The sequence below is a fragment of the Gallinula chloropus genome (assembly GCF_964237585.1).
Source record: "Gallinula chloropus genome assembly, chromosome: 7".
NCBI classification, from domain to species: domain Eukaryota; kingdom Metazoa; phylum Chordata; class Aves; order Gruiformes; family Rallidae; genus Gallinula; species Gallinula chloropus.
Window position 1 is genome coordinate 29,568,365 of NC_140092.1, and position 70,760 is coordinate 29,639,124.

The 70,760-nt window shown below is 45.7% G+C and overlaps 1 protein-coding gene across 1 annotated transcript; it reads left to right on the plus strand.

Moving 5' to 3' along the window:
* The first annotated feature begins 8,949 nt into the window (after positions 1-8,949).
* Positions 8,950-36,201, plus strand: TRAPPC11 (trafficking protein particle complex subunit 11). Its single transcript, XM_084266698.1, has 29 exons — positions 8,950-9,168; positions 10,159-10,328; positions 10,788-10,858; positions 11,734-11,848; positions 14,215-14,314; positions 15,012-15,085; positions 15,318-15,414; positions 16,215-16,348; positions 16,689-16,836; positions 17,656-17,749; positions 19,031-19,110; positions 19,216-19,294; positions 19,392-19,446; positions 20,875-21,020; positions 22,162-22,223; positions 22,326-22,458; positions 23,045-23,175; positions 23,691-23,846; positions 24,643-24,830; positions 25,476-25,624; positions 27,463-27,584; positions 28,236-28,355; positions 28,736-28,801; positions 28,903-29,059; positions 30,482-30,590; positions 31,294-31,385; positions 32,589-32,722; positions 33,697-33,864; positions 35,257-36,201. Exons 1-29 carry the CDS (start codon positions 8,965-8,967, stop codon positions 35,299-35,301), a joined length of 3,399 nt encoding a protein of 1,132 aa, XP_084122824.1. The 5' UTR covers positions 8,950-8,964; the 3' UTR covers positions 35,302-36,201.
* The last annotated feature ends 34,559 nt before the right edge of the window (positions 36,202-70,760 follow it).

The following is a 70,760-nucleotide window of genomic DNA, read 5'->3' on the forward strand; positions in this document are numbered from 1 at the left end:
TCCAGTCCACAAGATTATCATACACAGAGAACTGAACAGCCCACTCTTCAGCGTTGGGAAAACATGCAATTTTGTGTCCCTGTCAGCATGTGATGAATCCACAGCTGAGACAGACAAGAATTCCCATTTCAAAATAGCCTTGTGTAGCCTTTCTGTTCACCCAGACCTTTATTCATCAGAGTTAGCACATATCACTATCATCTCTTCCTTATGTAAGTTTTGTAAAGCTCCCTGTTTCAAGTACTGTGCTTGAACCTAGGCAGCACATCCCTGCTATTATTTTAATAACAGCAGCAGCAAGAAAAAGGCCATTCTGCTACGGCTTCATCACAGATCATTGATCCTGCATTTTATTCCACTTCATGTGCTTTCATCTTGAACACTTTTGTCGTTGACCTTGTTGCAAGAACTAGATGAATGGGTCCGCAAAATTGCACGTTTTGGCAACGCTGGAAGAGGAGAGTGGTGGATTGTTCAGTTCTGCCTGTGATAATCTTGTGGACTGGAATAAAAGGAATGAGATTAAATTGTGCATTCAGCAGTTAGCAGAAGTTTTGTTCTTATTATATACAGTCCATCAGTGGTGCTGCCAATCTGATAAGACCATGAACAAGCATGTGTGTGTTGGAGACTTTTCAAGATCTTGCATTTTGGTGAGGCATGGAAAGCCACGTAGCTTGAGTTGCCACTTTCCCCCCCCCTTTTCCCTTAACTCCATATTTCAACAAGTTTGCTTTGCCCCTGTCAGAGACTAGAGTCCCTGAACATCAGCTGTGACAGGAAGACTAAATGCTATTGCAGTGCATATTGCACATACATCCCATCTTCCAGGTTCTGGAATAGAGATTACACAGGTCTCCCAGAACTGTGCGTTCTTCTACCACCCCTGATTTTATACGACTGTAACATCATCCAAAACAGGCAAAATATTTCCTTAGAAGCTGGACTAGATCTAGAGTCTCCTTAATCTACATTCTGTCACATTACACAGTGTTTTTATATTTCCCCTATGGTCTTTTAATGTATGGGAACAAACGTGTGGGTTTGGGTTTTTTTTATTTATTACACATAGCCCAATGAATTTGAGTCAGACTCACTCTTACTGCGCCTTCTGATCTCCAACATAGGGAGTTCTCTTGGCTCATGTATTCCTTTACCCAGTCATTAATTTACATAACATCCTAGTTGAGGTATTCAGGAAGAGACTTCAGTAACTTTCTACATACCTGCCTCTTTTTTTTCTTTTTTTTTTTCTTTTTTTTTTTGGGGGGGGGTGTTTATGGAAGTTTTTTGATTTCAAACTGAAGTTACCTTCCTTTTTGTGTTCTCTCTGCTTCTGTTCCCCAGGAGTATCAGAAGAATAAAAGAAGAAGAAAATGTGCATCCTGTAGTTACTCCACAGTCTGCAAACCCGTCCAAAATTTAGGAAAATGACCTGGCTTAACCGCCTTGCTCCAAATCTACCCCAGATGTTAAAGAAAATGGTACTGCTGGTTACTCATGAAACAGCAGTCTTCCTTCTGAGCCAATACCAAGTCCATCATCCTGTGAAGCGTTATACTGTGGCACAGAGTCAGGGTGCTGGGCGGCACAAGCCTTCAGGCAAAATGTCCAACTGACTCCAGATCATTACAAAGTAATAGAGAAAGAGCCTTCTGTAACTGTTTGCAGGAGAAGCAGTATTACCATGAGCATCTCTGCCAAATTCCACAATGCAAATTGACATTCTGTCTGACTGGCTTCCCCTTGCAGTTTTCCTTGGATTCGTTCACTCTTCCTTTCTCTGGCAGCACTCTGGCTTTCCTGCCCTGTTCATCTCTCCTTTAAGAAGACCCAAAGTAATATTTGTGCACATTATTATCACAAAAATATTTAATACATTCATAGACATTACCTGTAAGAAATAAGCTGCAAAGGCAAATGCAAAACTAACAGTCTTACTATCTAAATGAAATCAGAATTGGACAAATAATGAAATTAAATAGTGTCAGTTTGAAACTCCAGCTTCTCCTTGAACATATGAAGATGTGTTTCTGTTAAGAACTCTGTTGGTCTCTCCCTCTCTATGTTAAAAGGTCTGTCATGCCTGCAGTCACTCCTGGTTATGGTTACAGAATTATGAAATTCACATCACTTATAAGGAGAAGTTATGATTTCTTAGAGATGAGACATTATTTTATCAGTTCTTTCTCCCCCTCCCCTCCCCCCCCCGGCTCCATGAGGCTGGGCAGGGTGTTTAAGAAGGCTCTGCCATGCTCCCAAATCCCTTTCTCCACTATGCCTTATTGTAAAATTAACTTCTCACTCAGGAATACCACTTCAGTGGCAATTCCTGTGCCGTGTAGCACCTGGTTGTCTTCCCTCTCTCTTCCTCTGGCATTTCTCCATTCTGCATGCAATAGTCCATTCTGCTCACTTGCAAACACCTGTTCTAGGCTAGTATGATAGCAGCTAGACTACTGCTTTTATTGCTACTATAAGCAGCCCCAGGAAAACAAACAAACAAACAAACAAACAAGAAACCCAAGATATTCCTTAAACTGCATTAGAAATTTTGGCTGACATAACATAGATCGAAGTTCAGCATCCAACTTCTATCAGGGTCCATCCTGCCTGTATCCCAGCATTGCAGCTTCCCCCTCTGTGGCTAAGAACCAAACCCACTGCCCAGGAGAAATGAGGGGCCTCCTCCACTGCAACCTAGGACAGATGACTGGAGCAGCAAAGAGTCCACATGTGGCAAGGGTTAAATCCTTCCTGCCTACCAGGTTTAACCAAGGTACACAGTAACTACAATCTCAGCCACAGCACAGACTGAATGACCACTTCTCCTTCACTGTAGAGGACACACCTCAATTCATTTTGGTTATCACACAAGCAGAGATGACTGAACCAACCTCTGCTTTTGCAGCACAACACTAGGGAAGGTAACTGCAGATTGCAGCCTTTGAGTAAGAACAGTCCTAAGGGTTTAGGCAAAATATTCCTTCTCCCTCACCCTAAAAGACAATTAGACACCTGAAATAAAAACCACAGAACGCACATTCACAGCTCAAAGTCTGCTCATTTAAATGCCACGTGAGCCCAGGCCACAGGTTTTGCAATCCAGGGAAAGAACACAAAAGCAGCAAATCTCCCCATTACAGGAGAGTGTTCTGCTCCTTACTGACATTTTCTTTAATTGTCCATGATGAACTGCCTGGTGTAAAATGACATAACAAAGGGGAGAGATTAAAAATATTTTCTTATAAAAGCAATTACATTTTCTTTAAGTGCTCACATTTCTTAGAAAATGAAAATATAATTACTATATGATCAAAAAACTCCAGACATTACTTATGTAGGCTACTGGTTGCAAAACCAAGGTAAATAATGTTCTCCAAGACCAATTCATTGTTAAAATTATAAACCCGAGAGGCCAAGTCACTTGCCAATGAATATACTATTTTTTTTCTCCCTTTCAATCCAGAAAGCATTTAAAAGCTTGTCTTACAAAGTATGTTTCTCTCTATGGCCACCAATGACCCATGATAGCAAAGTATTTGTTGTGCAGTTCATTACTGTGCAGCTGAAAAGGAATCATTAATTGCCTCCTCCTGGTTATTGTCAGTACAGCAATGAAACCACAGCAAGTCTATTAGTAAACATGATACACTCTGACTCTTGACCTCATTCCTAGTGACTTTTTGCTTAAGGAAAGGCTTGACTGGCCATGATTTCTAAGTTCTCTGGGAGTTGACAAAGATGGAGGACTTTCAATCCTCCTTCCCCTCAGCCCAACGTGCTACGATTTATTAGGCTGGTATGAAATTAGCACCATCTCACACACCAGAAAGTGAGCAACTTAGTTCACAAGGTGAAGCATACATGGGGCAAGGAATGAATGATGACTCGGTTTACCATTGCAGACAACATAAGGCATAAACTTCCATGCATTCAAGCACTTTCCCCTGCATCTCCAGCAGCATCGGTGCTCAGAGGTCTTTGTCTCAACCATCCCTATGCTGAGTGCTTCACAACCAGGTGAAAATCACAGATGGTGGAAGTGAGATAGGTGGAATTGTCCACAGGAATGTAACATCACAGCAAAACACACCAAGCCACGTTTTTTGGTTCCAGGGTGGCACTTCAGGCCAAGATGAAGACCAAGCCCATGATAAATCTGATAATCAGGATTCAGGACTGAGATCTTGGCAAACCCAAGTGTTTCCAGTTCGGACCAAACCCATGGTACAAACAGCCAAGCCTGTTTCCCCCAGTCCACCTCAGTGTTTTCAACACAAGGCTGTCGTTTATCGCTCAGGAAGTTACTGTTTCTCTTGTACATGTGTGCATGCATGTTGTGTTTACATGCTTCCACTCCAAACACACACAAAACCAAGGCTTTGGTCTTCTTATAATGCAAAATTGTTTATTGATTTAAATGTCCCACTTTTCCAGGCAGCTGTAGCAGATTGGAGTGAAAATGTCAGATGAAAAACTCTGCTGAGATTCAGTGCTACATGATCAACCTGTTCAGAACCGTAGTAACACAACACTGTAACAGGCTGTCAAACTAACTTAGAAAGGGCTTGGTAAAGAGCATGCTGGATCATACTGTGTACTGTTGCTTTGTACCACAAGAGAAAACACCTTTAAGCCAGAGCACCCCACATTTACAAAGCTTATGCTAATACTACAAAATACTGTGCCACAGAATTAAAATGAAAGAAGGATCTTAAATAAAAAAAAAAAAAAGGTAACCAAACACCCCCCCTAAACTCCAAAACAAAGTTACAGTCGTAAGTGATGCAGCTGCATGGGGGAAATTAGCATAGAAAATATAAAAAGCAATAAAGTATTTGTTTCTAACACCAGCTAATAGGGGTCCAGAAGTAACACTGGGACTCAATCTGTTCAGAAGTTTGTATTTTTATCTAATTACTTTCCAAATGAGGCCTGTGTTTAGAAAAGAATTCAACGTTCCAACGGCAACCTCACCTCTGTTCATCATGACATTGTGTTGCAAGGATGTTCCACCAGCATTTCTGTGCCCCCCCAGGGCCAGTTACACATTAATTCGTTCTCTGAAAACTAGTGTTCAGCACACAGAAATAAAATTTGTGCGGCTGTCACCTTCAGGGCCACTTACTCCTTTTGTCCAGAAGGGGAAGCTAGTGCTATGTATTTCTGTCACGGCGCTGGGCTGTATTCTGAACACAGAGGGATTCGGTATTACATCATCATCACAACTGTAAATCTACCCTGTATGGCCATGGCAGGCTTTTAACAGCCTGAGGAACTTAAACACACTGAAACTTTATTCATTGTGCATTCAGTAAGATTCAGAATGTAAAATAGGAAAGCCACACCTCTACCAGCATGAATTACACCTCAGTTTTGTTTTGGAGAGTCACTTACAGGACACTAGCAGCAAGGGGCTGTCACCACATTTAGGAGTCCTTGACAGTGAGTTTCTGACTTTCCAGCAGAATTTTGCTGTTGCCTTCTCTGTGGTCACTGCAGTAAGTCAGGGCTCTCCATGTTAACGTAGGGCTTACATAGGAATGCCATCTTACTGCCCACCTAAACAAAAAATAAAATACAAAGCAGACATTTTAACCAGCAGTTCTGTTTCTGTGTTGACGCCTCTTCAGAGTATCAGTGAGAGGAACAAACTGAAAACTTCATATGAAACATCTGAAGAGTTGTCATATTGCATAAATCCAAGTTAAAGGACTTTATATTTTAATTGTGGAGAATGAAGAAGATAAAATCCACAGTATTTACTTCATGTGACCCATGGTCATCAGTATCCTTCATCCTTTTCAAACCAGATCCAGCTGCATTTATTAGATATTTTGCAATTTTAAGAGAGAAGATGACAGACTGAACACCTGAGGTTTTTCTTTCTGGTGGACTATTCCATTTCAGTTTCTCAGCATTAAGCACACAGCTCTTTCTTTGATTAAAGCTAATCTATCAGCCTTGTTAAATGGCCTTTCTCAGAATGCTGTGGAAAGAAACACTTGCAGTCAGATCTCAAACATGTATTTAACTTTCCAAATCTTCTAGTTTTCTTTATTTCTTTCTATCTATCTATGGATGAGTACAACACCTGTGAAGCAAAAGAACTCCAGGACCACATGAAAACCTGGACCCTGTGCAGCTGCTGTGCTAGTCAGTAGCTACTGGTACCATAAAAATGGGACAGAGCTCCATTTTCTGGGTATACTAAGTTTGGATACTCCTTTAATAGAGAAAATGCATACACAGCTCACAACAGATGCTTCTAGAGAACACTGACACGCACAGTCAGCTCCTACAACATCACAGACCCATTTGCTTGTCTGTTCTCCCCAGACCTGTGCTCCTTGCAAAGTGACTAAAGGGTGCAACAAACCTGTATTTTCCTTCTCTAAAGAAAGGGAATTTAAAATTTAATTGCAGTGGCAGAACTTGTACTGTAGTAGTGAACCAGAACTGCCAGGTTAACCATGTCAGACTTGCAGTCTGGAAGCTACACTCCCAACAGCCCACAAACAATAAACAGGAGACTTAAAAAAAAGAAAAATATCCCAACCATCACAATTGTTTGTTTTTCCAGATATACACTAAATACATTCTCATGGTACCACATTAACTTGTGCTATACTTACTTGCATTAACCAGCCCTTTACTACATTCTCAAAAGCCTCTGCTAGAGCTCAGAGGAAGGAGCGGGCTACAATGATTGAGAGACAGGAACTTCACAAGGAGTGTTCTGTCCTGCGTTTGAAAAACCAAAACCAGACACAGAATATTACCTATAGATTATACACGTGAAAATATGGAAACTGAAAGTGCCTAATTATTACAGATATGCCTAATTATTATGTATGCCTAAAGAGGGTATCATCAGTATGTTACATGGTATTCTTTCTGAGGAATTACTACTGACATACTAGCCAGCACTTAAAAGCACATTGTATTCCACCTCTGACAACTCTGTCTTTAATAATGCATGCTTCCTCTCTGGTTTTTACTACTTATTGTCATCAGAAACTTCAGATGATCAGAGAAACCTCAGCCTTGCTTCTAGTGCTGCAGGTGTGGCCCGGTTCCTGCCTTAACGCTACCCCTCAGACGTGCAGGCTATCACCTGCAGCTGCTGTGTGTAAAATAGTTGTGCCTTGGATCAATGTTACAAAAAGACTTCAGTGTGTAAGTAGTGTAGTTTTGCATGGCTGGGTTGTGGTGGGGAAGGGGGGCTGCGGGGGTGGCTTCTGCAAGAAGCAGCCAGAAGCTCTCTGCAGGCCCCAGAGAGCAAACACCAGCTGGCTCAAGGCCGGAGTCACTGCTGACCAAGGCCAAGCACATCAGTGATGGCGACAGTGCCTCTGGGAATCACATTCTGGAGAAAAAACCCCCAAGCAGCTGCATTTTGTCCCCAGTGAAAGGAGTGAGAAGGTGTAAGGAACTGTGATAGAGCGATTTTGGTGGGCGTCTGGCCACAGTCAAACCACTACAGTGAGGCAACATCTGGTACCTACACATTCATCCAGCATGTGGGCACCACTTACAACCACAATTTCCAAACTTGCATGGCACTGGAAGGTCACCAGTGATGGAGATGACTAGCAGTGTTACTTGGGTTAGGCTTTCAGCTACACTCAGTCCCTACAAGGGCCGTTCCCTGCTGACGTGACTGGCATGTCACATTTTTCAGGCACGTCATATGCAGCTGCAGAAATGATGAATTTTGACCAGGCCCCCTGTATACCCCACTTGTTTGAGGCCACAGTGATTTCCAATGCAATGAGACACAGTAATGTTTTACCAAACACCAGGGGTGACCAGAGCATGGAGAAAAACAAAGGCAAGGCTACCTACTCTGCACACGCTTTCACCCACCTTACTGCTGAGGGGAGAACCATGCAGGGGCACCCAGGCAGCTCTGGAACAGCACCGCACAGAACCACCACGCACGATGAATGGGAACGATGGCAATCCTTCCCTCTACTCCAGCCCAACGCGAAGCTCACATGCGAGACAGCCTCCGTGCCCGTTCAGCTGGGAAGCTCCAGGTCTGAGCAGCCTGTTTGGAATCTCACAGTGAGGGTGAGGGAGCTCTGGGACAGGCTGCCCAGGGGGTGTGGAGTCTCCTTCTCTGGAGAGATTCCAACCCCGTCTGGACGCCTATCTGAGTGACCTGTCCTAGGGACCCTGCTTTGGCGGGGGGTTGGACTCGATGATCTCTGGAGGTCCCTTCCAAACCCTGTGATCCTGTGAATCTGTGACTGCTCCATGGAACGGCAGAGCCATACCCCTGACAAACAGACAGACAGACAGACAGGCGCAGCTGCTGCAACAGGAAGGAGCGCTCCCTGTACTTTCTCAAGCGACGGTAAGAAAACCGGCCGTGGAAAGCACTCCGCTGGCACTCCCTCAGCCTGCCGCGCTCCCTGTGCCTGCTCTCCGCTGGCCCTGCCCCCAGCTACAGCACTCGCAGCGTCGCCGCCCCAGCTGCCGCACTGGCAGGAGCGCTGCCGCCTCAGCTGCTCTGGCTCCTCCCTGACAAAGCCCTGGCCAAGGGGCTGCTGGCTTGAGGCTGTTCCTAACTGGCTCCCTCGCCGGTGACGCAGCGGCGCGGGCTCTCCCTTACTGGCCTGGCGGTGAAGCGGAGGCACCGATTGGTCTTTCTTGCCGCCCTTCCGACAGCCGGCGCTCGCTTCCTGAGGCGGCGGCCCGCCCCCGCCCTGCCCTGCCGACGCTTCCTGTGGCCCGCGGCCGCTCCCCGGCTGGTGCTGAGCTTTGGCCCGTTGCGGTGAGCGGCGGCGTCCTGGGGGTACCGGGCCTGACGCCGTGTCAGCGCCTGGCGGGGGCGGCGGGGACGCTCCCGCGGCTGGGGAGGGGCGGCCGGCCCGAGCCGCGACAGCGCCGCGCTGAGAGCCGCCCTGAGAGCCGCCCCCCTGCCGCTGCGCAGGCCGTCTGCACGGGCGCAGGATGACCCCGACGCAGTGGGACTTCCCGGTGGAGCTGTGCTGCCGGCCCATGGCGTTTGTCACCCTCACCGGCTTGGACGTGGTGTACAACGCCGTGCACCGGGCCGTGTGGGACGCCTTCTGCGCCAACCGGAGAGCCGACCGCGTGCCCATCTCCTTCAAAGTGCTCCCCGGCGACCACGAGTACCCCAAGTGCAGGACCAAGGTAGCGAGCGGCCTGTGCACCGTCTGCTCCCCATCTTGGCCGGCCCGGCCTGGCCCCTCACGGGAGTCTGTGATTCGAGTCGCTGTCCGTGCAGAGGAAGCCAGCGGCGGGCCTGGGAGTAGGGGGGGTGCGGGTGTCGGTGGCTCCCTGAGGGCGAGGGGCTGCTCTGATCGGCCAGGGTTACCGGAGCTGAGCAGCATCGCCCAGCTGGACTTCCCCCGCTGTTGGAGGGGAAGCGAGAACTTGAAGTCTGAGGGAAAGCTGGCAGGGCTAAGGGGGAGCCAAGGCTGATGTGACAGAGAGCTGTGGATGTGTAGGAAGGAAGCCAGGATGCTTTCCCTCAGAAACTGGCAGCAGAGAAAGTCAGTGTGGCTTACTTTTTAAAGTACTTGCTGTTCATTCACTCAGTGTTAAAGTATGCTTGTAAAATTTGAGGTTTTTAATGAAACCCAAATTTTAAGCGGAGAAGCTAGGTATTTAATGCTGGCATATCCTAAAAAAAAAGTATAAAGCACTTAAGTAAGTGAAATGCAGCATAAAGAATCTCTCTGCTCTACTTTCTGCTTTGCAGTGGCAGATAAGCAATATCAATGGTCTTAACCCCAGAAAACTACATAATTATGTGATGCTGGCAAGGAAGAATATTGACTGATTTCTCCCAGCTCTATTTAAGAGCTCCTCAAGACACACACACACTTTAAACCTAATTTTTCATGAAGGTATATGAAACGTGCTTCTGAACTTGACCTTTCTCCAGTCTACCTGGAATCTGCTGTTCTTTGTTACTGATATTTCTGGCATCAGGCCCTAATTCCAGGGAATGGGGCGTATGTGTTACACAATCGGAAGCAAAAGGCTTGAGGGAAGGAATGTTAAAGATGACAAAGGTATCCACAAGTGACAAGAATATAGAGGCAGTTCCCCCTCTCCTATACTAAGAGGCTAGCAAACAGTTTTGGTAACTTGCTTTAATAACCTCAATGTTTTCAGAGGACATCCTACGAATGGTATATTCCAAAAGGAATCCTGAAGACTGGTTGGATGAACAAACACCTGAACTTGGTTCCAGCACTCGTTGTGGTGTTCTATGAGCTAGACTGGGATGAGCCCCAATGGAAGGAAAAGCAATCAGAATGTGCTACTCGAGTGGAAATTGTCAGGTAGAATTTTTCCCACTTGGTTCATAATGTGCCACAAGCTAATGGGAAACGTGAATCGCTGAATCCTTTTGGCATCCTAAGACACATAAATATATTATTGTTTTCTTAGACACTAAATTAAGGGGAACTTGAACATTGCTTTTGGAAGTACAGCTGCCAGTAAAGAAACTCTTTTTGTTAATGGTTTGTTTTCAGAAGTCACTTGAGTAGAAATAGTCCCTGAAATTTTGCTTGCCTAACTCAGCACAATTCTTCTGTCCCATCTGAACAAAGAAGAGAGCACAGCTTTATGTCATTCTGTGGATAACACAGCATGGTGTTGTGTTTGGTTTCATTTCTTGTGTAGTCTTCTTTCAATGCTTCCATCTGGGCTGAAGGGTTTTTTCTATTTTTATTTTCCTGATTATTCACAAATAAGAAGTGAAACATTGACGTTTTGCTGTGTTGTTTTTCTTTTAGGCAGAGTTTGCAGGGAAGAAACACAAAAGTTGCTGTGGTTTTGATTCAGAAAAAAACACCGTTGCCTCCAGGTACTGGGAATCTCTGTGTGCACCTGTGGTGATCTCATTTTTCAGAAGGCCTGATGGACTGACCTGACTATTGTCTGTTACATTGTCTGCAGTTGTTAATATTACGTCAGCTACATGCATTAAGTGCATTGTGGCTGCAGGAAGATGTACAAATGGAAGGAGTACTCAGAGAAGCTGACCCTAAACATTTGATCCTTTTATCCTTAACTTCTTCTTCCTAAATCTGAACCCATCTTTTGATGCACAGTATCAGAAACGGTTTGATCATGTAATACGTGAGGTGCCTCCTTGTAAGCAAGTTGCATTTTAAACTTTGAGATCAAGAAAAGCTCTAAAAACAATGAGAGCTTAGAGGAGGGGTGTTTTGTACCTACAGAACCCTTTTAACTTATCGCTGTTTTAATCAATAACATTATGGAGTCAAGCAGAGCTGTGAGATGTCATATGTTTTAACCTGTTTCTGCAGGGCTGCTGCCTCAGCTGTAGCTGTGTGCTTTCTTGTGTCTGGCAGACCTTTCTTTTTGTGTGTGTGTTTTCTCTCTACCTGCTGTATATGCTTGTCTTTCCTGGCTGATACAGAATTTCTCAAGATATGTGATATTTAATTCTGCAAGAGATGAGGCACTTAGTAACAACCTACAGGTATGATGTAGCTAGGCTACTCCTAGGAAGTTTCTGCAATGTGTATGTATGTACTATTCCAAAAATGCTACATAGGATGAATTCTGTGTTCTCAAGTACTCTCAAAGCAGCAAGAAATAATGTTGTCTTAGTTTTATCTGCATTAGATTTTTCCATACCTTGCCCTTGTCGGGCTTTTAGAGGTGGTTTGACGCTGCAGCGCTGCTTACCTGTGCTTCCCTTGATTTCACTAGGGGAAGATGTCATTGCATCAGAGAGGGCAGCAGCTTTATGTAATGCTTGTGACCTTTCTGGGAAATCCCTCTTTGTACTTCCACACACTGATCATCTTGTTGGTTACATCATAAGGTAAGTTTCACTCTCTCTTGCTAATGTCCCAACCGGTCGATGGGTTGAGATGACTGCTATGCAGCAGGGTTCTTTTAGACCAGCAGCAAACGTTGTATCTGCTGCCATTCCTCAGGTTATTCTGCAACCTGAGAAATGCCACACAGCTCCCCTTTGTGAGGCTGAGTAATGACTGTCAGAGATGTTGCTTTTGAAGAAACATTAGTATATATCCCAAGATTTTTCCCTTCCTCAAGTTGGGTATTTATGCTAAGTGATGCCTATCTGATTGCAAATACTATGTCATTTTTTTACTTTATGCTTTTTGTTTTAATACTTATAGGGAATGCAGCTTGAAAATAAATTATGAAGGCCTTTCAAACACACAACAGGGAAAGGAAGACAGTCTGGTGCAGACCCAAAAAGAAGGCTCAAACTAAGGCAAATCATAGTTTATTAAAATTAGTTTTAGTCTTTCCAGATATTCTCAAGGAAAGGAGGGCTCATGGTCTGAGAGACTAATTCTTCATTCTCTCACCCTCATGTTTTTATATAATCAGTAGTTTTGAATATAAGTAAATGCTGTTATTGTAGGATTGATTGGAATAAAGTAACCATTACTTTTAATCTTTCATATGTTGATCACTGCTAAGGAGGGCATAATCACTGCATATTAACTAGCCTAAGCCTTTGAAGCTGCATATAGTTACATATTGATATGAGATCAGCAACTCTTTTCAGGTTTGTGAAGTTCACTGTATCACTAGGGGTTAATAGCTCTTAATGCCCATTTGAAAAAAGAAAAGTGTTTGGTTGTACAATCATGTCAGCGTTCCTGGTATTAATCTTTTTGTTTTGACATTTTTAATTGAAATTTCATACTAGTAAATGAGAATAATAATTTTTTTTTTACCCCTCAAACTGGCTTGTCTGTCTCTATACAGCTGCAATGTACTGCTAAAATAAGTATGATAGGTTGACTTAATTTCTCTTTGTTTTCCTTCATAATTAACAATTGCTATCCTGTTGTTTTCACTGTCACCTCCTCTGTGACGAGCAGAACCAGTAATGATTTGCCTTCATCAAAGCCTGCAGTGATCTCTTTTGGCTAAATCACAGAGCTGGTACTTCATCCCTTATTGCTTGTGTGCATCAGTGCTACTGGATGCATTCCTCTCCTGAATTCTGGTCTTGAACTAGTTGATTTTACTCCTTATCACAGAATCATACAGCATATAGTTCTTAGGTCCTCTGCAGCCTCATGCTATGTTCAGTGTCTCAACCTCTTTGCCTTCCTATCCCCCTCTATAACTTGCCATTGGGTTATTTATCTTGCAAGCACAAGTTCAGCTGTTACCTCTGCAACGCAGGTAGCTGTTCGTGTTTGAACTGAATGGTAAAACCTAGTCTGTGCCTCATAAGGTTATTTGTTGCTATTTTTGACTCCCCACTCCTCCCTGTGCTGTCCAGCATTTGACCTGTTGTCCTGGTTTTGGCTGGGATAGAGTAAATTTTCGTTCTAGTAGCTGGACTAGTGTTGTGTTTTGGATTTAGGATGAGAATAACATTGATAACACGCTGGTGTTTTTAGTTGTTGCTAAGTGGTTGTAAGGTTTATGTGAAGGACTTTGCAGTCTCTCATACCCTGCCAGGTGCAGAAGCTGGGAGAGCACAGCCAGGGCAGCTGACCCAGGCTGGCCAAAGGGACATGCCCTGCAATATAGTGTCATGCTCTGCATGTAACTTGAGGGAAGCTAGTTGGGAGGCAGATTTACTGCTTGGAAACAAACTGGGCATCAGGATTTTGGTTTCCCTTTTCTTTTGCATATGGCATTTGTGTATCATTTGTTTTATATAATTATTACTGTTATTGTTATCCCATTAAACTCTCTTTGTCTTAACATATAAGTGTTTTTGTATTCTCCTCCCCATTCCCTTGGAGTGGGGACAGATGAGCTAGCAGTTCCATGGTGCTCAGCTACCAGCTGAAGTTCAACTCTGACACCCATTCAGGCTTATCCCAGACACCTCTGCAAAATTTGCTTGCTTTGACTGATGCATCTCTACTTTCTGTTGCATTACAAAGTCCTGCCAGCTTATCCTCAGGCTTTCTCATGTTAAATACTAGTTTGTTGTACGATAAATCAATCAGTAAAGCTCTTGAACCTACTTGTTCTGCTTTGTGCTACTCCTGTGTAAGGCTTTGTGTGAATAATTTTGGTCTGCAAATTCTTACTCTGGTAACCAACTTGGAGTTTGGTAATATCTCAAGCAGCTTTTGGCACCTTTAAAATAAGCCTGGTTGAGAGTAACTTGTTCTGAAGATCTTCAGGGAGAGATTTTTCTTTTGTGGGGAAAACATAGTGACACAAGCAACTTTGTTGCAGGTTGGAAAATGCTTTCTATGAGCATGCACAAACTTACTATTATACAGAAATACGAAGAGTTAAGTCTCATAAGGAGTTCTTGAACAAAACCACTCATCAGGTAATGTTACCCTATTTTTTTTTTTTTAATAATGTGGAGGTTCTAGGGCATGTTAAAACAAGAAAATAAGGGAATAAGGGTCAGTTGTTTCTGAAATGTTTTTATTCCCCACCTTCCAATTTGAGAAGCCTTCTTTTCAGCAAATCTGCAACTTAAATCTTGTTTGGCTTCCTTGCATCTTCCCTTTAGGCACAGCCTAAAAATGAAATTCCCTGAGTAAAATAAAACATTTAAGTTTTTTGTGTGGATTAACCTACGTAAATGTAGCACTCTGACAAGTTGTGGGAAGTGCTTCCCTTAGAAGCTCAGAACTTAAACTTACCTTTGGTTTGGCCTTTAGCTTTTGCTTCTCACATTGTTAAATACTTGCTCAGACACACAAGGTTCTGTTGCAATTGAAAGCTGGGATCCATGTGGTGAGTTCCAAATGAACAGTCAATGCAGGTATAGAGATTTTGGGATGTTAGAAGGCCTCTCCCCTGTTCCAGGCTAAAAGGCTTGGATTAGGTTAAGTCTGTTGAAAGATGATGGCTGTGTCACAGTGGCAGAGCACACTGTTAGGAAACAGTTGCACAGTTAGTTTTTCAAGTTGACTTCTATGTTACGTAAACCTCTGAAGTTACCACCTGAATGTGCTTTGTAGGTAACAGGTGTGCTCAGGTGTTTGTGAATAATGAACACTGGTTGTGTTTTGCAGCTTCTCTTTGTTAGGCACCAGTTCAAAATAGCCTTCTTCAGTGAGCTGAAACAGGATACGCAGAACGCTCTCAAGTAAGACTCATGTAATCTTCTGCCACCCTCTCTTCCCCTAACTACTGCTAAGCTGTAGACTATGATAAATATATTTCCAAGTATAGAAATAAAATTATTTAAATATGTATGTAAGAGTTGAGTTCTCACTAGGAAGAATGCTCTGATTGGAAGCCTGTTTTCTGCTGTCAGCACTTCTGTTCCTTTATGTTGTCTTGTATGATTTAACTCTAATTAAAGTATTCCTGCTTAGAAATTACAGAACTGCCTATAATCTTGTGCATGAATTGAGGGCTCATGAAACAAACATGCTGGAAATCAAGACCATGGCAGGATTTATAAACTATAAGGTAATAAGTGTAGTTCTAACCTTTGACAACCTTTACTTTTAAAAAAACCAACAGCAAAACAAACCATGCATTATTGCTTTTGAGGAGATAGATTGCAAGCAGCTATCAGTGGAATACCAGTTACACTCAGACTTGTGAATTCCACAGAGGAGAAACTCCCAAGCTTCAGCTAAGGCTCTATCTTGAGGGATTGGAGTTCATTTGAGAGGCAGTCATCTGAAGGCTAGACTCTCACTGTGTGCAGGGTGAATGAAAACAAGGGTTTCTTGTTCTTGAATATCTTTGTCTTCTTGCAAAGTTTAAGCCAGTGTGGTTCAGATTGTGCTCGTTAGGTAGAGTAACTTAACTCTTTAAGAATCAGACAATACTTTTGTGGTGTTCTGGGTTTTTGGGGTAAAGCAAAACTATCCCACCATTTATAACACTCTGAGTTGGACTCTATCAAATTCCACTTGTAGACTGCAGGCTTCAAAGATAATGGTCTTCCTAGTGGCTCTGCAGTTCATCTTGAATTTGTCTGAGTTATACACTGTCCCACTGATGAGCTGGGGAGAAGGTGGGGCAAGAAAAATAGCATTAGTTGAAATAGAGCACCTCATGTCTTCAGATGTAGTCTAGTATGGTTTATATCTATTTTAATCCCTCTGTTTTCTGTGTTAATTTGAGTTGTTCAGAAATATGTAAAATACACTTGGGTTTTTTTGAGGGGCGTTTCTTGTGTTTGGTTTATGGTTGTTTTTTTAAAATCTAATCCATAACAGCCTAACAGTTATTTTTCCTCTTTCTTTATTTTCTTCTAGATCTGTCGCCTCTGTTTCCAGCATAATACTCCACTGGATGCAATTGCTCAGTTCAGGAAACATATTGACTTGTGCAAGAAAAAAATAGGAAGTGCAGAACTGGCTTTTGAGCATGCTGCCTGGATGTCTAAACAGTATGTTGCTGCTCAGTGGGGATTCTGGTTTAGTTCTTATATGACCTTTGTCAAGTTCACTGGGTTTTTTACTTCACCGGGCAAGGTGTGAATTTTGAGCTCTTTATCTAAGAAAGAGAAGCTCTAGATCATAAAATTGGAATGCTGTCATTCTGCTTTGCATTAATTATTAATTTTCTCTGGGAACAAACAGGGTATGACATGAATACAGCTATATAACTTAGATGCAATAATTCAGAGAAGTATCATCTGTTTTAAAACTAACCAGAAGCTTAATTGAAGTGTACCTTTCAATTCAGTGCTGTTCTGTACATAATGTTGGCTATGAATTTTTTCATAGGTTTCAGGCTTTTGGTGACTTGTTTGATGAAGCAATTAAGCTGGGACTGACAGCAATTCAAACTCAGAATCCAGGTTTCTATTACCAGCAGGCAGCCTACTATGCACAGGAACGGAAACAACTAGCAAGTATGCTTTGTAACCATGATGTAAGTTGGGAGGGGAGAAAATACTTTGCAAGTAACCAGATAGTAAATTAGTTAATGTTCTAGTCTCCAGTGGAACAATCTGTAACACATGTAAATAAATCAAGGAAAGGTATGTGGGGTTTTTTTGATGCTTACTAGTGATGCAAGTATTTATTGTGTATTGGAAAAGTTACTCCAGAATAAATATGTTAGTGTTTATTTCATTACAAATAATGCTAATGTATTTAAAATACTTATAAAAACTATACTTTTTACTTTGCTGGATACTTGAAAACTTAGTGTTTTGGGTTTTTTTTAGTATATTTCTATGCACATGCATTGTATCTGGTGACTTACACAAGCAGAGGAACAAGAGCATTAGTATTAGTTGTGTATTGTGTTGGGGGGGTTCTGACAGTTGCCTGGCAGAAGGGGTTGCATGGAAAATTGATCTCTGCAGTCAATTAAATGTGCATGCTAATTATGAGTAGCTACTCTCCAGCTGACATATCCTGATTATTTTTAAATGTCTTTGCTCCTGTTGGTGGTATTTTTTTGTTATTCTTGGATTACCTTGTTAGGAAGTAGTTTTAAAAAGGATTACCCAGTTATTCTTTTAAGGGTGCTGGGGACAGAAGAAGGTGACTGAAGTATGATGTCAGGCTGAATGGAGAGTATTTAAATGCTTGGATTTCCTGCAGCATTGGCTTTATACAGCTGGCTGGAAAGGTTACATGTTTTAAAGCAAACAATTACTTCTATGTGTATTGGAACAGCACATCAAATGTTTTATAATGAACCATGAACAGGTTTTTATGACTCTATTTGCTGAATTTACAGTCCTCTGTGGTATATCCCAGTCCGGATCCCTTGGAAACCCAAACTGGAGTGCTTGACTTCTATGGGCAAAGACCATGGCGGCAGGGAATATTAAGTACGTTTCTGTGTCTTGTGTCTGTGGAGCTTGGGCAGATTCTTTAGTTGCTGATCCTGCTAGCTGAGGTAGTGGGCATCAGCATGTAATCCTTTTTCTGCTGAGACAGATGCAGGGCTGGGACCTCACTCTCTTGTTAATTGGGGATGTGACTTCAACAGGTGTCAGTTGGTAGCACAGGAAGTGTCTTTAATCTGGATAACAAAAAGAAAAAGGTTTATGTAGGATCAGGTCTTCAGCAAAGATGCGCAGGCCATACTGAAGCTCTGCTGCTGCTTTGTTTTAATTGCTACTTGTAATCGTTGTGTTGGGAGAAATACCTGATGGCAGTGGGATGCACTCCTGGGAAGAGAAGTTGGTACAGGAAAAGTAATGATGTCCCTGAATGTGATTTGTTAGACATTCATCCTGCCATCCAGACTGTATCCTGTCAATTGTAAATGGGAATTTAGGACTTTTTTTATTCTGAACAAGCTCTTTGGATTTCAAGATGGATTGAGAGGGTGCAATGACTAGATTTAAATCAAAGAAAGGAATTTGTTGTGTTCCTGTTAAGGAGGATGTTATCTCAGAAATTCAGGCTTTGAATGTACAGCTTTGAGCTGTTTGTCAGTACACATGCAGTTCTGAGATCCTCATTGCTGCCTGTGGTTCTACTTTCCTTTCTCGCTCTCTGTTTGGTCTCCTGTTCATTATTCTCTGCTTATCCTTTGGGCTTTATCATTGCCCTCTTCAAAAGACTTTGTTTACTGTAAATCCAGTACTGTAACCTCTATTATCTTTAAGTGTTACTGTTTTAAAATTTGTTAGTACTGCCAAGGTTAAACAGTTTAACATGAAGAGAAACTTTACCTGTTCTTGATATGTTGATCTCTACTGCTAGAGAAACATAAGACAGATTTCTAGCCATGTTCCTATCCGATCTCAAGTAAGGCTTCAAGCTCAACACCTGTGCTTTAAATGTTAATAGATGCAGTCTACAGATCAGCTTGTCTCACTATAACTTGTTATTTTGGGGTAGCTTCAGATAAGTTCTTTTAAATGAAAGACATCTGTTCTAGAGTTTCCCTTCTAGACCACGGACAATGGATGAGTCCGTAAAACAATCCGTCTCCTAGGTAAAGGAGTGTTTGGGAGTTTGTTTGTGTTTGGGTTGGAGCTTGCACTGCCTGTAGCTCAGCCACACACTGAGGTTGACTTATGTGAAGTCAGCCACATAAATGGATCCCTCTGGGTCTGGACACAATTCCGGTTTCATGGATTTTTCATTGTCTTATGCAGGCTTTGATCTTTCTGATCCTGAAAAGGAGAGGATGGGGATCTTATGCCTACAGTTGAAAGAGAAGAACGTCCTTCATTCGGTAAGCTTTATTCTAAAGGAACCAAGCCAAAGCCAAGGCTTGTTTCTGACCCTATCCTAATGTTTGCATATATAATGAGATCAGTAATGCTTTTCATCCTGCTAGGAGCTGATAATCACGTTGTTGAGTAATGCTGTTGCACAGTTCAAGAAATACAAATGTCCAAGAATGAAAAGTCATTTGAGTGAGTACAGATAACCACACATGTTTTTAAATTGATTTTTACAAAAACTTTCCCTATTGATCAGGAAAAACTTTTATCTTTTTTTTTTTTTCATCAGTGGTTCAAATGGGAGAAGAATATTACTACGCTAAAGATTATGCCAAAGCTTTGAAGTGAGTACCATCTGTGATTTGCTTCTTTCACATGCTATTCTCCTCTCTAAGCCCCCATATCACATTGCTATAGAATATTGTTGAAAGCTTATATAAAAAATGCTCCTTATACCAGAATTTGATCGAAGCACGAGCTTTGGGGCTATAAACTCCATTTAGGTTAAAGAAAGCAATACTGGTATGAGTTGGCTATTATTAGATTAGGAAAACTTCCCATTGTAAGCTCTTGTGGGGGTCTGCCTTACTGGGCAAATATTAAGAAATCTTCCTAGCTCACTGATCAAGTGCTGTCTCTTTCCAAGAAGTGATTTGTGAAACTTCCCTGCTACTGCAATGTGAATATAGATACACTTAGTTACAGACTTTGTAGTTAACAAAATGTAAAAAACAAAACCCAAACCAGAAATACAGCTAATTTTTGTTTATATATCTGGGAATTAACACAAGGAATTAGTTTTGTTGGTGTAGTTTTCTGCTATTAATGACTACAGATCTAGGAAAGCTTAATGCTGAGATACAGCTACCATATTTTCTAAAGGATGCATCTTATGCTTAGCTTTTTAACTTTGTATTTTTAAGGAGAAACAAAGTCAGGTTTGTGGTAAGTGGGAGTCCTGCAGTGCTTTCACTAATTAGGCTTCAAAGATCACATGTTATAACAGGAGTGTGTTTGGGGTAAGAGAAATGCGTTTACTACTACAAGCTGACTGGCAGCTGCATGGAGGATAGGCTGGGATAAGTAGATCAGTTTGTATCAAGCCTCATTTTCTATCAGCAAGCACTTATGTGTAGGCAAATTTTTCTGAAGTAGGCAGGAACTGTTGTCTTGAACAGTTGAACAGAGATTAAAAAAATCACTTCTCTGCTTTGCTACAAATACTGGTCAGGATTAAAACCACATTAGGGTGTGCAGTTTTGCCTGATAAAGATTGATGCATGTGTTGTTTGTAGATCTCTGAGACCCTTGAAGGGAGTGGGGATAGGAGGGAAAAGAAAGATGTCAGCTTAAGGAACACTAAAATGCTTCAATTTGGAAGGTGACTTTATTGTGGGGATTTGTTTCTTTTTCTTAATTTTTCCTATTTAAAAATATTAATGTGAATTTTTAACACAATGCTGGACAAAGACTCTTCTGTCCAGTTGCCATTTTGCTAGGGCTTTGTGTGAAAATAAGAGAATTTTCCCATTCTCTTGTGAACATTACTCTAGGATGACATAGAAAATTAATGGCATAAATGTGTTTCCTTACAATAACTTCGTGCTGTTTGCAGTAAGTCGTTGGCATATGCAAACAGCAGACTTGACTTTAATCTAGCATTTGTGTTGGTGAAGGTGAATTTTGTATTAGTAATACTAAATAAATCCAAGCTTCTAAAAAAGTAGAGCTGTGTGTAACTTGATTTTTCTCTCAATTTTATGGTGTTTCAGGCTCTTGGATTATGTCATGTGTGAATATCGCAGTGAAGGCTGGTGGACTCTTCTCACTTCCATATTGACAACGGCTCTCAAATGTTCCTATCTGATGGCCCAGCTAAAAGATTATATAACGTACTCCCTGGAGCTGCTGGGTAGAGGTATCCCTTAAGAAACATACTCAGCCTATACTGAAAAACTGACTTAGATCTATTTGGAGGCCTGACAAATCATTGGCAGGCACAGTGCTTACAGTACTTCACATGACATGACTACAAAATAATTGTGTACCTGTCCTGAATTGTTGCTGCCTTCTCATATGCTGGAATTTGAATTTTTTTGCTCTCCTGTTACAAAATGTATTGTGTTCCAATAGACAGTGTCAGGATATCTGAAGCACAGAGCTTTGTTTGAGACTGTTCAAATGACATAAAGGAAATTCCTGAGCTTTGAGGTGGGGGAAAACACTGTAATACAGGGAAAAAGGAATATTTTTGTAGTTGTTTTTTTCCTGGTAAATAACAAAGTTAGCACCTTTCTTCTGGACTTTAAAATTCTAAATGTGTTTCTCAGGCTTTTCACTAGAACTCTGCTGTTAAAACACGCACACAGGATATTTTAGGGAACAAATGTGACTTAGGGTGGCTGCGTAGTAATAACATAAGCACTCTGCTTCGTGTCTGTTATGTGACACTGCAGCAATAATCCTTTTGTCCCCTAAATTGCTAATACCACCATTAAGGTAGGTGTGTTTAAAAATGGGGTTGCATTTTCTGATAGCTAGCCAGGCTTCTCTGCTTTGTAATAAAGAATAGCCAGTGAGACAAACTCACTTTTTGTCATCTTTAAGAGTGTTTCCTACTAATGACTTTTTTCCTTCCTGTCGCCTTTGTTGTTTCTAATATTGTCTGATGTTACCTATTGGCATTCTCAACTCTTGCACCACTTCTTCCTTTTTTTAAACATAAATAACAAGAAGGTATAGGCATTAATCTCTTGGGGTTTTCCTCCAATAGACGATTAAATACTTGTTTAACAAAAAATATTTTACTTTGTTCCAGGGGAAGTAAGAGGAAACACTTGAAATAAGGGAAGTTCTCAAAACTGAATTAATCCTTCATTAGTGGTAGATGGATATTAGAATCTTTTTTTTCACAGAATGATGTGTGTTTAGTTTTTTGGGGGTTGTTTTTTTTTTTTTAAAGATGCAATCTGTGAGGAAAGATTTATTTTTAAGTTAAAAAAAATCCAGTAAGAGGATTGCTTCTGACTTGTAACCTTTGCTTTTGTTCTGGTTGCTAGCATCTACTCTTAAAGAAGATCAGAAATCTCGAATAGAAAAAAATCTGATAAAAGTTCTAATGGTAAGTGGCAAAACTACTATTACCCTTTGAAATAATCATCAGTGTGGTCAGTGTTTAGTAACCTCCTTTTGTTGTTATTTGTAATCTTCTGTCTGGGTGCAGAATGAAAGCCCTGATCCTGAACCTGATTGCGATGCTGCTGCTGTGAAAGCGTCACAGAAATTGTGGGCTGACCGTGTTTCCTTGGCAGGCAGCAATGTTTTTACAATAGAAGTCCAAGATTTCATACCATTTGGTAAGTAGGAAAACAAATTTCCACAAGACTGTAAATTTCAGTGTAGCTGTATCTTGAAAATAACTCACTGGGAAAAAATAGAAAGCATGTGTTAAGGGTTCCAGGGTTGTTGGCTTTGTTTTGGCACTGCTCTGTTCTTCATCTAAATCAGTAAGATAAGAAATCTTGAGAGAAGGCAGTGATGTCTTATCCCTGATAGGGATTATAAAAGAAGAATCCCTTGCTTCTGCTGCTCTACTGTGCTTTGCAGTAGGATTCTGAGAAGAGAGGGCAGAATGTGGGCCAAGTAATCCTCCCATAGAAAGGGAGCATGAATAAGCATTCCCTACAGAAGAGCATCTAAGTGTACAGGATATTTTTTTTGTTGGATGTCTGCCTTCCCCCTTCTCTGCAAGGTTCCAGCTGAGTGCTGAAAAGTGGCTTTCTCTAGCAAGTGTTAGTAGCCAAATTTGTCCCACTATGTACAAACCAAAGTTTTTCAGAGTATACACAAAACAATCCTTACCACAAATATTTCAATGGTAGGCTTCTAGAATTGAATATTGCAATATGATGTTTAACACCTACTACTTTATTTTAATTCCAGTACAATGCAAAGCAAAATTTCTTGCTCCTAGTTTCCACGTTGATGTTCCTGTGCAGTTTGATGTGTACCTGAGAGCTGATTGTCCTCATCCTATCAGGTTTTCAAAGCTCTGCATCAGTTTCAATAACCAGGTAACTGCATTCTATCTACCCACTGACAGAAGCCTATCGTAAGAATGGAATAATATCTATTAATGTTTTAAAACATACAAAATTCAAAGGTTCTTTTTTAAAAAAAAGTTAATGCTCAAGCTGGAAAGGTGTTTCTTCTTTTTGCATTATCTGCTGCTTTTGAGAAGTATCTTGATACTGTGGTAAAACTCCCAAACGTGGCTTGATTGCTTATCTGTTGTTGTCTTTGTTTTTCTGTAAAGCTGTCTAAAGTTTCAGAAGGAACATTTTAATGTCTTATTTCTATCTCTCTTGATGTTCTTGCCTGAAGTTGTATTAACATAATGGATCTCTTGTGTCAACAGATTGTGTTGTAATTACTTGCTAGGTCTAACTTCAGTAGTATGGAAAGTAGCAAGAACCCTTATAGCTTGAATGAGTAGCCCAGAGCCGTAACGCTTGCTATGCTACAGTTACTCTGAAGTTGTTTTAAGTCTGGATTTATCAGGTTTTTTTCCCCTGCTGCTCCATTTTAGGACTATAACCAATACTGTGTGGTAGAAGAAGCCTATCAAAAAAGTGATATTCTAGAACAGTCATCACAAGGAACAATGTGCTTAGTCCCTGGCAAGACAAGGAAGTTCACTTTCAAATTTGTTGCAAAAACTGAAGATGTAGGAAAGAAGATTGAGGTTTGTAAACTCTTATTTTAATTTTTTTTTTAAACTTTCTTACTGATGCTTACAAAGAACTCGAAAATACAAAGTTACCTGTAGTCTGGTACAGGTTACTGATGTCACTGCAGTTCCAAATGTTTGAATTTTTGAAACAAAGTACCAGAAATGAGAGTAAAATTTTGCTGACAATGCTGAAGCTGAAAATTACCACAGAAACTTAAGTATTGCTTCAAGGGTTATTTTGTTGGGTGGTGGTTTTGGTTTCAATTTATGCAATATTTAGAAGGTTTAGATTAGATGTTAGGGGTAAATTCTTTACAGAGGGAGAGTGGTGAGGGGCTGGAACAGGCTGCCCAGAGAGGTGGTGGATGCCCCATCCCTGGGGGTGTTCAAGGCCAGGTTGGATGGGCCCCTGGGCAACCTTGTGTAGCTCCAGGCCTGGAGGTTGGTATCCCTGCCTGTGGCAGGGGGGTTGGAGCTCTGTGGTGCTTCGGGAACCTTCAAACCCAGACCAGTCGATGATTCTATGAATACATTTTAAAAACAAAAAGGGAGCAGGGGAGGGATGGTATAGCACTATGTGAGGGTGGGAAATGACAAACTACTCCACTGCATGCACACATGGGGACGGATGCTTTTCCCACCACTGTTTGATGACATGAAATTCTGGAGTGGTGGGGTGCCTCCGGTCTGCAAAGTTGCCAGAAGCTTTTTGGGGATACACGTCTTCATGGTGCACTGCTGTGTTGGAAAAACAGTCGGTGATCCGAAGGCAAGGTTACAGGTACATGTTTAAATTTGTGTCTGACAGATCACCTCTGTGGACTTGATCCTGGGAAGTGAATCTGGCCGATGTGTGATCCTGAACTGGCGTGGAGGAGGTGGGGATGCTGCTTCATCTCAAGAAGCGTTGCAGGCAGCGCGTTCCTTCAAGCGAAGACCTAAGCTTCCAGATCATGAAGTGCACTGGGACAGTTTGACTATTCAAGCAAGTACTATGTGAGTACAAATATGGTCAGTGTATCAAGTATCAGTGTAAGTCTCCTGTGAAGTTCTGATTGCTCTGCCTAAAAGAAGACTTGTTGGGTCTTTTATACTATGACCTTTTTAATCTATCTTTGCCTATCTAGGGGTAAGATGACAGTATGACCTTAAATTTAAGGACTCTTGAAGCTCCAGATAGTCACAAGTACAGAAAAATCTTGCACTGATCTCTGAGCATACCAAGTGTGCTTTAGTTCTCCCCTTTATAGGCAGACTTTTCCCAGATTTTGTGCAGCCTAGGAGGTGTTATTTTTCTCTTACAAAAGCCATCATACAATGAAAGAATCCCAAAGGAACTGTGTTGGAAAATAATCATTAACAAATGAGCTAGTACTAATTTAGATGTATTAAAAAAATTAAATCTGAATGCTGTTGGTTGGGGGTTGTGTTTTTCTTTCCTGGCAGAATATCTGAACCATTAGAGCTTATTACTGGGGATCCAAACTGGTTTTGTTCTCATCACATTACTTCGCAAGAGTCTTACTTCTAGTTGAAGAGGCCACCAGTTGTCAGAATAGGCTGTTTTAATCTCCTTTTAAGCTACTCTTAAAAGCTTGTTATTTAAGAAATGTGCAGTAACTGAGTCTTTTTCTCTTAAAGGATTATTTCTAGAGTGCCAAACATTTCTGTTCAGCTCCGTCATGAACCTCCTGCCCTGACAAATGAAATGTATTGTTTGATTGTCACCATCCAGTCACATGAGGAGACAGTGGCCAAAGATGTGAAGCTTACAGCAGGTTTAAAGCCAGGTATTTGGGCTTATTTTCTTTTACTCCAGCAGTCTCACAGTTGACTCCTGTTCTTGATGCAACGCAGAGAAATACAGTAGATGGCTCTCCTGCTGTAATTGAGAGCCAAACCAAAGTGAAGATGAGGAAATGATGAGAGTGCTAAGAACAAGAGCAAACAGACTCACTCACCACTGCTTGTCAGTGGTGTTTACATGAGTATTTTCAGAAGAGAAGTCTTTACAAGTCTAAAACAAAACATTGAAACTTTTGTATTCTTTCTTAGCCTTTTACTTAATTTGCTCATAATTAAATTTTTCATTTTCCAAACAATCTTTTTCTTGCTGAGATGAAAGCATTAGACAATGCTAGATATTTTTTTTTTTCTAATTACTGGCTTTGTGGGTTTTCTCCTACACCCCCTCCTGTTTCTTTTCCCCACCCTGGACAATGCAGTTTTGTTTTTAAACCCCCTTGAAATTTGGAGAACTGAGATGTTATTCCCTCAAGTGAAAAGGGGGGAAAAGCAGATATTCTATGTCTGAGCCCTAGTTTGCTCTATGCAGCTATTGCTGACAGTTTTCAATGTCTGAAGTGCAAATGTTGCACTCAGTACACCTGTTTGTAGAAATATTTTTGTCTTCTAGAATAATTTCAGAGTTGCATGTAAGATGCAATATGGGCTCTGTACTCTGAAACAGAGCCACATTCCCTATACATTTGTGCAGTTCATTAAAGTCAGTGAAGTGTTCTTTATACTTGATTTAATTGGGGTTTGGGCTTGGTTCCTATGGCAGCAGTAGTTAGTCTTGATTTTATTTTTCTGGGTTTTTACCTTGCTTGATCTTGATTCTTGACCCGTGATATGCAAGGTCAGTGTGGCCTTCCTCACCACATTAAAAGAACAATTCCAATTTGACATTTCTAGGGCAGGTAATCTGTTTTCCACAGATTTTGGCAAGATGCTTTGCTTTAAAAATGACCCTACCTGATTGTAGTAATGCCATTATTTTAGCCAATCTCTGACTGAAGAATAGTGTCATTTGACATCTATATGCTTGTTTTTACATATTTTCAACAGAAATTTGGAAAAAGAATGTTTAAAAGATGAAAAATCATTGAGCCATGCTCTTGAAAATGGAAGAATTGCAGAACAGAGAAACTTCCTTTTTACTTCCTATAGAGCACCAAGAAAAACTTGGATAACATAATCATGTTGTGTTTTGTGTATGATAGAGAATGTCTAAACATAATGTTTATAAATATGCAAAGGGTGAGAGTCAGGAGGAAGGAGCCAGGCTCTGCTCAGGGATGGCCAGAGACAGGACAAGGGGCAGTGGCTGCAGCTGGAGCAGAGGGAGTGCCATGGGAATACAAGGAGGAACTTTCTCCCTGTGAGGGTGACAGAGCCCTGGGACAGGCTGCCCAGAGAGGCTGTGGAGTCTCCTTCTCTGGAGACATTCAAACCCACCTGGATGTGTTCCTGTGGGATTTAGTCTGGGTGATGCTGCTCTGGCAGGGGGGCTGGATTATAGATGATCTTTCGAGGTCCCTTCCAACTCCTAATGGTCTGTGTTTGTGGTCTCCATACAATTTCTGACTTTCAAGATTTCTTTTGGGTTTTGTGGCCTAAATGGATAAAAGAAACCTTGCAGGATGTGAACCCTTCAACTTAAAAAAACTTAATGTGTCATTAAAACTACCCTCTGTTGTACTTTTTGAAAGATTCCTTCAACCTAATAAACAGCGTTAAGTCCTCGTGAGTTTCTTTTTGAGATTAACACTGTATTTTTAGTTATTGCTCTCATGCATCATTGACATAAATCTGTGTGGGTATGAAGAGTGTTTTTTAATCCTAGGGCAAGATGCCAACCTGACTCAGAAAACTCAGGTGACTCTTCATGGAACAGATGCATGTGATGACTCCTTTCCTGCACTGCTTCCTGATATCCCTGTAGGAGACTTGCAACCAGGGGAAAAGGTGAAGGCTTAAAACCTTATTTCTGTATCACACTTAATAGGGATCAACTACTAAGACTCTCACAGAAGGAGCTATGTTTCTTTTCAGATACCCAAACCAATAAGTTAAAATCATATGGCACATTTTTTCCTGTTGTTTACCTGTAGTTTAGGGTTTACTTTAACTGGATCCACTTTTGGACTAAATTTGGGAGTAAAGTATATTATGGGATTGATAACAGCTCAGATATAAAATAAGGAGACTCATCTTAACCCTTAATTAAATGTATTGCCTAATGTAGAGTAGATAATAGTCAACAGATGTGATTCAATATGGTAGAGGATCAAATATTCAGCTGTTGCACCAAAGTGAAATTGTGACCAGTAACTCAGAGGTTGGGTATATCATACATTACACAGTAATGTTCTTTTCTTGTACTGTTAAGTTATAGATGGACATCAGTAGCAAAGCAACTGGAGCTGTGCTACCCTGACTAAAATCATTCACTGTGTTCTTAAGATCATGCAGGAGATAATTTATGGTCAAGTTAATAGCCATTCTGCTATTGCTTTCTTAGACCAAGTAAAATGATTTTCAAGTTTTGGACAGCTTTAGACCTAATTAATATAGTTTAGGTGTAGTTTGGCTCATACCATCAACTTTATTTTGCAGCTGGAGAAACCAATATACATCCGCTGTGGAACGGTCGGCGCAAGAATGTTTCTGGTTTATGTTTCCTACTTGATCAACACTGTCGTTGAGGGGAAAGAAATCCTCTGCAAGTGTCACCGGGTAAAGACACACCAAGTGCTGGAGATAGAGTCATGAAATGCAAGAATATCATGAAATGCAGGAATATCTTAATCTAAAGGCTGTAATTCCAAGTGTCTTAGAAGTGTTTTTTGTAGATAGAAAATGCTGAATCAACAGTATGGTAGCCCAGTTTGGGGTGGGCAGGTTCATAAGTACATTAGAAGAAAAAATTTCTTTTATCTTAAAAAATTTTAAGATATTTAAAATATCTTTAAATATCTTAAAGATAAGGTCTACTCTGGGGGAAGACTTGGTTCACATAATGATTAAAAGTAACTTTGTATTAGTAACCTTTGACATCAATAGCAGGTCTGCAACTGAATATAACTCTTTTCCCTCCCCTTTTGTTACCTGTACAGGATGAAACTGTAACCATAGAAACAGTATTTCCTTTTGATGTTGCTGTCAAATTTGTCTCCACAAAGGTAGGTGTTTGAGAAGTTGCTGATGTTCTGGAATCGTGCCACTGTCGATAGTCGCACCCTGTTCAGTTAGAAATAGCCAGAGCTTGTGTCTGTCTTGACAGCTGGAGCACTTGGACAGAGTCTTTGCAGATATACCGTTCTTACTGATGACAGACATCCTTAGTGCCTCTCCTTGGCCTCTCACTATTGTAACCAGCCAGCTGCAGCTCTCAGCTTCCATGACCCCAGTAGATCAACTGGAATCTTATGTGGAGAATGGTAAGTTTTCTTAGATTATGTTTTCTATCAGGATATTTTTTGCATAAATTGGGAGTAAGAAGCAGGGGGATTTTAAACAGCAGATGCTTATCTAAATTTAAAGAAAAGAAAGCTGCTTAGTAGCATAGATAGTTGCCAGAACACAACAGCAGTGTGCTTCAAAATGTATTCTTACTTCACTAGATCAAGTAAATAGACTTGAGTGATAGATGGTGACCAAAATTCTAAATGTAATGAACTTAGGGGAAAGCACCTGAAAGTACTTCTGATATGCAACTTCTTAGATATCCATATGAAAAGCTACTCAATATTTCCAGTGTTTATGGGCTGTGTGTGCTTTCTGTAATGCAAACGCTTCACCAGGTGTTTAGTCCAAAGACTAAAGCAATTCCTGCCCACAATTTCGGTCTTGGAACTGAAACATGTGAAGCTGGATAGTGTAGGCTCTGAAGGATGGTTAGAAGTAAGCATTTTTTTACTAACACAGTTTAACTTTTTATTGTGTAATATCTTGCAGATCTCAGCCTTTTAAGAGTGCAGTATGTTAGCTTTAAAGCCAAAGAAACAGTGTAACTGGCAGTAGAGCTGATCCAAAATCTTCCAACATTGTGCCTTTGCATCTGCTGAGTTAGAGATGAGAAAATGTGTCTGTTGTATCAAAACTTGAAATAAAATGAGGCAGTTGGGATGGCTGCCTGACTGTGGGGCAGCTGTCCACCTGTGTAATCGAGGACTTGTAAGAGTCTAGTTCCTCTGTAAATTCAAGGCTTACCTGGCCAAGGCAGTAGTTTTCCAAGTCCTTTAATCTTCACACCATGAGCTTCTATCAGCTCTGGCACTTTGTGCTTCCTGGCTTCTGGTTGATGCTCCCAAGGAGCTAGCTGCCAGGAGGTAGGAATCCCTCAGATACCAGCTTTTCAGCTGGCCATCTTTTGGGTGGCTTTTATTTTCCTTGTAAGACTTAATAAAGATTAATGGTTAATTTTGAATGACTGAAGCATTTGGTTTTTAATTCTTTTTTTAAAAAAAAAAATCACTATTTAATTCAAAAGGTGCTCTTCTGGCTCATTCGAATGGAGAGAAAAAGAGAGAGTGAAAAAATCTAAGCAAATAGATTTTTCTTGTGTTCCTACCCTTCTCCACCTCTGATTTGTGGTGGTAGAGGGGAAAGGTCCTTACTCATTTTAGTTCAGAACATGAGAGCCATTTTGTCCTGGTGTCTTGGCATTTGCAGTGGGAGAAGTGTAGGGTTTGAGTTACTTTGCTTTTTTGCATGTGTATGGACATTAGATTTGCAGTGACATGTTCTCTGTAGCTGAAAGACCTCACAGTCACTTGTGCTTGTGTCCTATTGGATTTTTAGACTTGGTGGCTTCTGCATTCAGGATGATGCTTTGATTTTAAACAAAGTCTTGCTGATAGTTGTTTTACAGACAGGTGAGAGTGCCAGTGAGTGCTTTTGCCTTCGGTGTCCTCCAGTGACTAATACGAGTGGGGTGGCGACCGGATGCTACGTCATTTCCTGGAAGAGGTAAGTGTCTTATGGCATGGATAGGGAGAGGAATGAAGTTGGCTTGGCTTCAGAGATGATGATGAGCTTGGTTCTGGCAGGGATGGTTTTGGCTGCTTCTTTTTGTTTGGCTCTTCCTACAGTGAGCACTGTCTTATTAATTACTTTAGCTTTTGATTAAGTACATATTTCACTTAAGCAATAAACACTGTGTGTTTTATGGTTTTAACATTCCATGAAGCTTTCTCCCCTGTAAGATCGTAGGTCAGTTACAAAGCTGTCTTGTCGCTTTTTGCTCCCTGTTTTTCCCAGTATTAAATGCTTCCCTTGAGAAGCTAAGTCAAAGGAATTGTTTTGTGGTAGTAGAAACAAACAAACTTTTTAAATAGGGAAAAGTGTTTTCCCACCCTTAGATTGAAAACTGAGTGAATGCATAAACCCACAAAGACAAATGTTAAGATATGTTTATCTTCTAGTTCACTTTTATTTAGATTTAGAGCTGTTAGATTTTCTTACTTGCTTTTTGCTGTGTTATCTCCATGCTGTGGCACATTTTTGCTCACTTCAAACAATCCAATGTAAGGATTTGTATTGTTTTCTTTCCACTACTGAAGCTGGAATTTTAGTCCAGTCACATGTAAGCGATGTTCTTTCTCTGTACTCACTCAATACTTTAGTCTGTGTAACTTTGAACATGGTCTGTCTGTGACTTTTTTCCCTGCAGAAGCTCACCTGTGGAAAGTGTACCAGTTGTTAGTACAGTCATCACTCTACCACATGTGATTGTAGAGAGCATTCCCCTCCACGTCAATGCAGGTAATACTGGCAACATATATGTCCCAATGAGAATTTTTAGGAGTGCCAAAATTTTACAGGATCCACAGCTTCATCTGCTGTGCCAAAAGACAGAAAGCAGGTGCTGGATATTATGGAGCTAGTGGAAGGAACTGCATTTGTCATTTAAACTGCCTCAGGCCTTGCCTCCTCTTTCTAAGGGAAAGATCTGGGAGGTTGTTGGATGTGTTCTTTTAAAGGCTGACAGTGGATTGCCCCATGTTACGTGGCACCACAGACGAGAGAAGCCTCTGCTGATGGTGCCTTCCCAGTCGGTTTCTCTAGGTGCCTATGGCAAGAATTGTTCCACCCACCCACGCCCTGGCTCCATCCTAGGAAAGAAACAGCCAGGAGAATTGGAGCTGCTTGCAGGCAGGTGAACTGTTTCACTCGTAGCACTTCACCTGCACAAGAGCAGAGGGGGAGTGGAATGCTCACTGAACACACAGAATTCCTGTGCTTTCTCCAGTTCTGTTTCATAAATATGTAAAGGGTGAGAGTCAAGAGGATGGTGCCAGGCTCTGCTCAGGGGTGGCCAGAGACAGGACAAGGGGCAGTGGGTGCAGCTGGAGCAGAGGAAGTTCCATGGGAATATAAGGAGGAACTTTCTCCCTGTGAGGGTGACAGAGCCCTGGGACAGGCTGCCCAGAGAGGCTGTGGAGTCTCCTTCTCTAGAGACATTCAAACCCCTCCTGGATGTGTTCCTGTGGGATTTAGTCTGGGTGATGCTGCTTTGGCAGGGGGGTTGGATTGGATGATCTTTTGAGGTCCCTTCCAACTCCTAATAGTCTGTGGTTCTGTGATTGGTACTGAGATTCTTCCACCATCTTTATCTGATACATTTTGAAGGTGCTTCCTTAACAGTATCTGACAAGCTTTTGGCAAGCTGAATATACCCAGCAGCAGCTAGACTTGCTAGTTAGTTCCTCAGTAGCATTCCTGGGAGTGTTAGCATTTGGGATTTTACATCTCCACGTTGCAGAAGTGTTATTGAAAAGTTGTACTGAAGTTGTGTTCTGTTCTTTAATCTTTTCCTGGAAAATCTTGTCAGAAATCCTTTAGGCATCTAGTTGTATTTATTTTTTTCTTGAAGCTTTTCACTGCTCTTTGCAATAAGACTTTTTTTTGTCCTGTATGGAACTTCTAAAATGTATTTTTGTATTTCTGACTGATCTCTTTCCAAAGATCTGCCATCGTTTGGTCGAGTCCGAGAATCCCTACCTGTCAGATACCACCTGCAAAATAAGACCAACTTAGTCCAGGATGTGGAGGTGTCAGTGGAACCCAGTGATGCCTTCATGTTCTCTGGCCTTAAACAGGTACTGAATTGTCCTGACTTCTAATTCTTCTGGCTTATCTGGTAGTGCAGGATGCATTGAACAGGCTTACACTGGTGTGAAGAGGACAAACTTACTGTTTCATAGATGTTTAAAGTGTGGTATGTTCTGTCTGGAAAAACACATGGATGCAGATGCCATTTAGAGGAGGACTAAATGAAAGCCTGACTAGGAGCTGTTTGTCATGTTGTTTGTCAAATGATTTAGTATTTCTTAATTTAAATACTCAATTGTTTATGGTTAACACAGCATTTCTGTATAAAATTAATAGTTTAATTGGAATAGAAAAGTAGTTGTAGTCTTTCTAAGGTCAGAAAGTATCAAAAGCAGCATGGGCAGCAGGTCAAGGGAGGTAATTCTCCCTCATACCCTGCTCTCATGTGACCCCAGCTGGAGTACTGTGTCCAGCTCTGGGGTTCCCAACATGGACATGGAACTGTTGGAACAGCTCCAGAGGAGGCCACAAAGATGTTCTATGGGCTGGAGCAGCTCTCCTAGGTTCTGGGGAGATCTTAGAATGGCCTTCCAGTACCTGAAGCGGCCTACAAGGAAGCTGGGGAGGGACTTTTTAGAAGGGCATGGAGTGATAGGATGAGGGGGAATGGCCTTAAATTGGAAGGGGGTAGATTCAGATTTGATATTAGGAAGAAATTCTTCACTACGAGGGTGGTGAGGCCCTGGCACAGGTTGTCCAAGGAGGTGGTGGCTGCCCCTGGATCCTTGGCAGAGTTCAAGGCCGGGTTGGATGGTGCCTTGAGCAGTCTGGTCTAGTGAGAGGTGTCCCTGCCCATGGCAGGGGGGCTGGAACTTGATGATCTTTGAGGTCCCTTCCAACCCAAAGCATTCTGCAATTCCATGATTCTAAGTAAACACTGTGTAAACGGAAGGCAAGCAGAGGACTGCTTTTGGTCACAGAACCTATCTATATTGGTGGCTTTTTTCTTTTCTCTTTTAAGATCCGATTAAGAATCCTTCCTGGCACACAGCAGGAAATGCTGTACAACTTCTACCCTCTGATGGCTGGGTATCAGCAGTTACCATCCCTGCAGGTTAACTTGCTCCGCTTCCCGAACTTCACGAACCAGTTGCTCAGGCGGTTCATACCAACACACATTTTTGTAAAGGTAAGACTGTGAGAAGTGCCTTGTGCTTAAAGGTTCCCCTGGGGGCTGCTCAGTTTTTGGGGACTCCCACCCCAGCTCTGCTCAAAGCTGAGCATGTCTAAGCAGGCTGAAATGGCTGGCTTGTACCAGAGCTCTTTGCTTTGAAAAGACTTGGGCTGTGTGTTGGTGATGTCAACCAAAACTCTGAAGAAATCTGTTTAACAGGTATCTGGTTAGATGATTGAGCTGAATTTGCTTAGCCTGTCCCTCCTCTTACTCTGTGTCTCACTCTGTAAAATGAGTTTGAGTTGTCTTTGTTTTGAGTACAGTGGGGTGAGCTAAGCATAAGGAAATACTCTAATAGCATCATTTCCAGCACTTCTGAGAAAAGGAAGTGTTTGAGCAACTCGTATCACTAGGTATCACCTCCTTAAAGAACTTCTAAAAACACAGCCTTTCAGTCAATCACTCAGTCTAGTTTGATTTATTTTTTATTAGCATTATTTACTTTTTCACTCTTAAGTGATACAGCTCTGAAGACAACTGTCTGCTTTTGCCTTTTTAAGAATCTCTTAGATCTGGTTACCCAAAACAATGCTCTCTTGTTCTGCTGCTCCTGTCTCCAGAATACTGTGTTCACTTTTTAGTCAGGCTCTTAGCAAGTGAGGAGCCTGAAGTGTTTGTTTCCTGTGATTTGAGGTGGACTTGTTCAGGCACCTGTAATCCTGTTTCCAGGAAGCAAGCCTGGCATACTTCCAATTTTCTTTTAGCCCAAAGAGAGGGGCAGAATTTATTATTATTTGTCAATCAGTGGCTCTTCTAGAGTGGTTGTCAAGATGTCCTCCTAAGTCAGTACAAAAGGCTTTTTCCCCTCACAAGCGTGGGTTCTCAACGCTCCTCTGGAATCTCCCAGGCTTCAGAATTCTTTGCTTTTGCTTTGGGAGTTGTCAGGACCTCAAAAAAACCTTACTGTAAGGATGCCTTTTCTTTCAGACTGCCTCCTTGCTCTCTCCCATTTCTTGTGATTCCAGAATTCCTCCAGGAAATTCAGTCCTGTTCTAGGCATCAATAACGATCTGCCGCTTACGCAGCGGTAATGCTGGGAGCTGGGATCAGCCAGGCTTCGTGCTAAGCTGTCTGAATGTGGCTGGAGATGCTCTTGGCATTTAGTGGGGCAGTGGAGGGCCTGTGGCTTCTCTGAGTACTCAGTGGGCTGAACTGAAGCTTCAGGTGGATGCCCTCTGTGTTTGTGCTGCTTTTGAGAACTGTGAGAAGCAAGGACAGGCACAATGCTGTGCTTGTGTGCGTTGCACACCATGTGTGTTGCAAAGTGGGATTCAGAACAGCCTTGTTCTTCTACAGTGGGGGGTGGGCTTTTGTTGATTTTAATTCTCTGTCTTTATTTCCTTGAAGCCTCAGGGTCGCCAAGCAGATGATAACTCGATTGCCGCTGCGTAACTCAGACCTGTAACCTCCACACTTGAAGAAAAATGGGATGTTGCACAAAAGCTCACTTTGGAAACACTTTGGCTTCCATCAAACCAGAAGAATTCAATTTTAAATTACAACTCTTAGCAAAACTAATGTTAAAAAAAAAAAAAATCTAGTCTTTCATAAACTTTCTTTCAAGGAATAAACGCGTGGGGAAAACTTGGTGCTTTATTTAAGAGGGACATTCTTTTGAAGTTACTGTGTCAAACTCAGAAGTGTATTAAGGCATATTAAATGTCTTGAGTATTTAAATGAGGAAATACTAATTCATTTGACCAAGACTGAAAGACACTTTTATAATTAACAGTAAGTTGAAGCGCAAAGTTTGTACTTACTATTGGTGACTTACAACAATGAAACTCATCATCCTTTACACAGGTTTGTTCCGTGCCACTTGTGTTGGAGCAGAAGAGGGTGTGTGGTAGCACAGTAAACTCCAGATGGTTATGTTGTGCTGATGGAGCTGAGTGACTTACTAGTTCTTTAAAATCACACAACTAAAAGGCTCTGGGTAAGCTGTATAGCCAGGTCTGAATTCAGCAGCCAGGCCAGTGAACAGTCGTTCGTTCGCAGTCAACAGCTGGACTGTTCAACCTGAAGCCAGTACAGTTTTGGATTATTTTACACACACAGCTTCCAGATTAAGGAGGAAGTCTTGGTAGTCTCCTGCTGTGTGGAGTTAAGAAACGGGCATCCTACTGTTGTACAGCTCTGGGTGGACTCTGGTGTTTAAAATACAGAAAATCATGTATATAGAAATAAAGCATTGTGAAAACTTCAGTTGTTTAACTTTCTAAATAATTACATTTTGATTGCTTGGGAAATACCTTATTTATTGTTAAAGTGAAGTTCTAATAAACAGCTTGTAACAGAGTATTCCTGAAACAGTGCCCTTTATTGTGTTGTTTTCACAGCTGCTGTTTCATAACTCCGGTCTGTCATGTGGGATGATGCATCCATTTATGGCACACAAGACCAAAATAACAGCTGTAATACTTGGAGAAAAGCATTAGAGAAACATGTAGACATTCCTTTCCAGCAAAAGGACTGATCAACTGTCTGGAAAAAATATTCACAGACATATACAGCTCTTCCGTGGAGCACAGATGCATTTAGGAGTGCTTTCTGTTTATGGAGGAGGAGAGGATGACTGACAAACCATGCTGGGAAGAACAAATGAAACCTTCCTTGTTCTTTGCTTAAGTATCATGAATGAACTGGCAGTCATGGAATAGGTATCTTTTATTTTTTGATTTAAGAGTGGAAAATATGTTTCACTTCCAGATTATTTTGGTTTCCTTGTAAGTAGCCACTCAGGTTACAGCAGCTCTGGCACCTCTGCTGCTACCTCTTAGCAGACATGTTGCTGCAAGTGGTGGAAGCGTTCAGTGGAGAACTGGGGTGCCTTTCCCTCCCCAAAACAGTCTAACAGCAACAGTGATTTGCATTCCTTTGAGAAAGGGAAGGTTGAAAATGCTTTTGTTATGATGACACTAAAGAATTGTTGCTATAGTTTTCTACGTAAAATGGTGAGTAGCAAAAGGAGGAGCTGTATAATAGCTGAAAAGGCAAACTTTGTAGTAAGGTAGAAAGTGGTGTGAATAGTTGTAACTTTTCTTCATCACAATGAGAACTTTTTTCTTGGTTTCTGTGATCTTATTGTAGCTGTAAAAGCTACAAAGCAAAGACTTTTTGGTCTTAGTTATCCCTAAATTGCCAGGCACACTGACGCTGCTGTGTGAGTGACTGATGTGGATGAAAACACGCACCAAGCAGGAACCACCTCATTGAAAACGCTTGAGAAGTGATTAATGATGACTGTCTTCCTGATTCATAAGGCTAATGCTGAGGGGAATGTTTGTGATTCATAACCCAAACCCCTTTGGAAGCTGTGAGGAGATAAAAAAGGGCATATATATATTTCAGTGCAAGCACCGGGGTTTTTTTATTGTTGACTGTATTTTGATGAGCAGCACTCTACTTAAATGTAGTTATTTTAATTGGAACTAATTAAGCATCAAAGAAAAAAGAAGCTACTTTTAGACTAGTTTAAAAATAGCTTTCAGGGAAAAAAGTTTGAGATCAACATGTTGGGACTGTTCCTGAGCCCTAGAAATACCTTTTCATCCCCTTTTACGCTACCAAGTGTGCGAGAGGAGAAGAACATGTCCCAGCACCTTGGATCTCCTGGCCTCTAGTGAAGTCTGGAGCACAGAAAGGTCCTCAAGCCCTTCTTCACTGCTGCTGCCCATTAAGTTCTAGTTATGAGAAGTTTGGGAAAAGTGAAGGATTAAACATTACAATTCCTAATCAGTTTTTAGGGTCTTGTGCTGTGTCATATCAGAGCTTTAATTTACCACAAGGGTTTTTAGGGGTTCTACCAGCTTCCTTTTGCATGTCCTAACGAACAAGATGCTTCTCTTCATGCTTTCTCTGCCTGCATATGGGAGGTTGGAAGTCTCTAAGTAAGAATACTTTTGCTACGACTCTTCCTGAGGTTTGAGGTTGCCATGTGTAGAGTAGGAAGAATTGAAAAAAAACATCTCAGAGGCATCTCCTTCCTTAAACCTACAATGCTGCTTCCTTCTCTGAGAAACACTGAGCTCCTGCTCCCGTGTGTCTTTTCAGTGAAGAAGGCAGGCTGCAGGAGAATGACAGCAAACATGGGTATCTTACCCCAACTCCCTTTCCACATCCTTTAGGGATGCTCATGATGAGAGACTGATGGAGCAGAGAGAACTATTCTTGTAGCCCTGGAACATGTCTGTTGGATAGCTGTGATGTGCTGCTAGAAGTGGCTTAAGTAGTCAATAAAAGTTAGGGTGGGTCCCAAGCAGTCCTTGTACCTAAAGAACATTCAGAAAAGCAGTTTCTGTGACATGTAAGATCACTTTAGAGAATTACCTCTTTAGAGCTGCCCAGGGGGTTGGTCCTGGGCGCTGCAGCCCGATAAAACCAGTTAAGGGAAAGACTAGTTTCAACTGCTTTGAGGTTTTTGCTAAAGTAAAACACAGATTTAATTTAATTATTTTTAAATGAGGGATAAGCAAACCTAGTGGAAGTATCAAGTGCCATTTGTGACCCATTGAATCCTGCTTAATTTAAGGGCTAGTATGCTGGGCTACACCTGTGTGCTCGAGGCTTCAAAGGCATGGAGATAACTTTGGGAAATGCAGATACAGACGTCCTGAGATATGTGAACTTGTTAAAACTTACCCCAGCTGTTCTGCTCCACTTCTCAGGTATCAGCAATCTCTCCACTGGCAAGGATGCCATCTGCACAGAATGTGACTGACCGCCCTTCCCCTTGCCAGAGGAGGGGAATGGCAGGAGCAAGTCCCCGCTTTCCAAGAGGGTCACTCAATGGTACCCTTCAAACCCAGGCAGCATGCTTTCCTGCATCCTCAAGTTGCCTCTGCAGATAGGTACTGGCTTCCAGAGATTGTTGTCATCTTCTGGTTGCATTTAGATTGTATTTTCTGATCAATTTTTTCCTCCCTCTTAAAGTTCTGCAAGTTTCCTCTAGAATGAACTTGGATTTCTGCTGTTAGGGAGCTAGTTGGCCTCTTCTGGCCCCCAGAATTCTACAGCTGAAATGTCCTTTGCACATCAGCTGTCAGGCATGCCTTAGCTGTCTGTTCCTTCAAGGCAAAGCACTCCAGGGAAACCTTTGTCTCTGCAGCAGGTTGTGTTGGGATCTGCTGCGAGGTTGTGCCGGTGGATTTGTGCAGTACAAGCCTGGAGGGAATACTGCTGAGCACTGCCCCATGGGGGAACATGCATATGTACTCTCATCCTGTGCATGTGCCTAGGCACTGGGCAGGACTTGGGTACATTTCCAGTCTTACCACAGCTCTTTCTGACTCTGTAGAGACCAGTAGAGACCTCACAGTGTCCCCTGTGGTGTAATGAGGCGCAGGGACAGCAACTCCCAGGAGGAAGGACCGTTCCCTACAAACTGCAGCTTCTTCCCTGCAAGCTGCTTATGGCCATGTGAGTGTGGGCATGTAGAAGATGGTTGCTCCTTCTCCTGTATTTCAGAGTCTCTCTGGGAGAAAGCACACCTGGCTCTCTCTGCTAGACTGTTTGTCTTAAAGAGCTCTGTTACCTTTTTGTTCAGTTTCTGAACCACCTCTCTCCCTGCACCCCAAGGTTCCAGAGCTTGGAAAGCCTCCCACCTTGGCATACACAGATCTTGAAGCCCCTTGGGTTGGAAGTAACCAACCTTCCTTGCCTGTTACTGCAGAAGGCTTCGTGTTCTTTGCCTTGCTGCCTCATTGCCAGTGATGCTTTACAAAAGACAAGGAAGTTTCATGTCACAGGGTGTTAACAGAGGTAGACCTGAGCAGCACAAACTAAGTGTCAAAGGGTAAGTTAGCCTAACTTTCTTTGTCCTTTGTCTCTGCAAGCTTTACAGAAAGAGTTTTCATTCTGAGGGAGGTGGGGAAGGAATACATATGCAAACACTGACAGGAAGGAATCAGATGTATCAAATGTAAACATTGCCATTTCTTTCCAAAGAGATGGCAAGTGTTGGGTACCCAAATCCAGATATTTATGTATTTAATTAGAACTTTGAATTACCTCAAGGCAGCATAAATGCCCTCACCTGAATGGAATGTAAATATGTTATTCTAGGGGGGTTTAGGGTGGGTTTTTAAAAATAAAATTATGTCAAATATTGCCAGATCTCTAGATAATTTGGTGGGAAACATGATACTGGGCAAAGGCAATCAAATTTCTATAGCAGTGCTTACAGGATGCATTTGTATCAATGGAAAACTATGTTAGCTATGCGTGCTAGTTACCATAGTCTGAACTTGCCAGTGGGATGGGGAGATCTGGGAGTCAAAAATTTCTCACTGAAAGTAGATGAAAACATGTTGCTGGCACTTTTTGTTTTATTTTGGCCCTCATTTAGGAATTGCTAAAAAGTATCTGATACCATCAGGATGTTGGAAGCAGAGTTTCAGGCTGAGATTTCAATTATTCTTTCTAAAAGTTTAACTGCTCAGCCTCCAACAGCATTTCTGTTTTAGAGCATGCACAAACTTCCTCCCTGTAAACCATTTTGCAGGCAAATGTTCAGCTTTTCTGTCTTATCTGCACTCTTTAGCAATTCCTGTGGGGCTTTTGAATCTGTTAAAGTAGCTCCAGGAAAAGCTTGAACTTTAAAAAATACTCATTCCATAATTGAATAATTTTTTTTCACTAAGCAGTATTTAAACATTTTCTTTTCCAATCTATTTTAAAAAGTAACTATATGCAAGATCTTCAAGGTCTTTTCCAACCCAGTGATTCTGTGTGTGTGTGTGTGTATATATATTCATTTATCTCCTCTGCTTTGCTATTGACATCAGGGAATCCCATCTTAATGTCTCCTGGAAACCTGTATGGTACTTGGCTGCATGTGACTAGTAGTGGGTGGTGTGTGGCTGTTAAGAGCTGGGGGTGTCTCAAGATTGGCAAAGCAAACAGCTGTAATATATACAAGAACATATATGATGACAACAGAGGGAAGGAGATTAGAAATAAACTTGCAAATATTAGGATTCTGTTTGGTTTTTCATACTCTATGGGCCAATATTAGAAAGTAAAAAGCAAAATGAAGATATTTTCATCTTGTTTTCAAATACCAGCCTCTTTTATAGCAAGGAAAATGTTAATTTTTCTCTGTCTGCTGCAAAATACCCTGTCACCAAGATGTTTACCCAGCCAGGAGGTTGCAGAGAGGTCTGGCAAATATTATCTTTTAATAAAGTCTCTTTCTTGGGGTCGCTGAACCACCAAGGACTTTTATGTAGGTAAGGTAGCAATTGCCTCTGTTAATTTATGACCTTGAAGATGCTCATCACTTGGAGTGGATTTGGACTTGAGAAGCTTTTAGTTCAAATACACTTATAGCCCAGGAAGGAAGGGGATGCTGATAAGAGTGATTAATGAATTAAGTGAAGGAGTTTTTAGGTAGTGAGAGAGGAATGCTGTTATCCCCCTCAGCCAGATAACTGCTGAGAACACAGGGTCATTTCACAGGAGAGGCTGTCTGTCTCCTAGGTTAGTCCTGCGTCCCTGAGAGGCCGTACTCTTTGCAGGAGCGACCCCACGCAGGGAGTGGAAAGGAGCTGTGCCTCTTTGCACCCAGGGGAATTTGGCAGGATGCCCTTTGTGCCAAGGCTACCCCATGGGGTGAAATGGGCACTGCTGAGCACAACACATGGGCTTCACCTGGGACTTCCCTGGGATTTCACTGCCAGGGGGAGGACCAGGCTTCCCAGCACTGTCAGGTCTGAGCTGTCCATCAGGGGAGAGGGCGCAGCGGTTTCTGTGGGGAAGCAGAGATGTGCAGCTAGGATTGAGCTTCATGTTTGCTACTGTCATGCAAATTCTTGTGGTAAGCTTTGGCTGGTGGCTGCTGTCCTATTTCTAGGTAAATTAATTTGATGTTTTATTAATTTATCCATATGAGGCGATCAGCACATGCTGGCTGTTTGAACTCTGCTGTGTGGCTGTACTGCAGGTAACCTGCCTGCTTAGGTTGTAAAGCCCATGGCCGTCTCCTGCAAACCAGGATCTGGATCTCCTGGAGGAGTTTCCCCTGCCCTGTACCCAGAGAAGAGGGATGGGCTTTTCTGCTTGGATTCCACTAAACCTTGGAGAAACAACTTTCTAGGTCGTTCTCGGTTCTCTTTGGGTTAATGACACTTGGTGAACACTTGGTTCAAACTTCCTTTTCCTGCTCATAGACTGTCTTTTTCCCCAACAGCATCAGTGTGCTTAGTCTGCACTCTGGATTTGTGTTTGAAGTCAGGACAATCTGCAGATCACAGAGCTACAGCATGCCCCAAACTCCCTCCCCAGCCTGTGATGTTGCTCAGGTGTTGTGCTGACCCCCGTGTGCTCTGCTGATAACATGTAAAATAATGAAGCCACACTGTAGTGGCCACATGGCACTTCAAAATCAGCTGGGTATTTTCCTTGCTTTGGAAAGCCAGCTAGGGCCAAGAGCAGGGACTGATGGTGTGATGAAAACAAGCTCTGGGGCCACAGTTTGCACTGCTGTTGGAAGGAGAGAGCGTGCTGTGGGGGTGCATCTCTGATGAAGTCTCCTGAGGGCATATGTGCAGCAGTGATTGATTTTGAATAGCTGTTTCCAGAGAGAAAAGCCCTCAGAGCTTACATTAATCTTCAACTGAGTGTTTTCTGCTTCTCTATTGTGTTGAGTTTCCAGCGTGCTCTGCGCTGTTTGGATTGCCTGAGGAGATGTAGGAGCTCCCTCAGGCAGCACATACCATCAGTGGCAGCACCCTGAACCCTCACACAGCCTCACGTCCCCTACAACAGGTGCCGTCCTATGGGGCTTTCCCAGAGCCCTGGCAGGGATGAACCCCAGTTTCTCCTCAACTTAAGGCACAAGAGGGTGTGGATGTGAGTGCAACAGCCATGAAGGCTCTTGAAAAGGGCTGACTGGTAAAGGAGTGCATGTGGTGGTTTAGGCCTGGCACCCAGCCATGGCTCCAGCCCAGTCCAGCACTGGACACAAGGTAGAAAATGCCCATGGTAAAAAATACTGCTGCTCCTCACCTGATGGGCATGCCATGGTGGAAGCTGGGAGGGGGACCTGATGTGCTCCCAGGCAGAAATGGGCATCTCTCTCACAGGTCTGCACAGAGATCAAGTGAAGATAGTCACGCTTTGGCTCAGCTGAGGCGAAGCAGGACGTTATTGTGAAGTGAGAGTAGTCATATGTTCCTAAATCACAGAATCACAGACTGCAATAGGTTGGAAGGGACCTTGAAAGGCCACCTAGTCCTACCCCCTGCATCCTGGAAAAAAAACCTGATCAGCCATGGGAAGTGGGCTGGACGAGGGACACTGAGACACTGCAGGCCAGGAGATGTGGGGACCTCTGCCCTTGAGTGCTGCTGCCCGCTTTGGGGCCTGAAGAAGTCTTGCTCAGGGCATTGAGCCTCAGGAAAAGGGATGATCCAGCCAGCCCCTCTCTACCCTGGCCTGGGTGCTCCCTCCTTGTCACCTCTGGCACTGGAGAAGGAGAAGATGCTGGAATGGAAGCCAAGCTCCAAGAGCCACCTAAACCAGTTGTGGAGGAGCAGGAGGTCTGCCAAATCCCTCATTGCTCCTATGTTACCAACTGAACTTAACTTTGAGCAAGTGGCACTGTTCATGCTCTGCCATCAGCTGTACCCCTCTGTGCTTTCAGGTTCCCCCAGGGTGCCCATGGCTGAGGGTGTGGGACAAGACACAGTACTCCCTGCCCACGGACTCCGCGTACCTTGCTCCGCCTGCCGAAAAGATGATGAGGTTGAAAAGAGGAGCCGTCAAAGCTCAGGTTAGCAGCAGCCAGCCCCACTGCCCCTGCTCCTCACAGCAGGCTTACCTCCAGCTCTCATCTCCACAGGCACCTTCCCAGGTGCAATGCCTCAAGTGCTTCACACCCCGTGGCAGCATGAGCTGAGGAAGCCCTGAGGTTTCCTCCTTCCTCCCCACCTCCAATAACCTCATGCCACCTCCATGCCTGCGTCAGTGTGAACCCCTGAAGCCACCCCCCTTTGAAACCAACAGGAGGTGGGCCTCCAAAGGGACCATAAGGTCAAGTGTATGGGTTGTGGCACCTCTGAACATGCTCTTTTAGTGTGGGGATGCAGGAGCAGGAGAGCTGGCTGCTAGGCTCTGTAACTCCCAGCACTTCCTACAGCGAAGAGAAGGAAAAGCCTAAGTAGGATTAGAAACAGCTACCACACACCCTGGCAGAGCTCCTCCTGTAACACCTGTGGTAAAAATTACTCATTCCTGCCTCCTCCTTGTGGAGTGATTATCTGATTCTTGTGTTTTATCGCGCCGCTCTCTTGTGCGCAGGTGTGAAACAGGGATGTCTCCGTTTCCTATGAACAGACACCCCACTTCCCTGGACACCTGCAGAAAAATTATTTACAAGAGTCACCTTTGCTGGCAGGAAATGATACTTTCTTCTGGGTTTGATGTTTGCCAATGAAACTGGCTTAGATTTAGCTGCTGAAATTCACACTAGCTTGAGAAAGGGAAAGGCTCCTAAGGTCCCTCCCAACACCTACAATTCTGTGAATCTGGCACCTCCCTGCATGACCTGCCCTAGGGACCCTGCTTTGGCAGGGGGGTTGCACCTGATGATCTCTGAAGGTCCCTTCCAACCCTTACAATTTTGTGAAATAACCCAGGAGAGCTCAGGCTGTTCCCTGGCATGTCTTACAGCCCTGCTGCCCAGCTCCTGAGCTCTGGGTGAACTTTCCATCTTAGTGAACCTTCTGCATCCCAGTGGAGTCACAGCAGTACCATTGTCATCACTGAAGCCAGTCCCTCCTCTCCTCTTCTGCAGCTGGGTGGCATTGCATGGAGATCCCCAAGGAGAGCGTGGAAATGGGTGAGTGAGACGGGAGGATGGGTGGTGCTGGGTGGGGAGAAGAGCAGAGAGAGCCACATGCCACATGTTTAAAACAATAAGCCGATAATGGGCGATAGAACAAAAGCTGAACTTTCTGGTTGAGCCTGGTGTTGGGTCTGTGGATAATCTTCAAAGAGGAGCTACAACATTTGAAAGGAATTAAGCTCTGGGAAATGTTACATCTGGCACACCTGGTTTACAAAGGGTTTGGTGGGGGGGGTGGTTCTGGATGCTGCTGTGCTCTCATTTTTCTGTCAGAGTGCCAAAGGCGATGCTCTCTGTCAAACGTAGACTCTTGACCTTCTAGTCGGGATGACAGGAGAGTTATCCCAGGGTGTGTCCACACCCGTTGGGCGATATTAGGCACAAAATAGAGCCGTCTGTCTTCTTTAGTGAGAATGGTTTCACAAATGCTTGGTAAATGCCTGTCTCCACAGAGCAGAGAATCGCCTGTGTTATCTTGGCGCGTTCGATATTGAGATTGATGACAGCCGGGGTCATGGGTGAAACTGCCTGATCCCGACAAGCTGAGGCAAAGGGAGGAGGTGGGAGAGCAGCGGAGCGGCAGGATAGCTGCTGAAAATACCCAGAGGAGACATCAGTCCCCAGAGCAGGCAGGAAACCTGGGGCTCTTTGCTGTGGCTCGTGTTCGGAGCCGCTGCCTCACGGACTTGGCCGTACTCGAGGTTGGGACATCGGGCGGGTTTACTTCAGCCCCCACGGAGCAACAGCAGAACTTGCACCTGCCACTACGACTGTTATAAAACACCTGATGTCAGGGAGCAGCATTCAGGAGACGGGATCCAAATTGCTGTTTACACAGAAGGCTTAGCTGTAATGAAGGGCTGTTCAACCAGGAATAAATTCTCTTACCCCACCACCACCCCATCCACCAACTCCAAAGCGGACCGGAAAGTGGACATCAAGCCCATCAACCTTCACATTTCTTTGCTCTGAGTGAAAGGAAAAGGACAGAGACACAGAGAAGATAGCCAAGGGCTGGCAGACACGGTAATCTTAATGAGCAGCAGTTACTTGGTACAAAACCAGTGCTGGAAGAGCTGCAGCTGGTCCTGCTGGAGAAGGGGGCTGTTACCCCCTCTCCACACACATGAGGATTTGCTGGGCTATTCCGCTGCCCCTCACCACTTGAAAGAGCAAAAGGGGATGATTGGCACCATGCTGTAACCAGTATGGGACTGGTTTTACAGCTAACATTTGTTTATTGGAGGCAGCTATAGTCTGGTGTTTGTAAACCAAGCACAGCTTTGGTGGAACTAGCTCAGTGGGGGCAAGAATCTTAAGGTCTGAAATGAAAAGAGAGAAGAGCATTGCACAGAGCAAACTGGGCAAGTAATTTTTGTTAAAAGGAAAAAGAGGGGACCCCCCCCCCAAAAAAATTAAAAAAAACCCCACCCCTCAGCATAAGGGGAATTTCTTTCTCAGAGCTATGTTGTTCTTTTCCAGAGCAAAGAAACATCAGAAATTGGTATCCTGATCAAGAAAAGATGCAGATGGGTTAAACACGTGCTGGTCGGATGTTAGGGGCTGGAGAAGAAGCAGCAAGCAAGAGCAGTGAATTAAAACCCAAGGCAGGCATGTCACCCAACAGCTTTTGTTACATCCAAAACAATGTACTTGGCATTGGTGAGGCCACACCTGGAGTGCTGTGTCCAGTTCTGGGCTCTTCACCATAAGAAGGACATTTTGGTCTTTGAGTGTGTCCAGAGAAGGGCAATCAGGCTGGGGAAGGGGCTGGAGGGCAAATCCTCTGAGGAGCAGCTGAGGGAGCTGGGGGTGTTCAGCCTGGAGAAGAGGAGGCTGAGGGGAGACCTTATCACTGCCTACAGTTACCTGAAGGGAGGGTGTAGAGAGGCGGGTGATGGTCTCTTCAGCCAGGGGACAGGAGATGGGACGAGGGGAAATGGCACAAAGCTGCACCAGGGCAGGGTCAGAGCAGATGTTAGGAAAAAATTTTCACTGAAAGAGTTGTCAGGGCCTGGAACAGGCTGCCCAGGGAGGGGGCTGAGTCACCATCCCTGGATGTGTTTAAAAGACAGGTAGATGAGGTACTTAGGGATATGGGTTAGCATAGGATGGGAATGGTTGGACTCGATCTTAAAGGTCTTTTCCACCTTGTAATTCTGTGATCCAGCCTAATCCCGACCTGCAAAGACAGTGGTTAGTCCTCGTCCCACCGGCACTTTGTGTTTTCCTTCCTTGACTCCAAAAAATCCTTTTCTTGCAAAGCTCTCAAGGTTGGAAAGGGGTGGCCTGGGCTTAGGAGAGACCCCAGAGAGGAAGGGTGGTAAGCCTGGCTTGCATTTTCTGAACTGAGAGGTGGTCAGCAGATCGATGCACAGAAAGATGTCACCAGGTGGCTGCAGGGCTCAAGCCCACCAGCCAGCCCATGTGTTTCTGGCCAGAAAAGCAAGAACGTCTTAGCGCAGGTGGAGCCTCCTTGTATCTTGATTTAGTGTATCAGTAGGGGTTCCTGCCTGCCTGAAAGGCAAGGCAAATTTCCAAAGGGATTTTACCCAAAACCAGCACCACCGGTCGCTTTCCCTTTCTCCAGTCAGAAAGGAGGTGGTGTCATCCCAAAAAATGCCATGCCAAAAGACCGTGGGTCTTCCCTATCCTGTGATCTGGGAAAGCTTCCCCAGATCCATGCCCCTGAGGGAGTCTCCAAGAAGCCAACATGCATCAGCTAGTCTTGCAGCACGCTGTGCCTGCTCCTCCCCCTGCATGCCTGGAGGCACCAGCCAAGGTCCCTCACCCCTACCTGCAGGGATGGGTTGTATGGTTCCCATTACACGGCATGTTATAGCTCCGGTTTCAGTTCCAGACGTGGTGTTCCTGCAGTTCCCAAGGCCACATCAGAGCTGCTCAGCTGAGAGTGATGCCCACTCATTACCCACAGCTCCGCTGCCAGGGCCTTGGAGAGCCAAGGCTGCCCACAAACCCCATGCCCAGCTCCTGCTCCCACACCCTGCGTACAGACCATCTGGTTTCTTGTCGTGCAGAATTCTCCTTCAAAAATTTTGATTTTGATTTTTCCTTTATTCCCCTCAGAAGGGTATTGCAGCCCCTGCTTAAATCCTTCTAGAAGGTGGAAGAGTTAATTTAATCATCCACTGAGATGTGGGCAGCTCTGCTTGCCTCACCTTCACACTGAAGCCCAGAACGTACCTGCGGAATGAGAGTGCGGGGTCACCACACTCCCCTTTTGGTCCCCAATCTAACCAGGTCCCTGCAGGGAAACCCAGCTGGAACAGGTTGGAGCTCTCAGCCATGCATGTCACATGAACAAGGACCTCCCTTTACCTCGCTCTGCCTGTGTATGACATGTACTTCTGCATGCTCTTAGGGGTATACGTATTTCACCGTCACGTTCGTTCTCCCGAGTGCAACTTTGCGCTGCCCGCAGCACTTACTCACAGGACATGGGGCAGTAAGAGGAAAATGCCTCTATTCAAAGCAGAGGAATTTCAGATTGAATTGCCAAGACTGATGGAGACCTTCTGATCTCCTCAGGGCTGACTTTGGGGCCATTAACTCAGCGATGTGAGAACCACCCAGGGCAGAGCTGCACGCCTTCACCTGGCTGGGTCAGCAGAGCCTCCACGCTTCAGGTTGTGAGAGGAAATAGGAAAAAGGGCAGAGAAATAGATTTTATTGCTCTTTCTTCCAGAGCACTCATGAAGATTAATGGCCTGTTCATTCCCAATCTCTTTCCATTACCAGCTGGGGAATGGTAAAAGCAAACCCTGGGTCTCTTTGGCGTATCGGTACCTGAGCTGCCTGGACGCCTTTGCTGTGGCTCTCACAAGGCGATGCCACGAGCAGATAATTTAGGCAAACTGGTGTGCCATTTCCATAATCAAAACTGCATCTTGCCTCCAAGTCCCGAGTCCTTTATGAGCAGAACCACAGAGTTTGAAGCACAAACAGTCTCATCTCTGTCAAATACATAGCCTAAGCTCCTGCCTTAGTGTCTGGCTGTAAACTGGCCAAAGGCAACCAGCAGTGTCTCAGCAGGTAGGAGACAATTACAGGTTGGAAGGCATGTAAAATTTTCTCTACTCTAGAGAAACATATTTAAAGAGATAAGATATAAATATACCCTTCTCTTCCCTTTTTATTCATTTCCAGCCAAGGATTTCCCATACCAGGGAATCCATTCTGGCCCTGTTTGCCTGCACTGTTGTGACGAGCTGTTTACCTGCTTTTTGGCTTCGTAACACCCTGTGTGTCTTACTTCCCTCTTTGCAAAAGAGGGAAGAGATTTGCTGAAGATTTTCCTGAAGAGGAAGATGGTCATGCCTGCCCATAACCAGGGATCTCCTCTCCTCCCTTGGGTCGCATCCTGTCCCCAGCACTCTTCTTGATGCCAGCAATTCTGAGTCAGGTAAAAGAACAGAGCTTAAAAACGATGCAATCAGCAGTTTCCTATGCTGCTTATTAGTTGGGTGTTTGGTTTGGACCCATCACTCCTCATGTAGGGAACTCCCATTGACTTCTCTGGGAACTCTGCCTGAGCCAGGACTTCTGAGCAGGGCTTCTGGAAGGAGGATGTCAGGACAGGGCTGAGCACAGAAATACCTAGTGGAGCAGAGAGAGTGTCAGGCATTCCCACAATGACTTTTAATAGCTGGTCTCTAGGGACTTTATAAACACAAGGAGTATGATCCCCAACTTACAAACACTGGTTACAAAAACAAAAGGGTGAAGCCAAATGAGGTGCTGGTTTAGGAACTCTTGGTGGCAAATCAGTTTCTTTGTGTGATGCAAACTATGGAAATGCAGAGCTATATTTACCTACTAAAGCTGCCACACTTCTGGGAAGAGCTTTAAGGAGCAGCCATTAGCACGTCCCTTCCAACATTTGCTTCTCTTAGGTGCAAGTTGCCATGATCTCCATTGTTTCAGAGCATTTGCTCTCCTGAGATTGCTCCTGGCTTTTCTCAGGACATGACAAGGAGAGCATCAGGCCTGCCCGTTCCCAGCTCCTGGCCCTTCTGCACGTCTGCAGCTGCACAGCCAGAAGCCAGAGCTGGGTTATATTGACTCAGTGCCCAAGCAAGTCTGACCAGGCTCATGTTGCTCTTTACCAGGGTAGGAGGAGAGGGCAACTCTTCCTAAAGTTGATTATGGAGTTCTATAAGCTCCAGGCTCATTAGAGATGCAGCAGGTGCTGTATTTGACAGTGGCAGTCACACCATGTTCTGTGTCACTGGACTATCAGTATTGAGTGTCCAGTTTCAGTCAGCCTTCTACCTGATTCTTACATGTTAAAAAAATAAAACAAACAAACAAAAAAAGCTCAGGCATGCCATAGTTTTGTGATGGCTTGGCAGCTTCTTGCCAAAACTTCAGGGACCCAAAAAATTGTGTAACACTCAGAGCAGCTTCTCCTGGGAAGTGACTGGGAAGCACGCAGGACTGTCTCACAGAGTCACTAGGTTGGAAAAGACCTTTGAGATCACTGAGTCCAACCATTCCTGTCCTGTGCTAAACCATATCTCTGAGCACCTCATGTCTTTTGAACACATCCAGGATCAGTGACTCAGCCCCCTCCCTGGGCAGCCTGTTCCAGTGCCTGACAACTCTTTCAGTGAAGAACTTTTTCCTAATGTCTGCTCTGACCCTGCCCTGGTGCAGCTTTGTGCCATTTCCCCTTGTCCCATCTCCTGTCCCCTGGCTGAAGAGACCATCGCCCACCTCTCTACACCCTCCCTTCAGGTAGTTGTAGGTGGTGATAAGGTCTCCCCTCAGCCTCCTCTTCTCCAGACTAAACAGCCCCAGCTCCCTCAGCCGCTCCCCATAAGGCTTGCTCTCCAGACCCTCACCAGGTAGCAATGGCAAGACAGGCAGTAAGGAAGGAAGGTATTGTTTCTTCTTGTATAAAGTCACTGGAGAGATTGTTTTTCCAGTGGGAAATGCTCTCTCAAAACCCCTCACAGAAGCCATTCTAAATGAGGTGCTTGCCCAAATGCTGCAGCCGAAGCGCATCACCTGCTGCACACCACATAGGCTGCAACACTGTGTAACTTGCCTTACAATGTACAAGTCCAGGGGGCACAACCACCAATAACACATTCCACCTCAGCCTGCCTCTTCCATGCTGGAGGAATCCTGGGGGAATACTCTTTATTTCCAAAGGGTTTTGAACAGGGTGACGTTTGCAGGAGACAGAGGTACCGCGCCTGTGCTCTGCATCAGGCAGCACACTCTGCTCCTACCTAGAATAAACAAGGGGGGTTGCTGAGGACCTCCTGCATTTCAAAATGCTGTGTCTAAATCCATCAGGGGTTTCACCTCACTAGCAGGGCAAACTTCTGCCTCTCCAAACACTTCAGAGGCAGTTCAGAGTTCCACCTCACCCACTTGGAGTACTTGGCAGTAAGAAGACTGTAGGCTGTCTTCTCGCTTGTATTTCTACTGGGAAATACCAGATTTGCTTTAGTCTGGCTTGATGTCTTGGAGAAGAAGTCCCTTGAAGCAAGACTGAATGAAAAAGGAGATGCTTTTCAACCCCAAACCAGCAGGCAACGAAACAAAATCAACCCCCCAAAAAGTATGAGAGAAAAAAAATGTTCAAATCAGTAGTGAAATGGGAAAAAAGGGGGGAATAATGAATGATGAGCAGTTTATTCATGCATACTTGTCAGCCACAGCTTTTTCCCAGCCCTCTGAGTCTCTTTAACTGAGGGCTTGAGGTCCTGCACAGGCAGTCCTCATGCTGGCTGTGTGGGAGATGGCCCCTAACCCCCAGCACGTGGTGTGTTTTCATTTCTGCCACCACAGCTGTGCTCCATGCGGCAGGTTTTGGAGAAATTCTGAAGAACCCTCTTGTGTTACCTTGTCATTACACTTATGTGTGATGTTACACGTGGGCAAGCTGCAGAGAAGGGGTAGCGTGCTGATGGAGGGATGAGGGAAGGGAGGATCAGGCTGGCAGCGCAGGGGAGAGGCACAAAGTGGCGTGAGGGAAGAGGTGATGAAAGCAGGGTGGGAGGGGATTAGCAGGCTGAGGACTAGCCTTCACAGGAGAACAAGCCAGGGGTAGGGAAGATGTTGACAGCCCACAAGTGTTACTGCAAATGCCTTGTGAGGGGAGGAAGATGACTGTGTAGCGTGTTTCGCCACACCAGTTGCTTCAGGAATCCGTATTGAAAGGAAAAGGAGCTCAGCTAATGGAGAGAGCAGCGCCGATGCATCTGCGAGGCTTGTGGTGCTGAGCGTGTGCCTTTCCCTGAGGCAGCAGAAGGATCATGGATTTGGGATTTAGGAGCTGTAGGCAAAACAGGAGTCAAAGGAGGTGATCCTCCCCCTCTACTCTGCCCTGGTCAGGCCCCACCTGGAGCGTTGTGTGCAGTTCTGGGCTCCCCGGGACAAAAAAGACAGGGATCTCCTGGAGAGAGTGAGTCCAGCGGAGGGCTACAGGGATGATTAAAGGACTGGAGCATCTCCTCATGGGAGTGAGTCCCAGCTGAGTGAGCTGGGACTATTCAGCCTGGAGAAAAGAAGCCTGAGAGGGGATCTGATCAATGTTTATAAATATCTGGAGTGTGGGACGTGGGGACATGGGCAGCCTCTTCTCAGTGTCTGTGGGGACAGGACAAGGGGCGATGGGCTCAAGTTGGAGCACAGGAAGCTCCGCACCAACATGTGGGAGAACTTCTTCCCAGTGAGGGTGAGGGAGCCCTGGGACAGGCTGCCCAGGGGGTGTGGAGTCTCCTTCTCTGGAGAGATTCAAGACCCATTTGGACGCCTCCCTGTGTGACCTGTCCTAGGGACCCTGCTTTGTCAGGGGGGTTGGACCCCATGGGCTCTGGGGGTCCCTTCCAACCCCTACAGTTCTGTTATTCTGTGAAAATGTGGGGCCCCACACGTAAGTGCTCAGCACGTGTCTGGGGCAGAAACCTAAAGACAGTCCAAAGGCTTAACTTGGCTCCTTTGTTCTCGCAGGTAGGAATCAAAACTGTAAAACCCAATGGAGACCTTAAGTTACCTGGTGACTCCTATCACAGATGGAGATGTCAGTGTGATGTCTCTGCACAAAGGCAACACAAAGGTGAGCCCTGCCCAGGAGAACTGGCATGCAAGCGTGATGGGTGAGATAAAAGGTTGATATAATGCAGAGAGGAGGAAGGCATGAGGTAAGAATAACACGAGTATGACAAGATCCTGACAGTAGTTTCAACACACTAAGCCTTGCTCTTTTAACAGGCAATCAGTGGCTCAGGTAAACTTTGGGAAGTAGTTTGGAGGCCATTAAGGATGGTGGGGGGGGGGGGGGGGGTCCTTTTGCAAAGCTCAGGGCTGAATGACAAGAGGAAAGTGCTCCTTTGAAATATTGACAGCAGCAGCATCAAAGCTACTGCTGGCTGAGGCAAGGGTCCTCTTGAGATCTCACTGCGCTTGGATACTTGGGAAGGGGTTAGGGGGTCTCCAGGCTCTGCTCCTGGCTCAAAAAGACAGTGATTCTGGATAATTTATTTTACCTCTCATCTCCCCTTTGTTAAAATTGTTCTTGTACAACTTGTCTCCTCGTAAAAATGCTTTGGGATGCTGGTAAATTTGACCTCCCTCAGTACAGTGCCTGGGCAGCACTAAGAAGTGGGGAATATTGGAGGAGTCTGACTTTTACAGTACCCCCAGGAAGGCAGTGGATGAAACCAGAGGGAGACTGCCATGGGGTTTGAAGGAGGTGAGAACTGGACTGGGTGATAGCTTAAGGGGAAAAGTGCCAAGGGATCTTGATGTGAGTGAATTCCAGAGGAACAGGTAAAACACCATGGCTTGTGCAGAGTGCAGAGTGCTGTGGCCGTAGCAGCTCCCATACCTCTGCCTCCTCTCACTGCCCTCTGCCCCTGCCCTTCTCTACTGCACAGCTTTCTCCCTTTGTGTCCTTCACCTTTCTGGTGCCTTCCCACGCTCCCACATGTTTCTCCAGTGCCAAGGCATCCAACGGCCACAGCCGATTCGGGAGCCCAAGCCCCATTTTTAGCAGTGAGATACTTGGTTTTGCCGTGGGTTTCTTCAGCAGATGGGGGTGAGGTCCCTAAAATCTGCCTTCTCCCAGGCGTGACTGACCCCTCAGCACTGAGCAGCCAGGCTCCCTTCTCTACAAGCTCTGCCAGGAAGCAGAGCCTCCATTTCTGCTTCCACCTTGCCAGTTTTGGCTGAACTCCCTCTCCATCCCAGCGGGCGGCTGGCGGCCCGTAGCACGGAGGGGGCAAAACATTAAACTGCTGGGGAAAAAGCCGCAGGGGTTGGGGGTGGACTTTGCACTTGCTCCATCAGTGCCACGCTGCGGGCACGAAGCAGCACAGGGTTCCTGTGGGTGCAGGAGGCGGCGATGGACGCTTGGACACGGCGGGGTGGGTGCTGCTCGCTGCGTGTTTTACCTGCAGCTGTGGAAGGAGCCCAGACATCACAACCCTGAGACTTGCTGGGGTAACCTGGAAGGGGGGAGGAGAGGTGGGGGTGGATGAGGACACCCCTGTGTTTCACACGGGGAAGGGAAGGCTGAGGTTTCCTGAAGAGAGAAACCGGGACAGGCGGCGGTGCCCCCGTTCCCGTGCAGGGACAGGGAGGCGGCAGGTGGGGCTCGGGCTTCCCGGCCGGGAGGCGGCGGCCGCTGCGCGCTGCGGGACCGGCAGCCGCGGGATAACGTCCCCGCCTCGCCCGCGGTGCCGGACCGAGCCGAGCCGAGCCGAGCCGGGGGTGTGCCGGGGGCGGAGCGGCCCGGGCCGGGCCCAGCCGTGGCGGGGGCGGAGCGGAGCGGAGGGCGGACAGCCGGCCGCGGGAGGCAGCGCGGCCGCGGGAAGGCATGTCCGTGCCCGTGCCCGTGCCCGTGCCCGGCGGCGGGCGGTGAGCGGCCATGCCGCGCAGGGCGGAGCGGTGCCTGCAGATCGCCCCGCACTCCCTGGCCATCGTCCTGGGCGCCGCGGCCGGGGGGCGGCCGGAGGGCGGTGGAGACGGCGGCGGCGGCGGTGGTGCGGGGCCGGCGGCGGAGCTGGGCCGCCACCGCATCGGCTACGAGATCTTCGCGGACTTCAAGCGGGAGAACATGCAGCACTTCTGGGACCGACGGGCCACGGCGGCGGTGGCCGAGACCTTCTTCCTGGGCTGGATCGACGAGCAGGTGCTGCTGGTGCAGGGCAAGGAGGAGCACCTGGAGGTGTTGCGGCAGGGCTGGGCGCGCCGCTCCCTCAAGCCCCCCAGCGGCTTCCGCATCGAGTGCCTGGGTAGGTGCCGCCGAGGGGGGCTCTGCGCCCCTCACACCGCCGTGCCCGGAGCGCCCGCCGCCGGTGCCCGGCGGGGTCAGAGCCTGGGGGAGGGCGGGGAGGGAGAGGGCTCCCCTGCCTCCCCAATCCCGCCGTGGGTGGGTGCGCGGGTGCGAGCCCCGCCCGCCCTGAGCGGCGGCGGTACCGCGGGTGGTGCCGCGGGTAAGTGGGGCTGGCCCGGGAGCTGCCGGCCTGAGCGGCAGGGCCGCGCCGGGGAGCCGCCTTCCTTCGGCGGGCGCGGTTAAAGCCGGGGGTGCTAAGTTTGGGAAGCACCCCTGGCGGGGGGACGCGCCGGCTGGCTGCTCCTCTCAGGCGGTTCTGCGCGGGGGTCCCGCCCCCCCCTGAGCTCCGAGGCCCGGGCGCAGCTCGGGAGGGGCTCTAAGGTTTGCGAGGAGGGCGAGCTTTGGGTGAGACTTGTAGCCAGTTGGTTAAACCCAGCGATTTCTGGCATTAGGAATCCAAGCTGTTCGTTCAGGAATAGTACTTCTGGCACTTCCAGTCTTGCTAAGCCAGGACTTGGGTCCACTTGGTACCTTGAGCTTGTGTCGCGGTGTTTCTGGGACATCTTCCATAGCAAGAACCTGGAGGAGGAGATGAGGAGAGTCTCCATCTCTAGAGATAATCAGAGCCTGGATGCTGACCTGTGCAGCCTGCTTTAGGTGACCCTGTGCTGGCAGGTGGCTTTTGAAGGGGTAAAGGGCGAGTCTGCTGTGCCGTGGTGGGATGAAGATTCCAGTTCTGGCCTGATGCCTTGTGCAGTGTGGCCTGGGAAGGAGCATGGCTCCTTCTATATTTCTCCTTCAGGAAGGAAGCAAACAAACATCCCAGTGTGGGGAGCGAAAAGGTCTGTACTGCTAACTTTGATATGGGGGGGTGGTGGTGGTGGGGAAATCCCAGCCCCTCTAAGAAATAAAGCTGTGGGCATTTGGTGTGTATACCGGGGAGTTGGGAAGAACCAACAGAACAGGTGCTTTCCTGAGGGTTTAAGGTCACTTGCAACCTTCACGGCTTGAAACATGCAGCTTCTCTTCTGGAGAGAAGGCAGATTGTGAGATTGGTTTCACTGCTGCAAAGGGCTTTGTTGCTTCCCGTGGCTGCTGCAGTGGTGATGGTGGGGCACGCTGGCTTCTCCTTTCACCTGTCTCTTATGCAGGGGGCACCTGGAGCAGGTCAGGGAGTTTGGGATGCTCCCTCTGCACTGGGACTTTCAGATCCTTAAAGCGGGATGCTCACATACATTTCTCTTTTAAAAATATATTAGTGCCTGCAAAGAGTATGTGAATATTTGGTGTGCTTCTCAGTTTCCTTTTTTAATCCCAGTTTGTAGCTGTTACTCCTGGAGCAGGCACTAGGGAGTCTGATCGCTTCTGATCTTTGTCCACTTTGTCTCTTGTGCAGTTTTCAGAGACTTCTCTGTCACTTGCTGTATTTCCATCAGGCTCCCTCAGAAGCTGATGTTTCTTTGTGCTGAAGGGGAAACTTGGGACAAGCTGCCCATGTAAAAATCACAGACCATGAGGAGTTGGAAGGGACCTCCAAAGATCATCTAGTCCAATCCCCAGAGCAGCATCACCCAGACTAAATCCCACAGGAACACATCCAGGCAGGTTTGAATGTCTCCAGAGAAGGAGACTCCACAGCCTCTCTGGGCAGCCTGTCCCAGGGCTCTGTCACCCTCACAGGGAGAAAGTTCCTCCTTATGTTTCCATGGCATTTCCTCTGCTCCAGGTGCACCTGCTGCCTCTTGTGCTGTCTCTGGCCATCCATGAGAAGAGCCTGGCTCCCTCCTCCTGACTCTCACCCTTTACATATTTATAACCATGAATAAGGTCACCCCTCAGTCTCCTCCAAGCTCAAGAGCCCCAGCTCCCTCAGCCTCTCCTCATGAGGAAGGTGTTCCACTCCCTTCATCACCTTGGTGTCCCTGTGCTGGGCTCTTTCAAGGAGTTCTGTGTCCTTCTTGAACTGAGGGGCCCAGAACTGGACCAGATATTCCAGGTGTGGTCCCAGCAGGGCAGAGCAGAGGGGTAGAAGGACCTCTCTTGTCCTACTAACCACAGCCCTTCTAGTACACCCCAGGATGCCATTGGCCTTAGCCATGGGGGCACATCGCTGGCTCATGGTCATCTTGCTGTGCATTGACAGACCTTTTTTTCCTTGTTATAGTGAGATTCCCTCTGAAGCTCAGTCAGCTGAAGTGTCAGAGAACAGGTGTAAATCCTGTTCTGACGATGGAAAAGTTTTCTGGGTTGCACCAGCATTTAAAGGAGGTTAAAAAGTTGATAAGGCAGCAGCAGGCTTGCGTTGCAGCTGACTTTTGGATGGTCATGGCCAGCAAACCAAGAGACAAAACCTGCATGTGCTTTCCTCCCGAGGCTGTTAAACTGTTACACCTCTGCTTTTGAAATGAGTGTGGTGTTTGTGTAGAGGGGGTTGTCAGGCGTTGGAACAGGCTGCCCAGGGAGGTGGTGGAGTCACCATCCCTGGAGGTATTTAAAAGGTGTGTAGATGAAGCCCTGAAGGACATGATGTAGAGGTGGGCTACTCAGGGTTGGGCTGTGGTTGGACTCTGTGATCTAAAAGGGTCTCTCCCAACCCAGGGGATTCTGTGATTCTGTGCGGGCGGTGGTTGGTGTAGCTGGGAGAGGAAGAGCTCCTGAACGGGTGCCATGGCCTGATGGAGGGTAAGGGTCCATGTTTGATTTTTGGGGTGTCTCTGGAGACCCTACCCCTTGGGTGAGGTTCCTCAGCACAGGAGGGCTATGGAGGGGTGTGCTCCGACCTTGACGTTGCTGAAGCCAGACGTGGAATGTGAACAGGTCCCTGCGGCCTCTCTTACAATACGGAAGCGCCGCTCTGGCTGGAAGTTGGTGTTAATCAGTAAGCTCCCTGGTGTGTAAATAATACACATTCCTTGGGGGGTTATCAATGAAAGACCAAAGCTGAAAGCTTTCATTTCACTTCAGATACCTCTCAGAGTTTGAGTAAGGGCTATGAAAGAAGAGTGGGGGTCTGCAGGAGTCCTCTGTGCAGTGTCCTTACCTGTCCTAAACGAGTTGGGAGCAACTGATTGATTTTAATTTACTTTCACTGCCTTTTTTTTTCCCCCCACACCCAGACTGATAATTCAGGTCCTGGATCTAAGTGGATCCAACCTGCGCTCACTGTCAAGTGAGGTAGTTAAAGAAGAGTCAGAGTAACGGGCCTGGCCCGTGGGCATGAGCACCTTGCTTAAACGTGGGTAATTGTATTTTTGACATAATGAGGTGCCTAATGTGTAAATGGCTGTGCCTGACTTAGGAGCTCTCTCACGCTTCACTCTCCACTTGTAGCGTCGAGGCAGAGAACGCTACACCTATGGACAAAAAGAAGGAGTTGCTGTGCTTTTCAGGTTCTAAAATAAATACAGGAATGAATATAAATAAGTAAATGCTCCAGTACAAAAAAAATCCTGGCATAAAAAGCCAGGGATCTCCTGGAGAGAGTCCAGCGGAGAGCCACAAAGATGATGAAGGGCCTGGAGCATCTCCCCTACAAGGAAAGGCTGAGTGAGCTGGGGCTGTTCAGCCTGGAGAAAATAAGCCTGAGAGGGGATCTGATCAATGGGTATCAGTAGCTGAAGTGTGGGAGACAGGGGGACATGGGCAGCCTCTCCTCAGTGGTCTGTGGGGACAGGACAGGGGTGATGGCCTCAAGTTGGAGCACAGGAAGCTCTGCACCAATCTGTGGGAGAACTTTTACACAGTGAGGGTGAGGGAGCCCTGGGACAGGCTGCCCAGGGGGTGTGGAGTCTCCTTCTCTGGAGAGATTCCAGCCCCGTCTGGACACCTCCCTGTGTGACCTGTCCTAGGGACCCTACTTTGGCAGGGGGTTGGACCTGATGAGCTCTGGAGGTCCCTTCCAGCCCCTACAACTCTTTGAAATGAAAGGTGAGAGGCAAACCTGCCTGTTGGGAGGCACAGAACTGTAATATTTTACTGCTGTTAATAAATAACTGATGGGGTCAAGGGGGAAAAGCAACATGGTATTTTTGTTGAAGGGGAAGCTGCTGTTTCTGCTGCTCTGGTCCTTGGGTAGCCCCTGTGCTGTGGTGGGACCTGGGGGTCACTGTGGCCAGGCGTAGCAGTGATGGGGTGCATGGGGAAAGCCCGGGAGCATCTTTCCCTGCACCCCAAGGGCCATGGGGATACCTTGGCAATGCCATGGCAGGATGTGGCGTTGGTTCTTGCTTTTTCTCTTGCCTGTCTGGCTGCTCACAGAAAAGTTTGGGAGGTCCCTGGAGCCTGTCTGCACTGAGGGGTGGCTGTAAGGTGAGTTGCCCTCCCTGAAGTGATGCAGGGAGAGCATCCTGACCTCCTGCTGCTGCCTGGCAGGGGGGAAGGGATGGAAATACGTCCTCAGCTGTGTGACCTCCATGCACAGGTATTGGAGAGCCTTGGACAATGCTTCCCTTCACAACTGCTTCATTAAGGGCAAGAGTTTCTTGTCCATGGCAGTCCAGAGCCTGAGCTGGTCTGATGAGTAATGGTTTGTGATGACCACAGAGATAATAACTGGAGAATAAACTATCTGGTGAGGAGTGAATACTAAACTTGTGCTGTGCATAGCATCTTCTCTGCTGCTGGGATTGTCAAACACAAACTGGGAGCAGACTCATCACTGAACGGTCTCTCCTACATTTAAGTCACCCTGGCTTGGTAACAAACACTTGCACAGTGAGTGGAAGGGTAATCTGTAGCTGTCAGGGACTGGGCAGCTTTGTGCAGGTCTGTCTGAGCCAGAAAGTAAATGACTTCAACTCCACATGAGAATCAGATGTCCAGAGGCTGAACTCTGGAATTGTAGAATTAGATCTGACCATGAATTAGGGCAGGAATATGAAGGATCTCAGAGAGTCGCTTTAGCACCTCTGCTTTGTGCTCGAGGATCCAGGGAACAAAGTGTTTCCCATGTGACTTTAAGTTGTTAAGTTTTAAACTCTGGTTACCCCATTAAAGCCCCCTCACTCAGCATGGGGAGGGGGGAGAGTTTGCAGCGACCAAAGTTACTCAGGTAATAGGAAATTGGTGAGTGCATCTTGGTTTTACCTTGGCTGAAGGGGAAACCTTGGGAGACACAGGCAGACTTTGAATAAACAGCCCCCCTGAACTAGCACATACATGGCTAAATCTGCTGATTGAGGGGGTCAAGGAAACCTTATGCAAACCTGTAGGTCCCGTGATGAAATTCCCTGTCTTTGGTAAGAGTGACTTGGAGCTTTCTTGTAACTTTGCAAGGCTTTTGCAACTTAAGTCTTTAATGAGCGTTATTATTTTAATAAGATTCCTGCCTTTGACACACCTTCCATTTGCACCCACTAACATTTGTCATCCTGAAAGCTGATTTATTTATTTTTTTTTCCCCTCCCCTTTCAGTTGTTCTACACGAGGTGCTGCTGGTGTAGCAGGATGCTCCACCTCATTTTCCTGTCTTCATCACCTTTTGTGTGCCCAGCTGGGACTTCTGTATCCCCTGCACTTGATTTCTGTGGCTGGGACAATGGGCATCTTTGAGAGAGGTTTTTGGTACACTGGGTGGTGGAAGGGACGTGCCCTTTCCTAATAAACGCTTGAAAAGAAGTGACCAACCTTTGTAATAACCCTTCAGTCGTGCCCAGAGCAATTTCTTCAATTAGAAGCTGATGTTTCAAGTGGAGTTTTCAAGAAATGAACGTGCAATAATTAAACTAACTAGCAGGAGTTCTGATTCAGCCGAGCGGTGGGGCAGGGCTCTTGTGCATTGTTCCTGCTCGGCCAGGCGTAAGGGGGAAAACTTCTTTCTGCAGCACCGGGAGCTGGAGCTAAGTGCTCCCTTTCTTTCTTCTCCCTGCCATGTTCTCCCTTGCCACCAGAAATTAAATGGACACCGCACCAGTTTGGGCTCAGGAATTTTCACAGTGAGTTTGCCGGTCATTAGTGGGTGATTATGGTGCAGAGTAGGCTGGGACGTGAAGTTATTCATCTACAGCTGGTCATAAAAGTGAATTGTCTGTTTTTCTTCTCAATTATCTCCTTTATATCGTGAAAATTTGCTTTCAGTGAGAGTCTGTTAGGTTTCAGAGTAATAAAACCTCAGAGGAGGAGTTCACCACTAAGGTCTACACCTTAGGAACCAGTTAGGAACCTATTACCATAGGAACTTCAGGAATCACAGAATCACAAGGTTGGAAAAGACCTTTTAAGATTATCAAGTCCAACCATTCCCATCCTAAGCTAAACCATATCCCTATACTCTCCTTTTTCCTCTCCTCCTCTCCCACCCCCCAGTGTAGAGCCAGCACCTTTTATATCTGTGAAGTGGTTTTTGCAGCCTGAAAACAAAAATTTACCTTATTTTTTTTTTTAACTCAACGGCCCAGCTGAGCTCTTGTGAGTTTAACTCCAACCTGGAGTGAAAAGTTGTGCTGCTCCTCAGTGTTGGGTTGGACCCTTAATGGGCTTTGTAAAAGCAGCTTTTGGAGACTGGGGGGAGTGAGGCAAGAGCTCAGTGAGAGAGGGCTGCACAGGACGTCCTGATGTCTCAGTACATGGCTTGTGCTCGTGTTTTGGCAGGGAGGTCTGGGAGTCAGGAGTGCTTTTTGTCCTTTAAAGAAAGGTGCAGATGGTCTGTGAGGCTGATGGAGCTTATCTAAAATGTATTGTGGAAATAAAAAGCTGCAAAGGAAGGAAAGATACTGCCTGTTTTACTTAATTTCTTCTTGTTTTCCCCCATTCTGTGCAGCTCATGAAGATGCAAAGTCAAATACACCGATGCAGGGTATTGGTTGTGCAGACTGAAGGGTTCATAAGGTTAATGGCCAGCTAGTACTGTGTCCCCACCTCCTTCCCCCCCCCACAAAGAGTGCCATTGTGTGCTGAAGAGCCCTTCTCCGTGGCCAGTAAGTCACCCGTAGGCGCTGTGTAAAGACTCGATGCCGAAAGGGACCCGCGCAGGCCACGAGCGGCCCTGGGCTGCGGAAGTGGCACCAGGGCCCTTGCTCTCTGTGTCTCTTTGTCTGCACTGGAGTGTCTGGTCTTTAATTAAACATCCTCAATTCCCTCCTCAAAGGGCCCTTGTCTTTGCCGGGGAGCGGCGTGGCGGGTGCCCAGGGAATGAAGGCCCTGTCAGGTGGTGTTCCCAGCACTGACTCGGGCTCCTGGGCAGCCAGCATCACGGGCCGGTGGGCCACTCGCTAAATCGTCTGTCTGTCTGTCCACATGTCTTTTGTATGTAGTCATCTTTGGCTTTAGAAGGGCTGAGCTGGATGGGGGTGCCTGCGGACCACAGCAAGGGATGGCAAGGGGGCCACCAGCCACAGGCACCCCCATCCCACCCACCCCTCTTTGCGGCATGAAAACTCAGCGACACGTTCCGATCGCTGTGCTGCCTCTGCACCTTCCAGTGAGAATCATAGAATCATAGAATGGTCTGGGTTGGAAGGGACCCCAAGGATCATAGAGCTCCAACCCCCCTGCCACAGGCAGGGCCACCAACCTCCAGGCCTGGATCTACACAAGGCTGCCCAGGGCCCCATCCAACCTGGCCTTGGACACCTCCAGGGACGGGGAATCCACCACCTCTCTGGGCAGCCTGTTCCAGCCCCTCACCACTCTCTCTGTAAAAAACTTCCCCCTAAGATCTAATCTAAACCTTCCCTCCTTTAGGTTATGGGCACATCACTTAACGTCTTCCTTATCGATGCCACAGCCGACAGTGCAGCGTGAGATGAGTTTGGCTGTGATTCCCAGAGAAACATGTTTACAGAATCACAGGGTTTGGAAGGGACCCCCAGAGCTCATCAGTTCTAAACCCCCTGCCAAAGCAGCTCCCTAGGACAGGTCACACAGGTCGGTGTCCAGATGGTTCTTGAATCTCTCCAGAGAAGGAGACTCTACACCCCCTGGGCAGCCTGTCCCAGGGCTCCCTCACCCTCACCAGGAAGAGGTTCTTCCATATATTGGTGTGGAACTTCCTGTGCTCCAACTTGAGGCCATCGCCCCTTGTCCTGTCCCCACAGACACTGAGAAGAGGCTGCCCATGTCCCCCTGTGTCCCACTTTAGTGCAGAAATGCTATAGGAATGGTCAGCCGTGTATGGAAACCTGGGCTTGAGTGGCAGGTTTTGATTCGGCTCCTTTGTAAAGGGCAGGGGAGTGAAGCTGGAGCTCCCTCCCAGCTCTTCTGCTGATGTTCACCGGATGGTGAACCTGTCCTCCTGTCTGCAGGCCAGGGGAATGGCAGCTTGTCTCCCACGTAGGGCATGCCAAAGCTTCACCACGTTCTCGCCTGCACTCAAGACATCCATCTGGAGAGGGTAGCAGGAAAGATGCAGCCCAGACTGACGGGGTGTCCTCCAAGACTCCTGGCATCCAAAGCTGCCTTCTGAGCACCGCGACCCTTGCCTTGGGCATTGACAAACATGCTGTGGCCAGGTTTCTCTTTTCCTGGGAGTCAGGTAAAGTCTGAAGTGTTCAGAGAATGCAAAACTACAAGCACACGGTGGTTTCCTCAGCAGAAGCTGTGGCTGTGAGACATGAGGATGAGAGGAGCTTCTTTAAAGCTTCTTAATAGTTGCTTTCTGCAGCAGCATAAGTCTAGTGGAGTTCTGACAACTCAAGCTCTCCCCAAACTTGGTTTATTTGTTTTTTTAAATGCAAAATCAGAAATGTTTTGGTTATTTTCTAGGGATGTTGGGGATGTTCTTGCAGTCTCCAGTTTCAAATATCAAAACCCCTCCCTGAGTGGGCCAGATCTGGAAAGGTTTTTAAAGATTTTATGTTCTTCTTGGAAGCAAATCCCTTCACCTAAGATGTGAACCTGCTTTCTTCTCTCCGGTGTGCTTGATCCCTCAGTTTATGACCTGGAATTTCAACCTGAGACGGGAAATACCTGAAGGTTAAGAATGTCCAAACATGTATATTTTGATGAAACAAAATGCTTTCCTCTTGTCATCTGAGCGGGGCTCCACGGCCCTTTTCTAATGGGGCTTCTGTTCTAAGGCACAGAAGCGATAAAGCGTGCCTCCAGAGGCTGGTACCCTCCCAGGGGATCTGAATACTGATCCTTTCTTTTACCCTAGGGCAGAAGAGCAGTGGTGTGACATTGCTCTCAGCACTTCCCTAGCCCCTTTTTAAAGTCTTTGTATAAAGAATTTTACTGCACTGTGCACTTAAAAATTTCACAGTACGATGACTTCAGTGGTGTGTTTTCTGGAGTGGGGTATCCTTCCTAACCTGGGCAATATGAGACTTCATTGCTCTTTCTTGAGGGGAGTGACACAGGATGGGACACCAAAGTCTGCACCAAGTGCAGTGGACTGTTGGCTAAACCTTGCTTTCCACTGTCAGGTGATTAGTGTGTGTGTGGGGGGGTGTGCAGGTGTACCAAAGCTGGCCCCTATAGAAGGGCAAACTAATTCACTTAAACCCTGTGAAATGATGCCCAACTTGGTTGGTCACAAGATCTGTATACCTGTGGCAGTGAAAAATGTTTCTATTTGAAGAGAGTGGTTTGAGGAGCTTCGTGAAGTTTTATTTTAAAGCCATTTTTGATAGCTGCTTCTGCTTCAGAAGATACACAGGGTAGCTCATGCCTGACTCTAGAGGACAGCGGAGATGCTGAGGGGCCTGTTGCTGGTTCTGGTCCAGGGAATCCCACCGAAAGAGGGGAAAAGAGCACTTGGAAGGTGAGGAGTCCCAGTTAACATGGCCTGAAATGCAGTGACCAGTGGAACTAGGCAGGTCTTGGCAGGGGCTGATTACTTCTTCTGGTGCCAGCAGAAGGGGAAGAGGCTGAGCAGTGGCTTGGTCTCCACAGTGGGAGTGCACTGTGTCCATCCTCACCCACAACTCTTGTGTTTTGGGGTGGGCTTTGGGTTTGGTTTGGGTTTTGGTTGGGTTGTTTGGGCTTCTCCCCCCCCCCCCCCCTTTTTTTTTGGGGTGGGGTGGGGTGTGTGTGTTACTCAGAGGATTCTCTGTGTATTATTTGGCTCTCAGTAGCGTTCAGCCTGCCCTTGGGCCCTCCAGCAGCCCCTCAGCCCGTGTGGGAGTGGACTCTGCCCTTGCTTCCCGCTCTGGGGGACCAGCGTGAAATGTTTGCTCTGCTGTGTGCACATAGTTCAGGGTTAGTGCCCAGACAAGTTCCCTTGCCATTGACAGATGAAATAACAATAGCTGGCATTAAGAGCAAGCCAAGTGTTTGCTTTGGGTTTCCCTGAAGGGCCTCCTTTGTCTCCACTGTCTCTGCTGAGGGAAACCCGGACACCTTGCTTAATCCAAGGGTGCTGTCGAGATGCTCCAGCTTCTAAACCCAGAAGTAGGTCAGCATCCATGTGGGAGATTTCCACCCACTTGGCTTGCCTGATAGTGGACACATCCCAGGGAGGCTTTGCAAATGCTTCCTCTGTAAACTGGTGTCAGCAATGCCAAGGGCCCAGAGAAGGGCCAGTAGGTCTAGGGAGGTGATTGTGCCCTGTACTCAGTAGTGGTGAGACTGCATCTCGAGTACTGTGTCCAGTTGTGGGCTCTTCACCATAAGAAGGACATTGAGGTCCTTATCATAGAATCACAGAATGGCATGGGTTGGAAGGGACCCCAAGGATCACAGAGTTCCAACCCCCCTGCCACAGGCAGGGCCACCAACCTCCAGTCCTAGATCTACACAAGGTTGCCCAGAGCCCCATCCAACCTGGCCTTGAACATCTCCAGGGATGGGGCATCCACCACCTCTCTGGGCAGCCTGTTCTAGCACCTCACCACTCTCTCTAAAGAGTTTCCCCCTAATATCCAATTTAAACCTTCCCTCCTTCAGCTTCAATCCATCCCCCTTGTCCTGCCATTTTCTACCCTTTTAAAAAGCTGATTCCCCTCCTGTTTCTGCTCCCTTCAGGGACTGGAAGGCTGCAATGAGGTCCCCCCACAGCCTTCTCTTCTCCAGGCTGAACAAGCCCAGCTCCTCCAGCCTCTCTTCGAAGGGCAGGTACTCCAGCCCTCTAATCATCTTTGTGGCTCCTCTGAACCCTCTCTAAAAGTCCCACATCTTCCTTGTATTGGGGGCCCCAGCTCTGGACACAGGACTCCAGCTGGGGCCTCACGAGGGCAGAGTGGAGAGGGACAATCATCTCCCTGTCCCTGTCCCTGCTGCCACCCTTCTTCTGATGGAGCCCGGGATCCCATTGGCCTTCCAAGCTGCAAGAGCCACTGCTAGCTCATGTTAAGTTTCTCATCCACCATGACAACCAGGTCCTTCTCAGCAGGGCTACTCCTTGTGTGACTCCAGAGAAGGGCAGCCAGGCTGGGGAAGGGGCTGGAGGGCAAATCCTATGAGGAACAGCTGAGGGAGCTGGGGGTGTTCAGCCTGGAGAAGAGGAGGCTGAGGGGAGACCTTCTCACCACCTACAACTACCTGAAGGGAGGGTGTAGAGAGGTGGGAGATGGTCTCTTCAGCCAGGGAACAGGAGATGGGACGAGGGGAAATGGCACAAAGCTGCACCAGGGCAGGGGCAGATCAGACATTAGGAAAAAGTCCTTCACCGAAAGGGTTGTCAGGGCTGGAACAGGCTGCCCAGGACTGTGACATACTTGGTGTTTATGTGGTTGTTTAGGTCAAAGGAGGAGCAAATTGTGGGTGGTCAGGTGAGCCTGAACTGAGATTTTCAGGTGCCTGGTGACACGCTGCGTGTGGCCCTGGTCCAGCTGGGAGAAGTCAGCAGCTTACCCTGGGCTGTGGGGATGTCCTAATTACCCACATGCTCACAGGGCGGTTTAACCAGTTGAAAACCAGGATTTTAAGGTCTGTTTTAAAGCAAAGGCATTGTCTAACATATTAGACACTATTAGCAGGAGAGGTTATTAAAAAACTCAAGTGTGTGACTTTTCTCCTTGCTTTAATTAAAGAGAATTTAAAGGGACACATTCACGTGCTGCTGCTGGAGTGGGTCTGGAAAAACCTTTGAGGACTCAGAGTTTTCCTGCTGTCATCGATAATTTGTCACACTCATCCTGTTGGTTAAACAGACATACCTTCTTGGTGTTGCTGACTGAAACAGCCTACACAATTACAGAGGAAGACATTGGTTTTGTGAGAAGCTGTGGAGAACAGTTGTAGAATCATAGAAAGGGTTGGGCTGGAAGGGACCTCAAAGTCCATCTAGTCCCAACCCCCTGCCATGGACAGGGACGCTCTCCACCGACCCAGGTTGCCCAAAGCTCCATCCAACCTGGCCTTGAACCTTGCCAGGGATCCAGGGGCAGCCACAGCTTCTCTGGGCACCCTGTGCCAGGGCCTCATGCCCCACATAGAGAAGAATTTCTTCCTTATATCTCATGTAAATCTCCCCTCCTTCAGCTTAAGGCCATTATGCCTTGTCCTGTCACTCCATGTCCACATGAGCACGTAGCAAGTGAAGTCTGACTTTGGTGAGAGGATTCACGTTTTTAAATCCAGGTGTGTTGTTTTGCTCTCATATTTGCCTCTCTGTTGTTAAGAAATGCACCAGAGGAATCTCCCCCTGGTTAATCCCACCATGGGTCATCTGCATCTAAGCCAAGAGTCCTTTGAGAATTAAGTTTGCAAAGTCAGGACTGGTGTTATTTGAATTTGTAGGTTTTATGTGTACATTACTCTGAAAAATAACCAGCAGAAGAGTTCATCCAGGGTCTGTAGGTGCCTTCTGGAGGAAAACAGAAAGAGAAGTCTTAATTATTACTTCTTCAATGAAAGTAGCAAGAGGAAGTCTTAATTAATACTTTGTCAATGAAGATGAGGTCACAAACAGTGGGCAAGTTGACCTGCAGTGATACTGGTTTCTTTCCTTGGAGCCAGTAGCTATCATCTTGTCACTTTGCATTCATGGCAGTAGCTCACAACCCTTGCTTTATAGATTCCTTATGAATTCAAGCCTTTGCTTTTGTTTCCAAGGTTTTTTCTGATGTATGTATTTGTCTTTGTTAGAGGTGTACGGCTGGAGCTCCTGGGTGAAGTCGGTGCCAAATAGCTGCTGGAAGGTCTGTAGGGACTTGCCTCTTGGCCACCTTTCAAGCTAAGCATGGCTGTAAAGCATCCCAATGCCAGAATCACTACACCTATCACGGTTCTACTTCTCCCTGTCAATAACTCGTCTTGTTCAGTGACATCTACCTGTGTGCCAGCACATGAGTATTTTTAATTTCTCTGCTCAGATAACTGTTGGGCTTCAGGTTTCAGTGGTTATTTAACTTAATCCCAGTTCCACCTTTCCAATCTCCTTGGTGTTTGTGTTAAGGGGCCAAACCCATATCCTGTCTGTGAGAGCCACTAGACACCAGGCATCTTGTGAGAGGGAAGCAAAGTGAGCTACAGACCTCAGAGTTGATTTTTGTGTTGAGTGACGGGGGTAAAAGGGAACTAATTTTGACAGAACTTTTTCCCCACTAGCTAGAAAAATGTTGAACAGCTGGGATGTGCTATTTCTCTTCAGTTTGTTTGTGGTTTGTTGGGTTTTTTTGTTTCCAGGCTGGTGAACACTTCTGCTCAGTGGCTTGTGCATCCCTTTCCAGTAATAACCTGCTGGTACAATGGTCCCCAGCCTTCTTTAGTTGGCAGGTTGCTGGCTTGCCAGCAGAAACACAGCAAACATAGGTGCCACTTTTCGCTTTTATCTTTCTTTTGGAACCTTTAGACCTTTTGGAAAGGAGTTCAGAGATCACTTAGGGTTCTGCAGACTGCAAGTTGAAAGCCACTGACCTTGCAGAGCCCAGAATGTAACACCTGAATGTGCTGGTACCTGTGCATTTGAACCTTGTGCTCCCTGACCAGCATGCTGCAGACTTCCTCAAACCTTCCCTTCTCATAGCTCACAACGTGTCCTCTGCATCAGCTACCCCTGAACCTCACCGCTTGCTCTGTGCCTTCACCCCTTCTCCTCTTCGCTTTGAGGACACCAGCGGTGATGACTTCTGAAGCAGCCCTCCTGGCCATGTGCAGTGATGCTGGCCCTTTGAGGGCTGGCTGCTGGAAACCTTGCCTTTTGCTGGACAGCACCAGTGTTTCAGGGCAGAGAACTTGGTGGCTCAGGTTGGTGTTAATTTGGGCCCTGCTGTGCTGACCTGCAGCTGAAGGCCATATGTGCTCTCAAAGGGCAAATCCCTAAGTAATTATATTCATATGCAGTTCTGCAGTTACTTGCCAATGAGAAGTAATCCATAAACAGGCAGCAGGGCACACAATTCTTGCTTCAAACTTGCCTGGATTTGCTTTACCTGTCTTCTCCCTGCTCGGGCTCTAGTAGTTACTTGTTGTGGCACCCCTCAGCCCTCAGTAAGTTGCGTGTGTGAGTCTTTTGAAAGCTTTAGTAGAGCTATGGGGAGTTTGCAGATCTAAGCATCTCAGGGGAAGTTGAGGTTGGATATTAGGAAAAGTTTCTTTGCTGAAAGGTTTGTCAGGCATTGGAACAGGCTGCCCAGGGAGGTGGGTGAGTCGCCATCCCTGGGGGTGTTTAAAAGAAGAGTAGATGTTGTACTTGGTGACATGGTCTAGTGTTGGGCTTCACAGGGCTGGATAGATGGTTGGACTGGATCTTGAAGGTCTTTTCAAACCAAAACCATTTATAATTCTGTTGTGCTCACCACATGTCCCATATGGATTAAGTGACATGATGACCTTTTGATCCGTTTGTTTCTCCAACTTTTTGTCCAGTTAAAACACAATTTCACAGATCATGTGGAAATTGTGCTTTCTGCTAAGTAAAGGCTGGAAGCTCCAATTGATCCTTTGCTGCAACACTCAGCCACCGAAACCATTCTAGGATTCTATGTGTCTGGAGCCATAAATGTGCAGTGCTTAATAAATGGCTGTCCTTACTTCATCTGCTCTGGTTGCTCGTTAAGGAGATGAGTGCAGAGCCCATAGGGAAGGCCCAAGCAGCAGCATGTCCTACTGTCCCAGTCTGTGGTGTGGCACTCCTGGTGTATGCGTGGTAACAACAGCAGTGATTGTGTAGCATGTTGCAGAAGGGAACTGGAGCCTGTAATGGTTTATGTGGTGTTTCTTGCACTGAACTGCAAACTAATGATCATGGTGTGATGTTCCCTGTAGGATCTAGTACTGTATATGGCTTCTCACAGGCTCATTCTTTACTAATTATGGTAAGAAAAGGTGAGATTTGCACCTCAAGGCAATGCTGCATCTTCTGCTGCAGCACATTTTCAGTACTGTCTGGTTCTCTCCTCTCCGTGGCACAATGTAAGTGCATCTGAGGAAGTGACCTACTCTCATCCCAGAGAAGTAAGGGTAGAAAGGGAAATGGTATCTTGTAGGGTCTTCTTTTCCCTTTCTGAGACCAAAGGTCTTTGTGTTTTTGCAAGATAACTGAGTTTTGTTTCATCATTAGGATCCTTGATTGTTCCTGCACGCGTTGAGCTGAGCATAAATGTATCTGAGCTGGGCCTGAGCTAGCCAACTCAGGTATGGTTTGTGTTCTTTGAGTCCACCAGTAATTATGTTTTTCAGCAGTGGCCAACTCACTGTGCTGCTTGGGCAGCCTGTGATGAGCTGCTGCTGCAGCAAGTGACTGAGTCCCTGGCTTTAAAGTTAGCTCAGGCTTAGCTAGGCTACCTGTGGCACTGGGATGCTGTAACCCTCCTTACAAACTGCAGAGTGAATTCCTCAGGGCCTGTTGCTTCCTGCCTTTTGAATTTCTTT

What these genes read in the sequence shown, in the direction of transcription:
- TRAPPC11 (XM_084266698.1), top strand. Translation starts at nt 8,965, where the DNA reads ATGACCCCGACGCAGTGGGACTTCCCGGTGGAGCTGTGCTGCCGGCCC. An exon ending in TGAACAAAACCACTCATCAG is followed by an intron (nt 14,315 to 15,011) that starts GTAATGTTACCC and finishes TGTGTTTTGCAG; the next exon opens with CTTCTCTTTGTTAGGCACCA. An exon ending in TCCTCTGCAAGTGTCACCGG is followed by an intron (nt 28,356 to 28,735) that starts GTAAAGACACAC and finishes TTACCTGTACAG; the next exon opens with GATGAAACTGTAACCATAGA.